General features: G+C 48.8%; 1 pseudogene; it reads right to left on the bottom strand.

The window, feature by feature from the left end:
• Positions 1 to 32,651: 32,651 nt before the first annotated feature.
• Positions 32,652 to 35,255, bottom strand: LOC149355130 (uncharacterized; annotated as a pseudogene).
• Between the last annotated feature and the right edge of the window lie 36,834 nt (positions 35,256 to 72,089).

Raw genomic sequence — 72,089 nt, 5'->3', positions numbered from 1 at the left:
ACATGGCAGGCAGATTTACTGGCGTGCAGAAAAAGATCACGGAATCTGAACCATGGTCAATATTTGTGCACTGCAGTAACCACTCCCTAGACATGGCACTCCAGGAGGTCGAACTGCGATGTCATCGGCGACGCTCTCAACATTGTAAAGGATGTTTCTAATGCAATACTGGAATCGAAGAACAGGAAGACTGTTTATTCGAGCTTTGTACTTCCCCCGGGTAATGATGCCGGTGAGCAAGATTGTTCTAGGCAGAACACCCTACTGCTCCCATTGTGTCGAACGAGGTGAACAGTAAGAGTGAAATCAATGGAAAAGTTCGTTGAGAACTATGGAAGGGTGCAGGCAACTTTTCAAGAGCTGGTGCAAGCTCAAAGCTCTCTCAGTGGCACAGGCAAGACAGCCTTAAAAGGATATCAGAAAGTATTAAAGAATTTCGGACCTTTACTGGGCATCAACCTTTCTATAGCCAAGTTTGGCCCGTGCGAGGAATTAGCGAGGATGCTTCAGCGCCCAGTTTACCGCGCTGCAGGAGCAAACGAAGCAGCAGAGGCTCTTTGTAACCGCTTGTTAGGACTGTGGTCTGACGCCTCATTTCACGCCCTGTGGCAGCGGACGAACTCAACAGCAACAGAGTTAGGTCTAAAGGAACCTCGATTGCCCAGAGTTTCGAAGCTCCCAGAAGGCTTCAATCACAGACAAACCTGAGGACCTTGCAGCGCGTAACAGCAAGTCATTACAGAGAAAAGAGTTTTTTGCCGCTATCGATCGTATTACCACTGAGATCCGACGGCGATTTGAACCACATGGAGCAGCTGATTAGCCTCGAGCGCAATTTGACTGACGCTGCTGAAGGTAGAAACTTCGCGTCAAACGACCTCAATGAGCTTTTAGGAGCACACGCTGCAGAGTTTGGTATCAGCAGGCTTTCAGCTCAACTCGTGCTCCTCCCAGCGCTCCTGCGTGACGAGGGTCCGGTCGCAAGTGAAGGCATTTTACAAATTCTGCAGAAGAAGTCTGCAGACATGCGTAATATGATGGACCAGGTTCTCCGGCATCTGCAACTCGTGTTTTCTGTGCCTGCGCCAGCTGCTTCAGGAGAGCGATCTTTCAGCGCTCTGAGGGGAGTAAAAACATTTCTGCGCAATCGAATGACGCAGAGGAGGCTGACACACCTTCTCCTCCTCCCCGTGCACAAGAGAGTTGCGGACCTGCATTTGGATGCCGTTATGAGAGAGTTCGCATCTAGAACGGCTGACCGAACAGCAACCTTCGGCCTCCTTTGAAAACCTCTCCTGCCCAACGTCCTCCTGTCAAGCTAGCCTTGAAGCTCGCCAGTCTGCGATACTATAGCCTTGCACCTAGTGCCTACTTTCATGTCTTCTTGCATGGACATACCAGTTCACATTTGCTTCAGTGCGAGCGCAAATTCAGAAATATTAATTTTTTTTTTCACAGCTTTCGAATCCGTTTACTCACTTGCGCGGTCTGCGCAGGTTTCAAGAACTGTGAAATTTCCAACGATTTTTAAAGTGTATATACCAATGTACAATAAGCTAGGATGCAATTGTGTAAAATTGAGACGGCTACAATGAATTAAAACATTACTAATTAATAAGAATAAGAAGTTTGCAGGAGTCAAGTTTATGCAGCTAGCACAGGACCGGGTTAATTAGAGGAATATGGGAGCGGCCTTTGCCCTGCAGTGTGCCTAGTCCGGCTGATGATGATGATGAAGCAAAGACAATATTGTTGCCCCCCCTCCCCCTCCTAAAAACGTTCCGGAGTCCCTGGGCATCGACATACGTGGCGAGCATATCGGCGATGGTTTTGTTCAAGCGCTCGATCAGTCCGTTGGTCTGGGGATGGTATACAGTTGTCCTCCGTGGCTGGTTTACTGTGACGCAGGATGGCTTCCGTCAGCTCCGCCGTGAATGATTTTCCTCTGTCCGTCATATCGGGGGCGCCGTGTCGCAGGAGAATGCACTCCACGAAAAATTTGGCGACTTCTGCTGCTGTTCTGTTCTGCAGGGCTTTTGCCTCGGCGTAGCGGGTCAGGTAGTCGGTCGCTATGATGATCCATTTATTCCCAGACATTGACTTCGGGAATGAACCAAGCAAGTCATGCCGATCTGCTGAGATGGCCTTCACGAGGGTTCAGAAATCCTGCCAGTCGGGTGGGAGGGGTCTTTCGTCGCTGACAACCTCGGCATGTTTTCGCATAATGTGCGAACTTCGGCACACAGTCGGGGCCAATAATACTTTTCTTGAATGTGGCGAAGGGTCCGAGAAAACCCGTGATGTCCAGCTGTCAGCTCGTCGTGTGAAGCTTGAAGAACTCCGCGTAGACTTGGAGGTGCAAGAAGGAGGTAGGCTGTTTTGTTTGCTGCGAAGTTCTTCACGAGGACACCATTCAGTACACACAACGAAGACAATCGTCGCTTGAACGAGGCGGTGGGTGAAGAAACCTTGCCTTCCAAGGACTCGATGAAGCGTTTAAAGTCGGGGTCCGAGTGTAGCTGCTGTGCAAAAAAGCTGCAGGTGATGAGTCCCAGAAAGGCATCCTCATCGTCGTCCGGCGGTGGTGCATCTACAGCGGCTCCTGACAAGCAGTCTGCGTGAGACTGCTTGCGTCCGGATTTCTAAACGATGGTGACGTCAAACTCCTGGAGGCGCAGACTCCATCGAGTGAGGCGGCCGGAGGGGTCCTTCACACTGGCACGCCAGCATAGTGCATGGTGATCACTGATCACCTTGAACGGTCGTCAGTACAAGTAGGGGCGGAATTTCGACGTAGCCCACACTCTAAGAACTGATACTCCTCCATTAAGAGTAAAAGAGCCTCGCTACTCCTGCAGGTCTCAATCTACTCTCTCTACAAACGAGAAAGAGTGAAAGGTCCTGTTCACTCCTCTTGACAAAAGAGTAAAATGGCATTTCCACTCCTGCGTACTTCAAGGGAGTTCAGTGCTTGTTTTACTCCTCCGCCCTTACGGCCATACATTCGTAAGGGCGCGCTAGCTTCTCGGGGCCGGCCTGCCAGCCTGGATGCCGGCGTCAGAAAAATGCACTGGTATTGTTTGTTCACGACCAAAGCTCTGGGATAGAGTATTATTAGCCAATGTCGAGTTGTTGGTAGAAGCGATAACAGCCATACAAATTTCCTCCCATAGCCGCTTTGCTGCTGCTCTGGAGTTCGCCTGGCCTCTGCTATAGCTCCGCTCCTGAAGGGGTCGCGGAAACCGAGCATATATTTATTTCCCTATGACGCGGGGTTCAGAGTAAAACGGTGCCGAGGGTAGCACCTAAGTGCTGGCCAGTTTCGAAGCGCATTCAGCTACAGCATCTATGTGAAATCGGCTAGGTTTAGCGACGACAAGGGCAGCCAGCGAGCAGCGCACAGTTCGTCGCCCGGCGCGACCGCGGGCGGCGTCGATGCCGAAAGCTCGGCTCGCTCAATGATTCGCTCCGTAGCTTGCGAATCGCGCACGCAAGGCTGGAAAATCGAGCAGCGACTGGCCTGCGATTGAGCGAGCCTTTATGCCCACGTTTGCAGCACAGGTGAACAAATTTAGCACACATGTATGCATGGAATATCGGCTGCGTTGCGGCGATTCTTAAGCTCGTCCTCGACGCCATCATCACCGTTCGGGTCGACCCGAGCATATCTTTATTTCACTACGAGACATAGTTCACAATAAAACGTACTTACAATGCAAAGAGTAGCACCTCAGCGCTAGCCAGTTTCGAAGCGCTCTCAGCTCTGGCATCGAAGTGAAACCTCCTAGGCTTAGCTACGAATACGGCAGCCAGGGAGCAGGCCGAAGCTCGTCGCGCGGCGCGCTCGCGAGCAGCGTCATTGCTGAAAGCTCGGCTCACTCACAGATTGGCTCAGAAACTTGCGAATTGTACTCGCAAGGCTGGTAAATCGAGCAGCTAGCGGCTGGCCTGCGACTGAGCGCACGTTCGCAGTACAGGTGAACAACAATTAGCGCACGAATGCTTGGGATACCGGCTGCGTTGCGGCCACGTTAAGGCGATTCTTAAGCTCGTCCTCGACGCCATCGTCACCGTACGTGACACACAGGCTGAGAACTTAAATTCGAGTACGTGCTAAAGTAAGCTGCTCGTATTTCTCGGAACAATCTGAACTCGAAAAGACAGTTGCTTCTGTCGGCTTCCATGCATGTGGGCTTTTGCTAGTGAAAGTACACTCGAACAGGATGCGGCGAGTGCGGGCCGCTGTTGCATATAAGCTAAAGTGTGAAGCAAGTATCGTCGTAGTTCCGTAACGCAGTTGATATCACAGTAATCCGCTTGTACGGGTCACATTTAAGCTCTGTTTCATGTAGATCTCCGTCGAGCATGCCAGTGTCGCGTTGAGTAATGCATCGCAGCAGCTCTTTGTCCTACCGCTCGCGTCGAACATATCCTTGATATGGACCAGTTTGCGATACGGTGCGTTTCTTCGCGTTTTTTGTCGCATTTAAGGGATTTTCGCTGCCGTCAATCGAAATTGCATTCCGTCAACAGCGTCGTCTGCGCCGTCGTCTGCTAGGACACCCGGGGATGGGATCACAGGATCGCAGCTTCTACAAACGACATGTCAGCAAAAGTATCTAAAAGCGCTTTGGTATTCGCATTTAATAAAGAAATAAAATGAAAAAATATAAGTTGTTTTTGTTGCGAACACAATTCAAATATTAGTAATAAAAAAAGCGCATTTGTAGGTTTTTTCAACGAAGCAAAACTGCAGCCGTCGTCACGTTTTGTGTTATTTGGGTTTTCGTAGCATTGTTTGAGTGCTCGTGCGGTGGACGTGTATGAAGAACACAAGTGTGTTTTGGAAACCAACGACGAGAATTACGCCCTGTCAACACTGGTGATTTTGAACGGGTAAAGCCGTGAAGAAAGGTAGCGCTACGACTTCTTGTCATCTGGAGAGGCAACGAAGAAGAATGTGCGGTTTTGCTAAGCCTTGATGAGCCGTCTGAACGGTGAGTCCCGTGTACGTTTCTTTACTTCTGATCTCTATTCGCACGCGTTATTAGTGTGCGCCTATATAGGGATGGCAGTGCAGGCAGTCTGCGTGCGGTTGCCTCAGCTATAATGCGTTAAGGCCGATTCACACGACGGTCCGTTGGCCCGCGGCCCGCGCACTACGTATTCAGGCGCGCTGTCGGCCGCGGCCACCAGTTATCACAACAGAGTTATGCGGTCGCTTGCTAGCGCTGCGAAAAACAACAGACAATGTTTATTACATTCCAATAGCATAGATTTGTGCTACGTAGGAGAGGATGATGAGCGTGCAGAGCGCTCTTGCTAGGCCAGCTGCGGACAGACAAGGGAACTGACAACGGTCGAGTTGCCTCGCGGCTGGTGTCCGTCGGATTGATTTGTGCTACTTAGAAGATGACGATGAGCGGCAGTGCCGCGCGACAGAGCACTCGCGCTAGGCCAGCTGCCAACAGACAGTGCTCAGTGTGTGTACTCGTGGGATTAGTGCTTACGCCTTAATATTTGTCATACAATTTTTTCGGGGACAATGATCGCGTGTAAAAGGCTGGGGCATATCCCTTGCCTAGTCATTTGTAAATTTTTATCTGTGCTTCCCCATGGAACAGAATTTGACACAGTATTATGTCAAAGTTAGATCGTTCTTGCGTCTGCCCTGAGGTGTAGGTGTCGATGCTTCCTCGCCTTCAGATTTTGAGAACTGTTTGGGATGCAACTGCGCACTTATTTAGGATTTCAAGCTTTTTGCTATATCCCTCGTTTGTGCGGCCCGCTTTCAAGTCGTTCGCTATATCGGTGATGGTTTGTTATTGATTTTCACTTTCTCTTATTTATTCTTGGTTGACTGCCACCAGCTGTGCTGCCGGCGATTCTCCGCGCTCGGAACTATTCCCAGGCACGAGACCCTACCCACAGACCTCCCTGCACCACACTCACCAGTTTTCTTCGGTATTTTTTTCCCTTGCTCTTACTTGCATTGCCACTAGGCAGTTTTTATTTCTGTGCAGATTTGTTAAATGCAATACCAATTTTCGTTTCATGCTGTGATGTGAGATATCGTGCTTCTTGCTAATGAATGCATGCCTTTTCCATCCTCTCGTCATTTGTGCAAAGCAGACGAGTCTACTGGTCGCTACGTTCAATTTAAAAATACCTTCGGTGCTGCTCCAAAGCACCCTAGTAGTAATAATTAAATCCTGTGCATGCTATATTCGAATAGTTACGCTCTTTTCATCATGCATAAAAATAGTGGTATTCCAGCCTGCTCATCTTTCTATGCGGTTGTGACAGTCATGTAAATCTACTGAAAAAATGTATATCGGTGCATCACATACAATCTGTTCATTTCTTTTGTCATGGGCCATCTCATTGCTTTTTGTGTTCCTATGTGAATACCTTATTCTAATTTATGAAGCAGTAGACAATTTCTTCTTTGTCATTCATGACATTGTTACGGCCACTGACAACAGTTGCTCTGACATATTTATTTGCAGTTGCCAGCTGCCAGTATCTACTGGGCCATTCGTGCTTCCAGCTTTTGGCTGTGCTATCTCTCCTCAGCTGTTTGTGGTAGGTATTGTTTTCCAGTGATGCATACCTTACCTGCCTATTTAGAAAAATTTCGTAGACATAGGCTCACAGCCGGGTTTAGAAATGCATGCAGAGCTCTACGTGCACTTAGCAGCAGTACCTCCCTGTATAATCACATGAATCTGATCCTGAATTACATGAATGTAATTGCATGATCTGTATGAAATAGTCGCTCATGAAGCTTTTGACTGCTGCTGTTAACATAATGGAGTTTACACTGCTTCAGGTGCAGTGACTATTTCACACATGTTGCCTCTTATGCATATGTGCCCTCTGAAAGGGCGAACATATTCCTTTATCCCTTTAAAAAACATTGTGTTCTATCATGATGCTTTACCGGTATTTCTGGTGTATAGACCAAAATGTCACTCAGTATTGTAACATGAAGCGGGAACTCAGTTTGTCCAATGTTTTAGAGGTAACATGAAGCGGGAACTGAGTTTGTCCAATGTTTTAGGGGACCTAAAACATTGGACCAACACAGTTCCCACTCGAGTTATTGATCACTTCGCTCTCGCCCTACCATAAGCTTGCCGTCCAGGTTGGACAAATTGGTAGAGCGACTGCTCCAGTGAAGTGGTGGTTCTGAGCTCGAACACCGGACCAGGACGAATCTTTCTTTAACTACGAAGTTTCTGTGAAAGCTGTATAGCTTTCCTTTGTAGCCATTTGGCTGTGCTCGAGTGGATGTCAATGAGTAATTACTCCTTATTACAGATCTTTTGTCAATGCCAAACTGATTCAGTAGCAACAAATAGTAGAAGGGTAAAAGCATGCTGCTCCCAAAAATTCGTTAAGCATGTTATAAAATGTATGCTGTATTGTTTTAACTGCTGCAAAGAAATAACGGTGATGTTAGATGCCCAGCCCCTATTAGGTAAACATAGCTCGCAATTAACACAGTGGATCGAAAAGAAATATGTACTTCAACCCTCACGACGACCCTCACCCCAGTAAAACAAAAAGTGCCAGTGTTGCCATACTTGAGAGCTTTGCTCTTTAAAAGTGCAGTAGACTGCTACTCAAAGTTGACAAAAAAATGCGTCTCGTTTTCTGCATGTGCATTCCACAGTGCTGGTGCCATTTTCACTGGCCATTGACATTCAGTCGCATGATGTGCACCCCGCTCCTCGAGTTGATTTTGTTTGTCTTGTGAACCTGCCGTCAAAATCAGTGCAGGATAATGCTTCCCCAGTTGATCTGCAGTTAACCTTGTCCTTTGCCAGCTGCTGTCACCCTTTCTCCACAGAGAAGGGCGGTGGGAGTCCAAGCCAGGTGGAGTTGAAATATTTGACTAGTAGTGGACAGGGATCCTGCGGTTTGTTGAGGACACAGGCAAATTGGAGACTTATGGAAGAATTTTTTTACCAGCCAAAAAAGACGCATACACAAGAGAGAACCGCACAGGACAAGGGCTGGTAAAAGCCGTAGTCCTCTGTGGTTCTCTCTCTCTTGTGCATGCGTGTTCCTTGGCGGGTAAAAAAATTCCTCTGTAAGTCTCCAATTTGCCGGCTTCCTCCACAGATTGGAGGATCCCTGTCTGTTACTAGTCAAATTTCACTACTCCACCTAGATTGGACTCCCACTGCCCTTCTCAAACTTTTGAAATCCTGTTGCCCTAGCAGATCATCAGCTGTCGGTTGTATTACTTTCGCTTCAGTGAAATTTGACATGTAGCGGACAGGGATCCTAGAATTTGTGGAGTACACAGGCAAACTGGAGACTTATAGAAGAATTTTTTTACCAGCCAAGGAAGACGCATACACAAGATTCGTTGTCTGTGTTTCACTACTGAAAGTTCTAAATGTGTGCAAAAGTGTATCGTGCATTCGCACGTATTTTGAAAACTCAATTTTTGCAGCGTTAGGTTTTCGGAATTGGAGCTGTAGCATTGCCGCCACAGAATCCCGCTCGTGAACAAAGCGCACACTTATTTGCTAGGTATATATTCGGTATACCGCAACCAGTACACGTCACTGTTTGGAAGGTTCTGTCGCGAAATTTCTGATTGTGCAAGGTAGCTTTTCTTTTAAATTCAAGCGCTCTCTATTTGCTTTTTCCTGTGCATATTCATCGGTCGTTTCAATTCGGAAACGTTGGTGCTGCAAGATGTGCATACAGAAGCTACTTTTATGCACAAAGCTCCTGAATTTTTGAAAGCGCAGCTCTGACAGTTCTCGTTGTCATAAATAAGTACAAAGCAGCCTAATCTTTTTGGACACACCATTTCATGCTCTTAGCTGTTTCTGAGAAACAGGCTGCCTTTTTTTCTGTTTTTGGTGTGAAACATTCCTAACAACTTCTTTCTTTCTCCATGCACAGATAGCCTATGCATACACGGGCAGCTTGATTGCAATATTTAGGGCAATATTTATAACAGGTGCAGTGAGCCTTGGTGCATGTGGACAGAAATTAAGCTAGGGTGGGGTGGGGTATTTTCGCACAGGGTAATGTTATGCGGAGGGTCTGGCGTATTGAAACCGAGTCTTTCTGAGCTCTTATTAGACGTCCCAGCACCAGGACAGTAGTTGAGGCTTTTCTTCTTTGTTGTCCAGTCAATGGTTTCCATCACATAAAATAGCCTTAATTCTAGCTATCCCGTGGCCGTCTAACAGAATGATGCAGATATACTGAAGTGATCAGTGTTGTATAAAAGTAGTGAGAACATTGCAAATGCAAGACAACTTCATTGGTTTGCAGTGCACTAACGTGGCAGTCATAGAGAATTACACATTACATTTGCAAATCTAAATTGTGCATAATAGTATGGACTGGCACGTAATGTGCGAAGTAATCACAGTTATCTCGTTCATGCCAAATGCTAGTGTCAAACATTGTCAGTATTGCATATTTATAAAGAGCAGACATGCTGTGCCTAACTTGTCGTTGGATAGATTTTATTACTATGAAAGCAAAAAGTTTACACATGGCTGTCGTGTTCTTGCGTGGGAAGTAGTATTATCTTAAATGAGTATAAACACCAAATTTTTGGTTATGTGTGTTCTTTGTAGCGACGTGCTGGGCATTCGTATACATAGAATTGTTGAATAGTATTCGTCTCCAATCGCTAAATAATTACAACCAGATTTCTTTTCTTCCCTGTTTCAATAGCATAGCAATTGCTATGACATCAGTGTTCAGTATAGGTTATGGAAGGCACAAAAAAGCTACGATATCGCTACTTCATCATTTTAATTAGTTACAATGCTAAAGCCAGCCTGCCTTAAGAGTCGGAATCACAATGAATGACGAAGCCGCAATTATATTGCAGTTTTCCTCATGCCTCCCCTGGCTTATACTGACCTTTGATGCCATTGCTCAGTTTTTAAAAGTGAAGCAGGAGAGAGAAGATATTTAATTACAAATTATTTAGCAGTCATAGGCGAATACTGTGTGGTTATCCGTGCATAGTAATGCCTTATGCATCATTAAAAAAAAAAAAATGTGCAACTGAAATTTGCTCGGCTGCTGACCCAAAAGACGCGGGTTCGATCCCGGCCGCGGCGGCTGGAATTTCTTTGGAGGAGAAATTCTAGAGGCCCGTGTACTGTGCGATGTCAGTGCACGTTAAAGAACCCCAGGTGGTCGAAATTTCCGGAGCCCTTCACTACGGCGTCTCTCATAGTTGAAGTTCAGAATGGCGCAAAAGACACACACACAGGAAAAAAGGGGATGACACAAAGAGCGCCTACTACCAACTGAATTTATTTCAGAAACACCCTCTTTTATAAGGCAAGACATATCAAACACGAACCGGAAGCAGAAAAAACACATATTCATGGTTTGATTTCACATTTTGAAACACCATCGGCAGAAAAGAAAAAGCCACAAGAACAAAAAACAGAATCTAGAACTACACGTGCCCGTCTAAGAAACCCAGCTCCTGGCGGCATAGTTTAATCGATGAAGTGCTAATGCACGTGGACCCAGCTTTCTGTATATGGTATGCTTCTATAATCTCTCTTTCAAATCGCTCCTTGCCTCTGCCGATAAACGTTGCCTGTTCCAGCATCGGTCCGCAATCTCTGCACTCCCTACAGTGATCCGGCAGGTTGCCCCTGTCATTGTTTTTAATTGTTCTTCTGTGCTCGCTAGCTCTCTCATTGAAACACCGGCCAGTCTGGCCAATGTAGGCGGATCCACAGCTGAGCGGTATGCGATACACGACTTCGGACTTGCATTCAGTGAACCGTATCTGATGTTTGATAGCGCATCTTCGGGGTCGTCTGTTCATCATGGAGCAAATTTTTGCAAGTTTGCATGGTGCTGAAAACAACACATTTACACCATATCGACTCCCTACCTTCTTGATATTGTGCGCTATCTTATGCATGTACGGAATTACCACCACAGGCCTCTTGTCTTCCTGCTTGCTTTGCGTATCACCGCTAGAAGTGACCTTGATTCTTTGTAGCAGAGATTCACATATCGCTGTTATCATCATATACGGGTAGCCAGCGCTACCCAGTCTCACTAGCTGCTTGTCAAAGCCGGCCTGCACACAATGATCGCAGGATTTCGAGAGAGCTGCGTGTAAGCACGTGATGGCAATGCTGCGTTTGACCAGTTTGGAGTGGGCACTGCTGAACGGCATGAGGCTTTTCTTAGAACGGGGGTTGTACACCCAACACACATGGTATTTTTTGGAAAAATCAAACAGAATGTCCAGGAACTGGATTTTACCCTCTTGAGGCAGTTCCCAAGTAAAGGTGTAAGGCCTTGAGAACTGTCTCTAAAAATGTTAAGAACATCAGCAACAGCATCGTCAAAGATATCTTTGACGATGCTGTTGCTGATGTTCTTAACATTTTTAGAGACAGTTCTCAAGGCCTTACACCTTTACTTGGGAACTGCCTCAAGAGGGTAAAATCCAGTTCCTGGACATTCTGTTTGATTTTTCCAAAAAATACCATGTGTGTTGGGTGTACAACCCCCGTTCTAAGAAAAGCCTCATGCCGTTCAGCAGTGCCCACTCCAAACTGGTCAAACGCAGCATTGCCATCACGTGCCTACACGCAGCTCTCTCGAAATCCTGCGATCATTGTGTGCAGGCCGGCTTTGACAAGCAGCTAGTGAGACTGGGTAGCGCTGGCTACCCGTGTATGATGATAACAGCGATATGTGAATCTCTGCTACAAAGAATCAAGGTCACTTCTAGCGGTGATACGCAAAGCAAGCAGGAAGACAAGAGGCCTGTGGTGGTAATTCCGTACATGCATAAGATAGCGCACAATATCAAGAAGGTAGGGGGTCGATATGGTGTAAATGTGTTGTTTTCAGCACCATGCAAACTTGCAAAAATTTGCTCCATGATGAACAGACGACCCCGAAGATGCGCTATCAAACATCAGATACGGTTCACTGAATGCAAGTCCGAAGTCGTGTATCGCATACCGCTCAGCTGTGGATCCGCCTACATTGGCCAGACTGGCCGGTGTTTCAATGAGAGAGCTAGCGAGCACAGAAGAACAATTAAAAACAATGACAGGGGCAACCTGCCGGATCACTGTAGGGAGTGCAGAGATTGCGGACCGATGCTGGAACAGGCAACGTTTATCGGCAGAGGCAAGGAGCGATTTGAAAGAGAGATTATAGAAGCATACCATATACAGAAAGCTGGGTCCACGTGCATTAGCACTTCATCGATTAAACTATGCCGCCAGGAGCTGGGTTTCTTAGACGGGCACGTGTAGTTCTAGATTCTGTTTTTTGTTCTTGTGGCTTTTTCTTTTCTGCCGATGGTGTTTCAAAATGTGAAATCAAACCATGAATATGTGTTTTTTCTGCTTCCGGTTCGTGTTTGATATGTCTTGCCTTATAAAAGAGGGTGTTTCCGAAATAAATTCAGTTGGTAGTAGGCGTTCTTTGTGTCATCCCCTTTTTTCCTGTGTGTGTGTCTTTTGCGCCATTCTGAACTTCAATCATGAACCAACTAGCCCCAAAGCAAGTTCGTCTCTCATAGCCTGGGTCGCTTTGGGACGTTAAACCCCATAAACCAACCCAAACCAAACTGAAATTTGTTGTCTGCCTCTTTGAGATGAAAAATTTTGAATTTTTCCTTCACTATTTTAGAGCATGAAATTCAGTTAATGGTATCTGAGAAACAGGAATTGCAACAGCCATTTCTCTTCAGCAAGAAAACTGTCATTGGTTTAGGTGTTTTCCCGATTCAAGGTTACCTTATATTTTAAACTGCACAATGTATTATGTGACAAGAAACCGTCAAGCACAATAGGTGTGGTTTTAGAAATGACTGGAAGTGATAAGGGAATACATTTACTTAGAGCAGGTAGTGACCGCTGATCCGGATCATGAAGGGTAATAACTAGAGGAATATGAATGGGGTGGAGTGCATATGGCAGGTTCTCTCAGATCATGAATGGCAGTTTTTCAATACCCCTCAAGTGAAAAGTATACAACAGCTGTATCCTACCGGTATTCACCTATGGGGCAGAAACGTGGAGGCTAACGAAGAGGGTTCAGCTTAAGTTAAGGACAACGCAACGAGTTATGGAAATAAAAATGATAGGCGTAACGTTAAGAGATCGGAAGCGGGCGGAGTGGGTGAGGGAACAAACGCGGGTTGAAGACATCCTAGTCGAAATCAGGAGAAAAAAGGGTGCTAGGGTAGGGCATGTAAGACGAAGGCAAGATAATCGCTGGTCCTTAAGGGTAACGGAGTGGATTCCAAGAGAAGGCAAGCGTAGCAGGAAGCAGCAAAAAGTTCCATGGGTGGAGGTTTGCAGGAACACGGTGGACATAGCTGGCGAAGGACAGGGTTAATTGCAGAACATGGGAGAGGCCTTTGCCTTGCAGTGGGCGTAGTCAGGCTGATCATGATACTTGCAGAAGAGCTTGCTCATGTTAAAATTTTCATTTGGTAAATATGTGCTTGTTTTACATGCACACAGCTTTTGAAAGGACTAGGATAGTGATAATTGTATTGGGCTTAATAAAATTGTAGCTCTGAATGAAGGTTTGCAATGAAAGGTGTCTGCACTTGGTCACAATATAGGTACGCACTAGTGGCGACATGACACACACGATCAGTACATTCTAGTTGTATTCTTTCTTTTTTTCCATGGGGTTATATGCAGGATAGTATGAAAAGGGCATTGGAATTGACTCTTACTTGCATTATTTTCATTCATGTTTGCAGGCACCCGGAGAAATGCACGCATAGCCAAAGCTCCTTCACTCAGCCGAGCAAGCTACGGCATCGTCCAGCATCTTAGTTTCTTTTGAGCGCTTACAGCTCACTGCGGTGGATTTGGTAGATGGGTTTACTTTGCTTTTGGCAGTGTTCTTGGCATTTAATGTCAAGTACACCCCAAAAACAAAGCGGGTTTGTCTGCTGCTTGAGACACTAATGGGGCTTGATCCTAGCGAGCGCCTCCCGAGCGTGTTTTGGGCAGCCACAGCAATCACAGCAATGACTTGAGAAATAAAAGTTATCAGTGTTGTACATTTGTGTCATTATTTCTTGAACCATTGTTATTCCCAACGCAGACAGAGCACCATACTAATGTGCAAACTGTAGTGTAGCCATAAAGTAGTTGTATGAGCAAAAGTTATTCTACTCAAAGATTATAATCCCTTTTGCTCATTACTCTTTTGTAGATGTAGCGCAGGTGGATCCTGCAAAACATATGACCAACTTGCTCTGAAGAATATGTGAAATAAGAAAATTAGTAGGATACATTGAAAACACGTGAAACTCCTTTTGAAGGAGTAAAATAAGATCTGGGCTGATACTCCCTGAAGGAGTATAGTCACTCTAACAAACGGAGTCCTGGAACTCTACCTGAAAGAGTAGTAGGATGCTGTTTCAATGTGGTAGCTTTACTCCCTCGGAGGAGTGCCTGTACTCTATTGCAGGAGTAGTACAGTACTCCTTGAGTAGGTGTTGGATCACTCTTTGTCCAGAGGGAGTAATTTTATTCTGGAAAAAGGAGTGGAATATGGGACAAGCGAATACTCCTTCAAAGTGTGTTCTGGGCACTCCTCTGCACTCCTTTAGTTCTAAGAGTGCAGATGATGGCAAGGCAACCTTCAGTTGTCGAATAGTTAGCCTCGGCCTTGGGCAGGGAACAGCTAGCGTATGTGATTACTTGCTCCAGTACGTCGGTGTTCTGAACGAGGACGGCACTTAGACCAACGCTGCTTGCGTTGGTATGAATTTCGGTCTTGGCGTTTTCATGAAAGTGCGCTAGGGTTGGTAAGGACTGTAAACGACGCTGAAGTTCCTTGAATGCTTCCGCTTGCAGCGCTTCCCATTTAAATGGCACGTCTGCCTTTGTCAGCTGGGTCAGAGGGTCGGCGATGCGCGAAAAGTTCGTGACAAATCGTTGGCAACATCCGCACAGTCCGATGAATCTGCGCACAGCTTTCATATTGGCCGGCGGTGAAGACAGTGAAATAGCGGCTGTTTTCTGCGGGTCTGAACGTACTCACTGCTTGCTAAAGACGTGGCCTAGAAACAGCAGCTCTTCATAGTCAAAGTGGCACTTCCCTGCTTTCAAAGTCAGGCCGGACGACTTGATTGCGTCTAGTACTGTTCGAAGCCTTTTTAGGTGCTCTTCAAAGTTGGAGGAGAAGACAATGGTGTCATCAAAATATACCAGACAAATTTGCCACTTAAGCACCTCAGGCCTGCTAGCACGGTATCATAACTCGCTGAAACGTCACTGGCGCGGAACTGAGACCAAATGGCATCTCCTTTAACTAGAAGAGTCCATCCGGAGTGATGAATGCGGCCTTCTCGCGATCTCTTTCATCCACCTCAAAGTTTGCCAGTAGCCGCTCTTGAGTTCCAACGATGAGATATACTTGGCGCTGCAAAGCCGGTCCAGCGTGTCGTCAAAGCAGGGCAGGGGGTAGACGTCCTTTTTTGTTATGCCCCGCCGCGGTGGCTCAGTGGTTACAGCGCTCGGCTGCAGACCCAAAAGACGCTGGTTTGATCCCGGCCGCGGCAGCCGAGTTTCGATGGAGGCGAAATTCTAGAGGTCCGTATACTGTGCGATGTCAGTGCACGTTAAAGAACCCCAGGTGGTCGAAATTTCCGGAGCCCTTCACTACGGCGTCCGTCACAGCCTGGGTTGCTTTAGGACGTTAAACCTCCAATAAACTAATAAACCAATCCTTTTCTGTTATGTTGTTCAAGCGGCGGTAATCAACACAGAATCGAAGTGCGCCGTGCTTTTTTCTCACTTGAACAACCGTGCCGCATATGGGCTCTTTGAAGGCTTGATGACGTCGTCACGATGCATTTCTTCCAATTGGTCGGGAGTACCCGGGTTAGAACCCGACCGTGGCGACCACATTTCGATGGAGGCGAAACGCAAAAGGCGCCTGTGTGCTGTGCGATGTCATTGCGCATTAAACACTGCGCCATTTCCTTTCCTCAAAAACCAATTCACCAATTTTACCGGATTCCTTGGCGTTCGCGGCGACACACGGTAGGGTTTTTGGCAGATGGGTCGGACGTGCTGGTCGGTTAATGTGATGCTTGGCATTAGGCACTTGTCGCACCTTCGGCGACGAGAAACGCTCGCTGTAGATTCGAAGCAAATTGCGGATCTGGTCTTTTCTGTTCCAGGGCAGGGCTGGGTCAATGTCGAAAGCGGGCAAGTTTTCTTGATCAGGCGAATCTTCTGCGAATGGGTCTGAGAGGGCGCAGTAGTCTCATACGTCAGATATTTCTTCGAAGAAAGCAGTCGTCGTTCCTCTGTTGATGTGCCGGTATTCTTCGCAGAAGTTAGCAGTACTTCGGCTTGGCCTCTGCCGAAATGTGCGATGCCTCTAGCGATGCCGTTTCGTTGGTCTAGAAGCAATTGGTTCGCCTCGATTATGGCTTCAGCGTTATTGGTTTCCATGGCGCCTACGGTGACGACGATGCTTGAGCAGGGTGGAATGCTCACTTGTTCCTTCAGGACACTGATGAAGTACATCTTGGATAGACTCAACGTTTAAATCTGATTACGGTGCTTCAGGAGCTGAAGAGATTATTTTGAGTATGAAAGAGAGAGGAAAAGCTTAATACTTAATGATGTCCTTTGACGTGGGTGCTGGCTTCACACATATATTTTTCACAGACGTCGGTAATAAGTGTTTTATATTTATTGTGTCTAACTTCATTAGTAGTTTTTCGGGCGCTCCTTCAGAACTGCAGGCTCCAAACAGCCTTGCGATATTACAGATTAACCATTGCTAAGTTCCTTTCAATATAAAATTATTCCTTGCGCCATAGAGGACATAAAATACAGCATAAGCCCTGCAGCCCCCCACTGACGCCCATCGCTCCGCCAGCGGATCGACAGTGACACTTAGTGGTGTAGAGCAGTTTCTACCAGCAAGCACTCTTTCTGTACTCTACACGACTCTATAGCCTCTGCTACGGTGACTACAGTCCGCGTCGCTCTTCCTGTGCAACGCAACAATGTCTGTACCGCCGCACGCGACTAGACGAGAGGCATTACCGGAAGCGCCACTCGAACGCTGGAACCATCAGGCTCAAGCAGCAAAATCATCATACAACACGCTTCCACTCCACGTCCGCACCGAGGCTGAAAACGTGCGAACCGCATGCTTGTGGTATCCGCACAAATACCGGTTGTATGACGGTCATCCTTAGCGATAATTACATTGGTCCTTTAATCCGGGGATGAAAGCCCTTTTTGATGGGGGGAAAAAGGGGAAAGTGCAGTGGCACGGGAGCCTAAGCTTTCTTGAAAAGCACTTGCCCAAATAAGAACTCAGAGGACAGGACTCCCATTTGTATCAGAATCGAAGTTTCACCCCTCCTTCCCCTCCCCCCCCCGCACACACCCATTCCTCCCATTGTTGATATTTTTGCTTTGTGCTGCTCTTCCCAGGATATTTTTGACTGAGCACACGAGGTTTCGCCTGTGTGACTCTTCAGTGCATGTTGGGACATGGCGCGGGAAACATGGATGCCATTCAGGAAACTGAGATGTAACGTTATTGAACACAAATCAGTATATATATCCATTTTGGTGAATTCTCGACCCAACACAATATCATATAGTGATGAAACACCGACTTAAGAAGTGTCCTTATGAAACTTGGAAGAGTAATGAATATTCTGTTCAATAAATTTTTCCCTTTTTGTCAGGCAACAATATTCATTTATTGGAAGATGAGGAGTCATTCAATGTTGTTTTTCATCTGTACCTTCGAGACAAATTTTTCTTACCATACCTTCCTCACATTAGCATCACAAAGTTTCATTTTAGGCTGCTCATTAATCAGAAGGTCCTGACATTCCCATTTCAACCCTAGCTGCATGCATATATCTGTAATGAGCACGCATTTGTCATGTCGACAAATCATGACACTGGGCATTGCAACAGTAAGAATGCATTTTTGATAAATTTAAGCTTGTGTTTTTTAAAAACTTCTTGAGCATTCGTGAATCCTCACTATCACCCAGAATTTTTTTTCCACTGTACGGACTTTTCCTTATAAGTTGTGAAAAATAAGACAGTGCAGATTGTGTAGGTGCAGTTTACGGCACGGAAGACATTATGTCCATGGTTGTAGCTGAATAAAAGGCAATTACTCAATTTTTATTAATTATTCAACTGTCCGATTTTTTTAGAGTACAATGTTATATACAGGAATTTGAGGCATTCAAGATCATAGGCAAATCCAGTTTTTAATGCTTTACACTGGCATTTCGATCCGACATTTCAAGCTCGTAATTATGAGTGCAGAACGCGCTCTTAAAGCCAATTGTGCGAAAAGAGCCGGAAGTACTGTAGCTGTATTTCAGGGCGGAGAGACGTGTTTATAAAGGCCTAAAAAGCGAAACAACTATCATCAGAAGTTGTCCAGAAAGCACCTCTTCTCTATGGTTCGCCCATGTCAGAGAATGTTTTTGTCCTATCGCCTTTCACCACACCACCTTTCAAAATTATCCCCATAAGAGACGCTGTCCATCCACAACCGCCTCACTGCAGAGACAGTTCTGCCTTACCACACTGAAGCCAAGATATCGTGCAGTCGGAGTTTGTGCAGTTTGTAAGTACTAAGAACATATTGCCGCGTCTACAACAATAGCCGCTCGGCGGCTGTTCGGCACGCAGCTCGTGCGCCACGCTGTTCGCTGCTGAAGAAGACGAAACTGGGCATTCCATCCTGGCCGTCTCGGTGTGCGCTGGCAGCATCTCGGTGTTGGCGTTCCTCTGCCGTCTGGACGCGGCGCTACCTGTAACAACTGCTACGTGACACTGGTGGAGGTTGCGGGCTCGACGTCCCATGTCCAGCACCTCTTCAGACAGCCGCTCATCTAGTCCCGACCATCTACCCCTTGTCTGCACGCCCGTTCACCGCAGCAGCCGCCGCCTCCTGGGACTGGGGCCGAATCCACGAAAGAGTTCGCTTTGGAACGCGTTCGCTTTCTCTCTTGCCACCTCGCTCCATTGGTCGCGTGTCGTCACCACTGGTAGTGACGTCACTTCAGGGAGGCGGGAACACGGATTTTGTTTACGTCACGAGACATGTCAATCAAGTGAAAGAGAACGCGTTCGGTCGCTGTGTGCGGAACTCTGAAAGTGGCGTTCGCTTCAGCGCGAGGAGAGACATGCCGGTACCTCCCGCCGCCCCGCTGTTGTTCGCGGTGCTCAGCGAATGTGATCGGCGGCCTCGGCGGTCGCGCGTGCATGGCAATCCTTTCGACATGCCTGACGATGCTTTTCGAAGGCACTTCAGGCTGTCGAAGCTACTTGTACGCCAGCTATGCGAAGAGCTCAAACCCCACCTTGGACCAACGAGGAAAAGTGCGCTCACAACAGAGCGCAAACTCTGCGCCCTACGGTTCTTCGCTACCGGGGGCTTCCAGGCGGCAGTCGGCAGCGAGGCAACTATACGGCTCCCGCAGTCGTCTGTGAGCCGGACGATTTTGGCCGTCGCTCAGGCAGTCGTGCGTGTCGGCACGGAGAAAAACTGGGTGTCGTTTCCTTCGACCTGCGAGGAGAAGTCCCGCGCCAAGGCAGAGTTTTTGGACCGTGGTCTCATCCCCGGCGTCGTCGGGTGCGTCGACGGTCGGTGTGCAGTTGGTCGTGTGTCGTCTCAAAATAAATTATATGCTTATTTATAGGCTCTGAGTACTAAATTTGCAGTATTGTAGCCAAACGCATTCATTTAGAGGTTAAAAACGCAAAGAAGTTAGCATATGTCCCCTTAAAAATAGAAGCAACCGAGATGGGACCGCCCAACAAAGCCGATTGGCTGTTGCCTGCCCCCTTGTCCTCCCGCAGTGTTCCTCCCACCCTTCTCCCGCCGATGTCAACGTCAAACTGACGTCACGGCAAAGAGAACGCGTTCCAAAGCGAACTCTTTCGTGGATTCGGCCCCTGGTCCCAGAATTTGGTCTCCTTCCAAAAGAGGCACGCACTCATCGACCTGGTGAGCATACCACCATGGCGCAGGCTAGCGCTTGACACTTGACGCTCCAGCAACCCCGCGTGCCAGCCAGCTTCCATGGCGTCACTTTCGAAGGCGTTGAAGACTGGCTTGACCAGTTTGAGCGGGTTGCCGATTTCAACCAATGGAGCCCTGCGCAGAAGCTGCGCAATGTGTATTTCGCCCTCGAAGACGAAGCCAAGATTTGGTTCGAGAACAGGGAGGCCGATCTCCAAACCTGGGATACCTTTCGCCAGCAGGTCCGGGACACCTTTGCTAGCACGGACCGCCGGGATCGTGCGCGGCGCCTCCTGGACGCTCGCGTCCAAAAGCCTAATGAGAGCGTTGCCATGTTCGCCGAGGACGAGACCCGTCTTTGTCGGCGCGCTGATTCAGATATGGCGGAATCCACGAAACTCCGCCACGTGATGCAAGGTGTGAAGGACCAACTCTTGGCTGGTTTGGTCCGCAATCCCCCGCAGACGGTAGCCGACTTCATCAAAGAGGCGACCGCCATTTAGCGGGCCTTGCATCAGCGCTGCCGCCGAAATGACTCCTTGTGCGGTGAGCCAAGCGCCAGTGCGGCTTCTTTGAGCGTGTCCAGCGACAATGCGTCGCTGCGTGAGCTCATACGCGCGGTGGTCCGTGAAGAGCTGCAGAAACTGACCCTTGCCTCGTCTGATCCGACGGCTGCGGCTCTTACCGAGGTTGTGCGCGGCGAGATTCGCCAAACATTTTCACCGCCTCCTCCAGTCATGCCGGAGCCACGTCCCATGAGCTACGCCGCGGCTCTCCGTTCCGAGTTGCCACCTGTGCAACGCTTGCCGTACCACCCGCCGCCGCCAACCGCTCCGCCACCGTCATTCTACCAGTGGCCTCAGTGAGGGCCTGCCATGCGTCCACCGGCCCGGAAGGCGGCTGTTTGGCGCACTTCTGATCAGCAGCCGCTCTGTTACCATTGCGGGGAAGCCGGCCACCTGTATCGCCGTTGCCCATACCGTGAAATCGGCCTCCGGGGTTTCCCACGTGACGCTCCCTGTCCCCGTTTCGGTGAGCGACCCCACGAAATAGAGGAGTACCTTGCTACCGATGGCACCACCTCTACCCGCCGACCCCGATCTCCGTCTCCCGCACGCATCACGTCGCCCAGCCGCCAGGCTTTCTCAGATGGACTGCGGGCCGGTCTCTAAGCCCGCGCCGGGGAAACTGAAAGCGGCGACCTCAGGGGGAAGGTTGCTGACAGCAGATATAACGAAGACTCCCGAACGCCGCCGGAGCGCGATGCCGAGATCCCGATGCCGCCGCAGCCCGATTCTGTGAACCCGAGTTTCCCTGACACCGATGCAGTTAGCGCCGACCTCCGCATTCACGTTGACGGGCACCCAGTGACAGCGTTAGTCGATACAGGCGCGGACTTTTCGATAATATGCAAGCACCTCGCGGATCGCCTCAGCAAGGTGAAGACAGCATGGGATGAACCTCAAATTCGTACTGCTGGCGGTCACCTCATGACGCCTGTCGGCAGATGCACTGCTCGAGTCACCGTTGCCAATTCTTCTTTTGTTGGCACTTTTGTTGTCCTGCCGCACTGCTGCAAAGACCTGATCCTCGGAATGAACTTCTTGCGTGAGCATGGTGCCATCATAAACCTTCCTGATCGTCTGGTAACATTTTCGACCCCTGGAACGATTTCAGCCGACACCGAACCATGCAGAGTGGCCCTGCGCATAATCGACGCCGATGTGACCGTGCCTCCGCGATCCTGTGCCCTTGTTACCGTCATTTGTGACAACCGGTGCAGTGTTGACGGCGTAGCAGAACAGAACACTGCGCTTGTGCTCTCTCATGGGGTCTGCATCGCGAGAGGTATCGTCACGCTACGGAACAGCCTGGCAGATGTCCTTCTAACGAATTTCGGGACCGAACGACAACACATCACCAAGGGCACTGCGGTCGCATACTTCGAGGGCATCGCCGAAATTAACGACTGCCTTGCCCTCCAGAGCGAAACGTCCAATTCTTGCACACCTCAGCTGATCCTCGACGTGAACCCAGACTTACCCCCAGCCGATAGGGAAAGCCTAGTCGGCCTACTGCATCAGTTCCAAGACTGTTTCTCGTCTACGTCGGCAGTCAAACAGACGCCTCTCGCTAAGCACCGCATCATTACGGACTACAGTACCCGACCAATTCGACAAAACCCATACCGTGTCTCACTCAGGGAGCGTGAAGCCATAGCTGAACAAGTCAAAGAGATGCTGCAGGATGGTGTTATTCAGCCGTCGAGGAGCCCGTGGGCTTCGCCTGTGGTTTTGGTTAAGAAGAAGGATGGTAGTCTGCGATTTTGCGTTGACTACCGGAAGCTTAACCAGGTTACCAAGAAAGACGTCTACCCGTTACCACGCATTGACGACTCTCTTGACCGGCTGCGGCACGCGCGCTACTTTTTTTCGCTGGACTTAAAAACAACTATTTAAAGTTAAATGGTTTGGTTTGGTTTATGGGTTTAACATCCCAAAGCAACTCAGACTATGAGAGACGCCGCATTGAAAGGTTCCGACAATTTCGACCACCTGGGGTTCTTTAACGTGCACTGACATCGCACAGCACACGGGCCTCTAGAATTTCGCCTCCATCGAAATTCGACTGGCGCGGCCAGGATCTAACCTGTATCTTGCGGGTCAGCAGCCGAGCACCATAACCACTGAGTCACCGCGGCGGCAATTTAAAGTTAAGTACCAATAACTCTACAGCAGTTATGTTTCATACACGAAACATGAATATTAAACTGCCTCCTCTCCTGCTCAACGAAAATGTACTGGAAGTTGTACCTCAGTTATAAAACTGAACGGCCAGGAGGCAGGGAACAAAGTGTGTTTATTATCAGACAAGGGACTGCTTATAAGGGCAGGTACAAGCATGAGCATGCGCACTTGGTACCGTAAGGGCACGTGTTAACATGAAAGTGCGCATACTTACATCTTCCTTCTTTTCGGAGAGAAAGAAAGAAAAACGAAAGGAAAAAAAGGAAAAAGTTTCCAAATTCACATGTCAGGGGCCTAATGCTGCGGTCTCTCTGGCAGGGGGTAACGTTGTGGCGGTCTACGCTGACGGTCACTTCTACGAAGGATGCCCTCAGGTTGTAGCTCCGCCATCTGGTCAGGCTTGGATACCGACTCCGCCGAAATGGTCGCTTCAGGGTCCAACGTTGGCTGCATTTCTTTGGAACTGAGATGCTCCCTGGTGCTCCGCAGCTCTTGTCCGCTGTCTGTAAGTAGGGTGTATGACCTAGGTGGGCCTGCAGGCCCTACAACCACAGCTGGCGACCATGTTCTGCGTATCGTGTCGTACACCGATACTTGAGACCCGCTGCGAAGATGTGGTAAACGCTTAGCCGTTCGGTTGTAGAAGACGCGCTGCTTTTCTCTTATTTCCTGGAGGCGATTGCGAACGGATTGTGATGGCACAGTTTGCGGTTCGAGGTGCTGGGGAAGAACCGGCAACTGGGTCCTTGTTTGGCGGCCCATCAACCTTTGAACGGGCGACTTCAGTTGCTCGTCCCTTGGCATGTTTCGCCACTCCAGCAGGGCGCTGTAAAATTCCAGGGTTGCGAAAGGACACTTCGTGAGCAGTTTTTTCGCCTCCTGAACCGCACGCTCCGCCATGCCGTTACCACGAGGATAGTACGGGCTTGACGTTACGTGGGCAATTCCTAGCTGCGCAGCAAAAGAGCGGAAAGAGGCGCTGTTGGAAGGTGGGCCGTTATCACTGCACAGCTTTGCTGGGATTCCATGAGTCGCGAAGACGAGCATGCACGCATTGTTTACTGCTGTCGCTGTTGTCTGACGTAGCTTTTGAACCTCGAAAAAGAACGAGTAGAAATCCACGAGGATTAGGTAGGACTGGTCATCGTGGTGGAAAATATCAAGCCCTACTACTTGCCATGGCAGGCCTGGTATCTCGTGGCTTAGCATAGGCAGTCTAGTGTTCCTGCGCTTGTACTTTTCACACGCTGGACATGACTTAGCTAGAAATGAGATGTCTCCATTCATGTCGGGCCAGAACATTACTTCTCTAGCTCTCATCACCATTTTTTCTTCGCCTCCATGTGCGGTGTGCAGCAAGCGCAGAATTTCCGGTCGCTTGGCAGGAGGAATGACTATTTTGTTGCTTCTGAGTAGCAGGCCTTCCTCAACGTGCAGCTCGTTGCGGTAGCACCAGTATGGACGCAGGGCATGAGGCACATGGTCCTTCATTTCCGGCTATTCTGTGCTCGAGTAACGGCGCAGTTCAGCCATACTAGCGTCTTTGTTAGTTTCATGCCGAATACTTTCGAGCTGCTGGTCGGATACAGGAAGCGAAGAAACAACGCTGACTTGAAATTGTTCTGTCGCGTCAGTAAGTTCCGTAGTACTCGGTAAGCGAGAAAGCGCATCGGCTAGAAACAACTCCTTTCCTGGTTTGAACGTCACCTTGATTGGGAATCTTTGCAAAACAAGCCTCATGCGTTGCAATCGTAGAGGGCATTCACAAAGTGGCTTTTTGAATATAGACTCTAGAGGCCTGTGATCAGACTCGACGATAACCTCTGATTGCCCGAAGATATAATCTTGAAATTTTCTGCAACCATGAACAATTGCCAATGTTTCCTTCTCGATCTGCGCGTAGCGCTGCTGTGCTTCTGTTAGCGAACGCGATGAGTACGTAACTGGCTGCCCATTCTGTAGAAAAACGGCTCCTACTCCATGCTGACTGGCGTATACTGACAAGGTCACTGGTTTTTCTTGGTTAAAATAGGCAAGGACTGGCGCCTTTGTGAGAGTCACTCGATGCTGAAGAAAACTGCTATCTTGCTGGTCTGTCCAGACCCACGCGACGTCCTTTCAACAGCTCGCGAAGCGGCGCTGACAACGTGGATATGTTAGGAACAAACCGTGCCACGCAGTTGATCATGCCGAGGAAAACTTGCAAATCCTTACGGTTTTGTGGTTGCGGAACTTGCATGATGTCTTCGACTCTGCTCGGGTCCAGGCACAGCCCCTCTGGAGTCAGAATGTGGCCCATGTAGCGGACTCTGGGCTGGAGGAAATTGCACTTGTTCTTATTGAGCTTCAAGTTGTGTTGTCGACATCGGGACAGCAAAGGTACTAAATTGCTGTCCTGTTGCTCTCGCGACTGTCCCCAAACCAATATGTCGTCCATAACGACAGCAACGCCCTTCAAGCCCTCTAGTACCCGGTGCATCACCCGCTGAAAAATTTCCGGCGCTGAAGCGATGCCGAACGGCATGCGCAGGAATCTGTATCGCCCGTAGGGCGTGCTCATTGTGCATAAGCGGGAGCTCGGCTCGTCCAACTTAATCTGCCAGAATCCGGATGATGCGTCAAGAGTAGAAAAGAATTTCGCTCCATGCAGCTGCGGTAGGATATCTTCTAACGTCGGCATGTGGTAGTGCTCCCTCAGAAGTGCCTTATTTAAGTCAGAAGGGTCCAAGCATATGCGTACTTTTTCTTTCTTTACTACTACAACCATGTGACTAGACCAGGAAGTCGGTTCTGTTACCTTAGCAACGACGCCGTCGTGCTCCATCCGGTCCAGCTCAGCTCGGACGCGCTCCTAAAGTGCGATGGCGACTCGTCGCGCTGGCTTGACGACGCCTCGAGCTTCAGGTTTAAGATCCATGTGGTAGGCTACGTCCTTGATTTCTCCCAACCCCTGCAAACCATCTTCAAATCTTTCTACTATTTCCTTACTTTCCGAGGCGTCCACGGTGTTTATGCGGCCAATCAGCCCTAAGCGTTCAGCCACCTTGCCGCTCAATGTAACAGGAACTGCTTGTTTCACGATAAAGAATAGCGCAGTGGTAGTCTGCGCTGTACTGGCGACCTGAAGCTCAATCTTCTTCGTGGCCTTTTCTATGTGCCCGAAAAACGACCGTAGCGCAGAGCAGCAGTCTTGTGCTGGCTTCGTAGTTATGTTACTGAGCGTCGCTTCGGGCATGACGCAACAGTTGGCTCCAGTATCAATTTTGCAGCGTATGGCAGAACCTGCGATGTCGACAGTCGCTGACCAGTGGTCTTGGTCATCAAATGCATTGACTTCCAGGGTTTGAAGGAAATAACCCTCGTCCTCTGTCATTTCGACCTGTTTTATCTTGCATCCTTGGCCGCTCGGTCTTGCTTGTTGACGACATCCACGCGCGAAATGATTTCGGCCGCCACACTTGTTGCAGCGCTTTCCTTGCGCAGGGCACTTTCCTTTTCCGTGCTCCGTGAAACAGCAGTTCGGGCAAATTCCGAGGCTAGCTTTCGATTTCCCTGCATGTATGGCGGCCTCATCTGTTCCGCTCACTTCTGCCTCCCTGATCTCGTTAAAATGCTCCTTCGCTTGTTCCCTTGCTCGGCATATTTCCACTGTTTTGGCATACGACGGATTTTCAGACAGAAGTTTCTGCTGCAGGTCCTTGTCTTTAACTCCTAGAATTATTCGACTGCGCAGTAGTCTGTCCTCTAGCTCTCCGAATTCGCACAAGCAAGCAAGACTTCGGATATCGATTAGCCATTCGTTAAAAGATTCGCCCTCACGTTGATCTCGGGAGCCGAAACGAAACTCGTTGAATGTTAAATTCTTCGCTGGTTTGTAGTGGGCCTCAAATTTTTCAATCAGCTTATCGAGGTCTTTCTTTTCGTCCTCATTTGCGAAATCGAAGGTATAGAACACCCGCCTTGCTTCTTCTCCAATTGTCACAAGAAGGGTTGCTGCCTGAATGTCTTTCGGCTGCTTCCTTAGTCCGGTCGCCGTAGAAAACAGAGTAAACTCACTTTTCCAGATGATCCAATTCTGGTAAGCGTCACCCGTACTTTCCAGTGGCTTTGGCGCTGGAAGAACCGTCGCGGCCATGCTTCTTTCTCTGGAGGGTACTAGGGGTGCAGCTGGACGAGGGGGCGGCGAAGAACAGCGGTGAACGCGGCTTGCGAAGCGCGTCGCCGCCCCACTTCTGACACCATGTGAACAGCCGGGAGGCAGGAAACTAAGTTTGTTTATTATCAGACAAGGGGCTGCTTATAAGGGCAGGTACAAGCATGAGCATGCGCACTTGGTACCGTAAGGGCACGTGTTAACATGACAGTGCGCATACTTACAACAGTGCGCATACTTAGGAGTTTACTTCACTGAAAACATGTCATGCGATAGACACATTGAACATGTGTCCGGTAAATTATCTAGCACCATCGGTCTTATATGTCGCTACTGCCCGACTCTCCCCACATCCGTTAATACCCTCCTTTTTAAATCGCTTTTCATGCCTTTGATTAAGTATGGCATCCTAGTGTGGGCTACTACAACTATTGGAAACATGCCCAAGTTGGTCGTCTTGCAAAAATGTGCCATAAGAATTATAAGTAAAGTGCCTTACCAATATCCTAGAGCTGACTTATTCAAAAATCTAAACGTTACTCACGTGGACTCCATGTGGCTTTAGGTTATGCAAAAATGTTACAGATCGAACGTCATAAACAACATCCGAACCCTGGCTGACTTAGCCGAATTAAATACATAGTTTCATACCCCACACGTCATCTTGAATTCTGGAAAGTTGCCAGATGTCGCACCAATTATGGAAAACAGATGCTAGAGTTCACTTTGCCAACTACCATGAATCAGCTACTACAAAATGACAGATGCTACAAGAATATCAATGGAAAAGCTGTACAATGTGTACTTGGATAACGCATGCGTTTTCCACTTGTACTTATTTTATTAACTAGTCGTGCTCGTTCTGTATCTCTTTTTTTGTGTGTGAATACGACAGCGTTTTATGTTTTGTTCTTGCTCATGTATACATTGTGTCTATGAGTGGCTTGTATGTGCTGTATAATCTTCCATTGCCTTCTCAATTTCTATTTTTATCGATGTATGTATTCATGTTGTGTAACGTAATATTCGCCCTTGCTGTAAAAGATTGGGCGCACTGGCATCTCAACCCTTTCTGGCTTTTTGCCTGTGCACCTAACATCACCTGATGTTGAATAAAGATCAAATCAGGTGACAGACACCTTGACATAATGATCTGCTTTGTCTGTGTGCTTTATTTTGCTGTGACTGGATTGCATAAGTGCTGAGATGTCAGTAATAAATGTATTGCAAACAGAAGCGTTGCCTTCATAATACTTTATTTCATTAGCAAATGAATTTTTGCACTGCATAAAATTTTTGTGGCATTGTTGAATAACTTAGATGCAATAATAATAAAATTGTAATCTTATTTCATTGATGTTTTCTACGAGTCCAAAGACATTTTACAAGGAGAGGCAGAATGAGCATTTGTTTAGTATATTAGAAAAACAAAATACAACACAAAGCAGCTATACCAAAACAAATTAGAGCAAGAAGCAAAAATAAATAGAGCGAAAGAATGGGAAACAAGCGAAAAATATTTCATAACTAAATTTTTTCTCAGGCTGTTTCAGTTATGGTTTCAACAGCCGAACGCCGGCTGTGACATCAAGGTCGCACTCAGGTCACGTGAGGCATGGAAGAACTGTGGTAGCGTCGCTGCTTTCTACATTTTAATTAACACCGACCCGTACGCAAGCCTCCCCAAGAGTTGGAATTAAAAAAAAATGAACAAGCAGCAATTGTATCGCCGTACTTTAAGGTAGCCGTTGGCTGCGCTTGGGTGGATGCAAATGCATAATTACCATGCCAGCAAATGGCATGGTGATCGGTAATAACATCGAACGGGCGCCCATATAAGTAAGGATGAAATTTTATGATCGCCCAAATAATCGCCAAACATTCTTTTTCTGTGACGGAATAATTAGTCTCCGCTTTTGTGAGTGTACGGCTGGCGTAAGCAACGACGTACTCATTGAAACCAGGTTTTCGCTGAGCTAGAACGGCACCGAGACCAATGCCGCTGGCGTCCGTGTGGAGTTCTGTAGGCGCGGAAGGGTCGAAATGGCGCAGGATCTGAGGAGAGGTGAGAAGCTGGCGCAGCGTTGCAAAAGCTTCGTCGCATGCAGGGGACTAAGCCGACAAGTCGTGGCTACCAGCGAGAAGTTGCGTCAGCGGGGCGATAACGGCAGCAAAATTCTTGATGAACCGGCGAAAGTAGGAGCGAAGCCCAAGAAAGCTTCTCAGTTCTTTCAGGGATGCGGGCTTCGGGAAATCAGCAACTGCGCGGAGCTTGGCAGGGTCCGGGAGTACACCATCCTTGGACACGACGTGGCCTAGGATAGTCAGCTGGCGAGCGCCGAAGCGACACTTTTTCAAGTTCAGCTGCAGGCCAGCGTCACTGAGACAGCGAAGAACACTCTCGAGGCGGAGAAGATGAGATGGAAAATTCTTGGAGAAGATGACTACGTCGTCCAAGTAGCAGAGGCATGTCTGCCATTTAACTCCATGGAGGATGTTGTCCATCATACGCTCAAAAGTGGCAGGCGCGTGGCACAGACCGAAGGGCATCACATTAAATTCATACAGCCCATCAGGCGTGATGAAAGCTGTTTTCGGGCGATCGACGTCGGCCATCGGCACCCGCCAGTACCCAGAGCGCAAATCCAACGAAGAAAAGTGCTCCACTCTCTGCAGGCAATCCAGCGCGTCATCTATACGAGGCAGGGGGTAGACGTCCTTCCGAGTAATTTTGTTCAGCCGGCGGTAGTCTACGCAGAATCTAATGGAGCCGTCCTTTTTCCTGACAAGCACGACCGGAGAAGCCCACGGGCTGTGAGAGGGCTGGATCACGCCGCAATGTAGCATGTCATTCACCTGGTCATCAATGATGCGGCGCTCGGCGGAGGAGACGCGGTAGGGGCGTTGTCGCAAGGGTCCATGGGTGCCAGTGTCGATATGGTGGCGAACCGCTGTTGCACAACCCAAAGGTGCTTGAGGAGAGTCGAAGGATGCGCGGAAGCGCTGCAGCAAAGCGATGAGCTGGGCGCGTTGGTGAGGTGGTAGAGCGGCATCGACAGAATGGGAAAACATATCCGGGGAGGACGGGCCGGCGACGTCGGCGGTAGGAGTGAGGGCGTTGATGTCACGGCCGTCAGGGTCATCAAGGACAGGAGAAGCGTCGTCGAGATCGATGACATCAACCGTGCCAAGCGATTCTCCCCGAAGTAAAGTGGTGGAGAATGGCAACGGGTTCGCGACGTACAGGGCGCCACAACCACCAGAAAGTGTGAGCACGGCATGAGGGAGCATGACAGATTTGCGGTGCGCACAAAGAGGAGAGGTTGAATAAAGGACAGTAGCGTCAGAGAGGGCAGCACAAGTCAGCGGCACGAAAACAGAAGAGAAAGCTGGCACGCCGACGTCGTCAGCGGCGAGAATAGGCGCGGCGGTAACAGCGGAGGAGTCCGCAAGAGCATCACACAGCGGCGACAAATCAATTTCAGCACGTGCACAGTCAATGATGGCATGATGCGCGGACAGAAAGTCCCACCCGAGGATGATGTCATGAGAGGAGCGGGTGAGAACGAAGAACTCAATGGTGTAGGAGAGGCCTTGGATGACGAGGCGGGCAGTGCACGCTGCCAGAGGGCGAATGGGGTCAGCACTGGCGGTGCGAAGCGAAAGGTCAGAAAGCGGCGTCATCACTTTTTTTAGTTTGCGGCACAAGTTGCGACTAATGATGGACACGGCAGCACCAGTGTCAATAAGCGCGTCAACAGTAACACCTTCAACGATCACTTCAATAACATTCATGGGAGCGGTGATAGGGCTTGAGACGGTCGTTGGCGGCGCAGTTCTTGCCTCCGGAACTGCGGCGCCTAGTTTTCCGTTTGGAGGGGTGGTGACCGGTGGCGCATAGGAGAGAGCGAACGGCGTCGAGGAGACGGCGACCGATGGCTTCGGGTGTAGGAGTCGGAGCGAGACGGAGAGGGATTCTGAGGAGGTAGAAGAGAAGTGACAGGGACGGAAGGCAACGGAACGTCGTTCGTTGGTGGGCGCCCGTAGTCGTAAGGACGGGATCCGCGCGTGCGGCACCAGCGGGCCACATGACCAGCGAGACCGCAGGCATAGCAAATCGGGCGGTTATCTGGGGTGCGCCACGGATTCACAGGGCGGGGACCGGTGCGAGGCAGATGATGGTGAGTCAGTGGCAGTGCAGGGGCGACCTGCTGCTGAGGGTATACGTTGACAGGTGGCACATAAGCAGGCATAGCCGGCTGAGGTCGTGGCCGGGCGACGGCCTCATCATATGTCAGCGGTGCAGTGACCAGAGGGGGTGGATTAGCAGGCGGCAGGACCTCAGCTACCAGCTCCTGGATGACACGCTGAATAGAAGGCGACAGCAATGGCGTTGGCGATAATTGACGAGCCACCTCCTCCCGCACAAACTGCTTGATGTGCTGAAGAAGTGTCGGCTGATCGTGGGCAGGACTGCCTGCTGCTAAGCTCGAAATGGTGTCGTCCGAGCAAGTGGTACGGCGGGTGACATGTCGCTGTTTACGGAGTTCGTCGTAGCTCTGACATAGACACCACGTCGGAGATGGTTTGGGGATCTTTAGACAACAACATATGAAACGCATCGTCCTCAATCCCTTTCAGAATGTGTCGGATTTTGTCAGCCTCGCTCATAGATGGATTGAACAGCTTACACAAATAAACGACGTCCTCAATATAACTCGTGAAGTTCTCGCCGTTCTGCTGGGCACGACTGCGCAACCGTTGTTCAGCACGAAGGTTTCGGACAGCGGGGCGGCCGAAGACGTCAGTCAGGCTGGTTTTTAGAGCCGCCCAGGTAGTAAAATTCGCTTCGTGGTTGCGGAACCACAAATTGGCGACATCAGTCAAGTAGAAGATGACATTCGTGAGCTTAACGACGTCATCCCATTTGTTGTAAGCACTCACGCGTTCACAGGAGGCCAACCAATCTTCTACATTGGTGTCATCAGTGCCGCTGAAGATTGCAGGGTCGCGCTGACGGACGGCACCGGAACAGATGACAGCGGTGGGGACAGGTTGGGCCAAAGTTTCGGATGTCGTGGTAGAGCCTGGTAGCCTGGGCATCGTGGCGTAGCTCCAGGAGAAGAGCAAGCAGCACCTCCACCAAGTGTAATGTGGGGCCTCGCACAGGTAGTGTGGACGGCCACAGTCCTTGTCCCAGCAGTGCTTCTCAGCAGGCCGGCGTTCGCAAGCGCGCACCCGAGCTTCGTCAGCTTCGTCTTCTGTCGTCTTCCTCTCCTTCATCGGCGCTAGCCGCTGGGGCAGCAAACCCCAACTCTCTTTCTTACACTCCCTTATTGCAAATCTGCTCCACCTTAAACATTTCCCCTAAACATTTGACCAACTCTGTTCCCACTTCGAGTTATTGATCAATTCGCTCTCGCCCTACCATAAGCTTGCCGCCTCGGTTAGTGCTGGTGGAGTGACGGGTTCGAACGCCGAACCAGGATGTAGTTTTCTTTAACTGCGAAGTTTCTGTGAAAGCTGTATATTTTTGCTCTGTAGCCGTGTGGATGCGCATGGGTGGATGCCAATGAGTAATTAGACCCTTATTACAGTTTTTGCATGTTTCACATGACCTTAACACGATCTGAATTTACAGTGGATGATTTAGCTGTTGAAGCTGAAATAAAAATGACATCAGAAACAATTTGATTAATCATTCACACATCATTGTCAGGGTAAGCTGCATCAATTAACAAACTGTGAATTTGCAGCTTAACCTGTTCTTTTCTGCGACCATCCACCTTGCTGAGAAGGCCTTTTAAGCTCAAAAGGAAGTGCTCGTCATCGTCTACTGATATGGTAGCCGTCGTCAAGTCACTTAGCCTCTGCCGGTTTTCTTTTAGAGCAGGCATCATCAATTCATCCATGTCCATCCTCTTTCTTTTAGCACGCTTGGTAAGGGTCTTGCCTGGCGCACACATTTCGCTTGTGGCAGGCTGCCCACTTAGGGCAGGCTGAAAGTCTGGCTCATTAAACTCCATCGGTGCCGATGCAGAACCCCCTTCCACCTCATCAGGCAGTGCAGGCTCCTCCTCAGTGCTGTCTATATAAAATGAGCGGCATATGCCCTCAACATAAGCAGCTGAGTCGGTGGCTGCGTCAAGTGACTGTGAATGCTGAACTGCAGCCTCGTCTCTTCTTGCCAGGCTGTGTATGGTATGAGAAAAAATATATTAGACGCTTAAATGCACACATAAACTCAAGCATAATTAACAACATGAAGAGAATAGCACATGCAAGGTTTGTGTCACACGGGGCTGTTTATAAACTCCCTGTCAACACGTGACAAGTCAGTGGTGCCCCATTGTATGGGCTGGTTTTGGCTTCTAAATAATTTTCTGCTCTTGGTGGCCTTTTGTCACAGTAGAATGGAGCAGAAATGCTAGCCATGTGCTCTGGAATGAAGTAGGTTGCGGAGAAAAAATAAATCTTAACCAGCACTACACATAAATGGGGCACTGGTTTTTATTACTTGAATGGAAATGAAATGTAGACTACAGGGGAGTACAATATTACAAACATGCAGTAACAGAGATGAAGGGGCCTATTTGTCCAAATATTTTACCAATTCCCTAAAAAAGACACCTGTGTTGTGGTAGTTTATTTTATGTGCAGCGTACTGGCAGTTGTGCCCCATTGGTTGTTCCCACTTTAGGAAGTGAAGAAGTGAACTGATTCATATATATCAAACATACTACTAAAACAGATTGCGTGCAAAGTACCAATGCCAAAATTCAGAGTACAAAGGATGTCGCACTGTTGGCTGCAGGTTTTCTTTTTTTTTAACCAGGGGGTCAGTTAGTGTACGCAAAAAGGTAGGTACATGAGCCTGGTTTTATTTCTTTGTTCATCAAAATATGGCAGCTGCAGCCAAAAATATCAAACCATGCTTAGCAGCAAAACGCAATAGCCACTCAGTAGCAAAGAAGGTAACAATAGGCCTTCATCTTCGACGTTGTATTGCGTCAGCCAGGAACATGAGATTTGGCATCAACGTCCAACTTTTTCCCACGTCCGCTGCGCCACTGCCACACTTTGCATACCCTTTCCGGAGGCGAAGAAACTTCTGCCTCAGGAAGGCCCACCGATGTTGTAGCACTGGCACTGCAGTAAACATAGGAAAAGAACATATTTACTTTTTACAAACAAAACACTGCACATATTTTTCTGAAATATGCGTTCGTCTGAAGAAACCTCACTGCTGCCGAATTATGCTGATCTCATTTCTTCAGCCCAACATCAGGTTTATGAAAATTTGTGAACACTGCCGTAGAAGTCAGCTACATTCGTTCTTTTCAGCCTACCAGCTGGAGTTCGGCAGGGTAGCATCAAAAACAAAGAGGGTCACTTCATCACTGATTAAAGACAAAGCGATAGCAAGACACTCGTGCCATAGAGACCCATATTGTGACCCACTCCCATAGACACCCTTGGACATGTTGGTTACAGTTCGACTCCCAAGCGAAGGCTAGCGCAAGTTGCGACTAGCAGTTCTGTGCTACAACTCACGCAGATTTCAAAGCAATTAGTCACGCACGTGTGCGCTAATTCCGGGGCCCACAATCTTTGCCCTAGAAATCGCCGCTTCACCGAGTGTGACAGCGAAACACCGGAAAAACGCTTCGACAGGCCCCTTGTCCTATTGCATAAAAGCACCGTTGTAGACACGTCGCTTGATGCTACGCAGGCTTTTTACGGGCTGCAAGAACGCACAAGAACGAAACGGGCAGCGCACCGCCGTCAATATTGTCAACGCTCATCCAGCGCCATAATCGCACTTTTCTAGACGAGGGAAAGCATTTGACTGCCGCAAGCCGCCGCGGTGGCTTAGTGGCTATGGTGCTCGGCTGCTGGCCCGAAAGACGCGGGTTCGATCCCGGTCGCGGCGGCTGAATTTCTTTGGAGGAGAAATTCGAGGCCCGTGTACTGTGCGATGTCAGTGCACGTTAAAGAACCCCAGGTGGTCGAAATTTCCGGAGCCCTACACTACGGCGTCTCTCATAGCCTTAGTCGCTTTGGGACGTTAAACCCCATAAACCAAACCAAAGCATTTGACTGCCGCAAGTTTGTCCGCAGCTAGAAAGAAACGAAAAGCACTTACCGCTTTGATTCAGCGCACTAGAGATTTCGAGCCAGGCGTCGTTTTGTAGCTGTTTGTCACGGTACGTTTTCAGTCGCTGGTCGTAGAGAACAGGCCTCTGCCGAACTTCTTCAATGAGCAATTCATCGGATAACATAAAAGGGCGTTCGGCATTGATCATGATGACAAACCACGACACAACACAAGCGAGCTGAGACAACGTGCTGTCGGAGCAGCGCTGGTCGGAGCTACGAAAGGAAGGAGCATCGATTTGCGCGCAAAATTTCGGCAGGCCGGAAGCCTCGTGACCGGAAAATGAAAACCGAAACTGGCGTACGCATTGGCCGAGCAGTAACAGTTGCATCTGTGCTCGTCGTAAAAGTTGCGGGTCCAACAACATTTACGTCCACGCTAACAGCAGAATTTGCGTACTTTACGCTCAATGCAACACTCGTCTGAACAGACTCATTGCGCTTTTTCCGTTTACGCTTACGATCCGTAACAACGATCCGTGCGTAGCGCACGTAGTCTGAACGCGGCTTAAGTCAGGTGTGATGATTTTTAACGATACAACTGACCAGGTGCTTAGAATACAGGGTCATGAAATACCCAGAGTGAGCGAATATAACAAAATTAGGCAGTGGCTTAGCTCTGGTTAAGCCTGGATGTACTATCAGCAACGAATGAAACGCGAACAAGAAAACTGAGGTGGCAACACAAAAACACTAACATACCAGCTCCTAGAGAGCAAATACGAGAGAGGTCAATTAATACTTCTGAAGATGAGTCTTCGTGCCTTATGAGTTAAAATAATGCTAGTTAGTAATGAGCTTTCCCTGGCTGAGACGTTTTTATTTTGCTGTCCATGGTTCAGCTGTCTTGTTCGCGTTTCGTTTCTTGCTGATAGTACAAGCGAAAAGCTTCAGTTATGCTTGGTTTGACGTCATGGCTGTCACAATTCGCGCACAATGCACTGGAAGCACCACGAGAACGGTGGAGGCGTTCGGCCTTCCACACACTTCCTGTACGGAGGCGGAGGAGGAGACGGAAATCGGCGCGGTTAAAACTGCCCGCGGGAATTCGGAGAGGAGGGTTGCCGGCTGCGACGCGGGCAACACGCGGCTGTAACGAAAGGTCGAACGGTGGACAAGGAGGCGAAGCACGCAGTTGTAGCGGCAGCGAGGAGGCGGCGCACATGCGCAGTAGCGCGCGGCTGCGCCGAAAGGTCAGGCGACGGAGTCGGCAGCGGCGACGGCTGCGGCGAGGAGTGACCACCTGCGCGGCGAGTGACATCAGTCGGTTTCGCGCATGCGCATAACTCACCCGTTCGGCTCACGCGCAGTTCGGCTCTGACCCGCGTGTGAAGCTTTTCGCTTCAATATCTCTGGATATCGGTAAACGAAGGGCAGACATGCACGGAAAAGCACGAACTGTCTCTTCAGGCTAAAGGGCGAAGAGATGCCGGGATAATGAAACATGGAATTATGGGGGTACAACAAATATGAAGTACTGAGAGGTATTTGGAAAGGAATAATTCTGCTGGGGCGTAGTTTTGGGAAAGCGGTTCTGTGCCTCGTTCGAAGCACGGGAAGCTCAGAGCAAAATACTATATTAAGAAGACTGGAGGAAATTGGCGATAACAGGTGGGCATTTAAGGTATTTTAATACTAATACAGAAAGAACGTTGATTCACAATAGCGGAAAAGATCTAGGAGACTAACCAATAAGTATGCCGGACACGAGGACGGAGAAATGAAGAGCATCATACAACAGGTTAAAAACGCGGAAAGTAAAAATTGGATTAATTCATTTTGATGGGAAAGAGCATAGTGTAGAACTATATCAATACTGGAAAAGCCAGATCGCAAAGGAATCGTTCTATAATAAATCAAGAGGTAGTGCCCTACTCTTTGAAGCTAGGTCAGGGTCTCTTTGAACACGCACCTACAAAAATAAATTTACCGAAGAAGATGACACACGTGCTGTGAGTAGTAAATCTGTAGAAACAATTGAACACCTCATAATCAAATGTGATGGTATCCATCCGGATATTGATGCAGGCGCAGTCACTCTTCCTGAAGCCCTAGGGTATAGAGATATAACAATGGTCATGTAAATAAATTTGGGGTGGAAGTTAGCAAACAGCCATAGGAGGATTAGCGACTACAAAGCAGAGTGGTGACATAAGGTTAGAAGCGTAGGAAAACGTATTGAAAGAAAATGCGAGCTTCAGTAAGAATTTACAGCACAGTTAAACAACAAAATTCGCAGTGTCTTATCTCAGCTAGGCCAGGATATACGTATTCAAAGAAATTTCATCTACTGACATTTCGGTGGCGACACGCCGTCGTTTTCGTTCAGAAGCTTGGCGGAGTCTCTTCGCGAGACGTTCCTCTCGGTCTTCGGGCGTCTCAGCCGCCCGCTTAAGCTTTCTCGTCTCGTTTTCACGCTGTCAGGAGGCCTTGTACCATGCGACGATTTCTGGATCAGAAAACTCAATTTCACACAGCCTGCAGTGCTGCCGTATATCGCGGCCAGTCAATCTTCTACAGTGAGTAACTTCATGTTTAAGCGCATCAGCTTAGACAAATGTGCTCAGCACGTCCAAGTTCACCAACATCCAGGCCCAGTCACTCCTGAGCATCAGCGGGAGCTACAGCAAATCTATTCGCCTAGAACACCTACACCCTAGTCTTCAGACCGACAGCCGAAGAGCTCTCGACCACAATCTAGCCCTTCGGCCTCTTCACGTCCCCAGCCACGACCACGCATTGCGGACATGCCTTCGCATGCACGAACACGAAGCTAAGTATGCTGCAATGTCTGCAAAGTATGGTGCAGCAGCGTAGTGCAGTGGCCAAGACCTGTCACTTGCTGTTTGCTATAAGTGCAAAAAGTTAGGTCACCCAGCAGCCGAGTGCTCGTCTCAAGGCGACCACTCATCACCAATCGTGCCATTCGCTGCAAGCCCACATGCAGCAGCAAGTCAGCCAACAGCCCTGCACATTTCCCCCGTTCCATTTGAAGGCTCGAAGCAACACTGTCCATTCATCGTCGCCTCTATCGCTGGAATAGGTGAATGGGCCTTATTCCCGAACTCTGGATGTAAGATCACATTAATTTCCAAAGCTCTCCTTTCAAATGCCATGATGATCGCTTTTACAGAGCCTCCCTTAGCAGTTGTTAGAGGCATTACTGTGCTTCCATTAAGGCAGCCCTTGTAAAAAGAACCGTCGGCCCTATTTCAGGAGTTGTGGAAGCTGCTGTCCTTAAGAACAACGCCCTCTTCTCATATTAGGTGAAGACTGGTTTTCATCCGCAGAAGCTCGCCTCACCTTTAAACATCCAAACCATGTTCAGTTCCAACATGCAGCCACTAGCGTCACGATTATCGCCAGTCATAAGCTTTCCGATGCATGGCCAAGGCTGTGATTCCTGCACGTTCAAGGCTTTTTTTATCCACAGAATGTACTGTCAATGCCTGTCTTCAGAAAAAGCGTTTACCTTCGGAGGAGCAGACTCCCTGGCAAACATTACTGGATCATACAGTAGGGACATGCACTCCACCTGGCAGCACCCAGGCCTTCTGCCAGCTCTCTTTGGACGAGCAGTCAGTAATAAAAGACACTGTGGCTGAAAAGAATACGATTTTCGCTCGCCGTGATGATGACCTTGGACATTATTCAGGCATGGAGCACCACATTGACCTCCTGCCCGATACTGTGCCCTACAGTCAATCCCCATACAGATATGCTCCTGACGACCGAGCTTTTCTGGAAGCTGAAATCAAGAGGCTGTTGCAGCCGGGCATTATCTTTTTTTCATCTGGCCCCTGGGCTTTTCCATTTTTCGTTGTGTCCGGTGGCTCTCGAGAAGCGAGCAATCCTAACCCCAAAAATGTAGCGCAGCGAACTTCTTTTTTTTTTCACAGATGTGTGAGCAGCTGTAGCTAAACCAACATTTCAAACTACCATGTCAGAGCAAAAAGTTGGTGCAAAAAAATTGGCAGTGGTTTAGCTCTGCCTCTGGTTAAACCTGGAAGATTGCGAAAGCAGCGAGGAGAGAGAGAGAGGCGATGGAGAGCGCGCGGCGGCGGCCCCGGCAAGCTATGCGCCGCTACTTCGCATGCGCAACTGGCGAGCGCGGCGGCGGCACCTCTGAGCTGCCCGTTTAGCGACGGCGCGCCATCAGTGCGCCGTGTGACGTCAGTGCTGCTCGCGCAAGCGCTGTATGGCCTTTCATCAGCTGCGCGAAATGGCTCGCCGACTCGCGTGGTGTAGCTTTCGCAACAAAACTAATTCTGCCGAATTCACTGGTATGCAATACAGTTTCTGATTTCTCCGTCTGGCCTTGCACGCGTCGCAAAATGTATTTCGATGGAGTACGTCTTGGATATCATCGCGTGATGGTGACTGCAGTCTGAAGAGCAGGAAGACAGCGAAAATGGCTTCTAAACAAAAGTCTATTCGCGGATGACTTGCTCCCGCAAAGAACTGAATGAGTGGGCGGTGGCGTAGCAATAAGCGCGCTCGGCGGTCGTCGAACCGAATGCCCGCCGCTCTCGGCCGTGCTCAGTTTAAAGCTGATAGCGAATTTTCGACATAAAGCGCGCAAAGCAATTCTGGAACAACGAAGACTAGGTTTCGCGTGGATGCGATCAATCAAGATAAACCTGGTCGCGTCTTGCATTAAAAACAAAGCAATAAAGCGGTCCGGCAGTTTTCTACAAAGTTTCGCGCAATTACTCCCCTCTCAAAGAAGCATTGACCCGATGCTTTAAAACATTAGGCGACTACAAAAAAATAAAGTGGACTGTGCAAAAATAAACAGCGAGCGTGACAACAGCGTCCTTTAGTGCGCATAATGTCGCTTTAGACGGACGACATGGTCGTACGCGGCTCCGTTAGGATGCAGTCATTGCGCCCGGGCCGACTTCATATTGCAGTTCACCTAGCCGACGAAGAACCTTGTTCGGGCCGAAATAGCGGCGCCAGGAAAATTTTTCAAACTTTTGGTCTCTCGGACGAAGAATCGAAAGCTACGAGACTCTCTGCAAAAAGTTTTCTTTCGCTTCATGGAAACAAAGAACATTGTGTACGAAGGCGCCTGTTTTCACCGCATGCAACAGGAACCCAGGGATTCAGTCGACCAGTTCGTAACCGCTCTACAGGCACTCGCTGACCGCTGCTATTTCGGCATCCTCCGGACTCGTCTTGTACGGGACAGGTTCGTCGTCGGACTTGCAGAAGCCGCGTTGTCAGAGTCGCTCCAGATGGATTCCAGCCTCATCTTGGACACAGCGCTTGCAAAGGCTCGCTCAAGGAAACTATTCAGTGACAATAGCGAGAACTACGCTCCACCGAGGTGACGTCCGAAGTCCGGGCTGTAGTTCGGCAGACAACGCCGAATGTCTCGACTTACCACAAGAGCGATGTTTGCCAACCTGAGGGATACCCGGTGCAGAAGCCATGAGAACTTGCAGCGATGCCGGTTTTGTGGAGGCTCGTACGGGTGTCGGACCGGATTTTTTTCGGTTTCAGTTCGGGTTCGGGTTCACGCCTTTCGGGTTCAGTTCCGGGTTCGGCTCCGGAGCGACATTCCGTTCCGGTTCGAACCGCGTCGAACCGGTTCAAACGGGTTCATACAATAAAATTTAAATTCTTAACGTAGATTGTTTTTATTCGACTTTATTTTACTGTTTACTTTTATCTGTGATATCAGTATATAAAATAAAAACGGCAAAATTTGCTCAATGGGAGATGTTTTGACTTTATCCACTTTAATTTACTGTCCGCGGAAAAAGATATAAATTTACGCAAGATTCACGAAATCAAATGGACTTAAAATTAGTGTACAGTCTTTGTCAAATGTAACCAGGCTGCATGGTTTGCTTCTCATTCGCATAGTATACCCCTCGCGTCTTCCCTAAAGATCAAAAACTTCTCTGAAGGTGAGGGCAGGGGTTCTCCTTACTATACAGAGACTTAGAGCTTCAGGGCTGGCATAATAGCTTTAATATACGACTGAGAAACAAGCCATGCAGCCTGGTTACTTTTGACAAAGACAGTACATAGGCTGTGTATGCGCTAGAATCAGTCTTATGAGGCACATAAGGACAAAAACTGATATATTTTGCACCTACTAGACCCTTCAGATTTAGCAGTTGCGGAGACCTCGTCGCGCGATTAATAGGTGTCTCCTGAAGCTCGTGCCATTCGGGAATTTCTACTGCGCTGAGTGCGTACGCGGAGGCCGTCAGGACTGCAGCATGCGCCCACTATGAGAGGAATCTGTCTGTATCAGCAGATATATACGCACAGCCAAGACATTTTCCGTCTCCCCAAAACCGACTTTCCAGTCACCCTCCCCGGCACACCTCCAACATACATCTCAAGAGCTTACCAAAAATATTTTATTTGCATTGCCTGTTCTACATCGCCTTTGTAACTCGCATTATACAGTGTATCACCTAGCGCAATTTTTAAAACTAGGCTTTCTGACTTAGAAGCGCGCTTTTTTCGGCATAGCATTGTCAGCGGTGCAGTACATTAAAATACAGCTAAGATGGGCTAACTAGCAGGCTGTTTAACTAATACTGAATAAACTATTTAACTATTACTCTTTATCATTAACTATTGAGAGGCATGTAGCCCACCGTAAGTAATATCCATATCATTTTTAGCATATTGAAAACGCGGTTACTCTGGGTGCTGTGGCCCCACAAATTTTGTCTACAATGCGCCAAAATACATGCGCTTTCGAGAAGCTTACAGACAAAGCAACAACTCCAGTGGAAGTAACTCGTCAAAATAGCCAAAATTTGTTGGGACACAGCGCCTAGGGTAACCGCGTTTTTGGAATTCTAAAAACTTGTATGGATATTACGGTAGGCTACATGTCTCAATAATTCAGGAGCGTAACCATTATAGTTAAGATGTTAACTGCTCAACATTAGTTAACCAACCTGCTACTTAGGACGTCTTAGCTGTATTCCAATACACTACACTGCTGGCAATGCTATGCCTAAACAAGCGGTCTTCTAACTCGGAAAGCCTATTTTTAAAAATTGTGTAAAATCTTAGGTCAAACACCATGTATATTTCGACCGCCTATAGATCAGTTTCTTCAAAATCATGGCTTCCCGCTAGTATCCAGTGTAAAATTAAGATTTCGGCCGATGCTGATGTCGTCGTCATCTCATCTCTTGTTTTGATAAAAAGAATACGATAAAAAAAGCAGGCTTGGATTGGTTGGGAGCTCTTCGTGTCGGTACGGACGCAAATTTGCGACGTCGTTGCGACGTCGCGTTGTGACACTGTTGCAAGTGCTTCAATGTGCGAGGAAGAACGTAAATTTGTTGCATATTTTTGTGACTTTTCTGGGGCGCTTTCAAAGAGAGCCTATGCGTGCGCAGAATTTCTTGCTGCCTCGATAGTCTGGTGAATCTTTCGTGCACTTTTTGTTCACCATGCACCTTGTTTCAGGATTTTTATTTTACAAAACCGAAAATCAGTGCCTCGTGGCAGCTGTGCTTATAAGGTGGCTAAATGCTCATCTGTCTCTTCTGTACATAGTCGTTAGAGAATTTTCTGCTAATACATCTGATTTCCTCAATCTTCGCTTTTCCTTACAATACCTGTACGACATCTCCAGAAGGCAGCTGACAAATGTTCTGATCGGGCATTACTTCCTCTACCCATATACCTGCAGCCTTACCTATAGCCTTTCTTGGAGCCGGTGGATTATTAAGTTCAGTGTATGAAGATTCAATAGGCCGCGAAAACCTCTCTTATGACTCCAAACGTGGACCGTAAACGTTAGGATGTGCAATCGAGCCAAGGGGGAGTGTGTGCCGTGATCAGTGAATTGCTACATGTGAGAGCAACGAGAAACTATTGAACAACACAAATGTTTGTGTTGTGTTGTGATGCTATGTCCGTTTGGGACACAGCCTATTTCAGCAGCCTCTTAAAGAGGACATGGCGGTCACGCCTTTCACTATAAGAGTTCGGCCTGTGATCAAAGACCCAGGAATTCCGTGTGAACTTTTCTTGTTTAGCGCGTGGGAAAGCCGCATGATTGACCAACACGCACAATCACCGCCTTCGGCGAGGTCACTGTTCAGAGACCAGTGCATTTTAGCTCAGAACGTATATTCTGCGCGTTGAACCTCCTGACAGGTTGCGCTTTCTTGATGTTTGAGCTTTTCGGAATTTTTATGTGCGGGTGGAGTAAGGCAGTGATGGTGGAGTGAAGTCGTATGAGGAGATCGCTGAATTGGACCCAGTCATGTAAGGCAACACGATGTTAGGGAGGTTCCTGATATTCCATCCGACAACAACAAAAATAATTTCCGAAGATGACCCTATAGCCTAAGGCATAAGTAAACGAAGCTTATTTGTTGCGCCCGCCGCCACTTGCTCGAATCCCACTCGGGGTTAGAGTATGGTAGTTGTTTTCTTTACTGCGGTAGCAGTTTAGCCTCCTTTCTAAAACATTCAGACATTACTGTGGGTGTGTGTGTGTGTGTGTGCGTGTGTGTGTGTGTGCGCGCGCGCGTACGTGCGTGCGTGCGTGCGTGGGTGCGTGTGTCTCTGCGTGCGTGCGTGCGTGTGTGTGTACGTGTGTGTAATTGCTAATAATGCGAAGTTTCAGCGCCACTCTTGGCACGCCACCTGGCATGTGGCGTAACACGGTACTAGCCACTATCCGGGATCTTCCCGCGGCAGCCACCTTCCAGGTGACGTTTAATTCGCTCTGGTAACTGGACAACCAATAACGCCGACAACGACGCGGAGCGCAGGGACGGGCGCATAAGAGCTAGAGATAGAGGGAGAGTGAGAAGTACTTTGTTGGGCTCGACGCGCCGTCTGCAGCGACGACAGTGGCGCCAGCGGGACTGGGCTACGTGAATAACGGCTGGTTTCAGCACGCTGAGTGTGTGTGTGTATTTGTGTACGCGTTTGCTTCCGGTGTCCCGTTCTGGGAATTGTTTTGGTCGCGCACACGTGCGCCCGCCGGTGGCTCCTTACCCTCTCCTTCGAGGTCGAGAAACGGCCGTCGCCCCCTCCTTCACGGCCGAGAGACACTGCGGGCTAACCTTTGCGGCAGCCTTTGTCGGCGGCTGCGGCGGGGGGGAAGCGTGGCGGCGCAACCAGGGGACGGAGGCCACTAAATCGTCTGTCGGCGGAAACGCGTCTGTTTGGATTCTCAAGTTCGCTCAAAACCGACAGCGGACCGACAACGAAAGGGAGTCCATCACGGTGCGAACGGCTCCGACTTGACAGCGAGAATGTGTATATCACCTTAGTTGCCGCCAAAGGACTCCTAATTCCACGGAACGATGTGTGAACAAAATACACAAATCGACCACCTGTGCGTGGGAGGACCGGCGAGAGTGTGAATGTCCCGCCTTTTTGTCACGGTGGCGAGAGGGTGATGTTCCGCCCTTTTGTGGGCGGGTTTCGTCAAGAAATGTGATTGGCGATGTTCGAACAACCAAGTTTCCCCCAGATAGGTACCTGGGGAATTGAAAATGTATAAAACGTGGCTTCAGTGTGCTTCTAAGGGAGAGACTCCTGATAACCTGCTTTGTAAATAAAATCGTCTATCTTGTCTGGCAGTAACCGGCTGCATCTTATTCGGCACGTTGCTGGAGAGAAGAACTTCGGAGACCATCCCGAGGTACGAACAACAGTGCACCTAACATATCTTACTTTAACGGAAAAGCAGAGAATTTAGCCTGCGTCTAACGATTGGTGGCATGCTACTCTGAGTGAAAAAAAAAATGCCCCATCTGCAGCCGATCTACCTGAGATGGATAGCTGTGAATGCTACGCGTATTCCATCGCCAAAGCGCTCTACGAAAAAACGCCGACAAGCATAAGCCTCTTGTCTCAGACACAAACAACCCAAAGTGAGGGTTCTCGCACAGCTTCCGCCATCACTGTTCGATCATGTTCCTACGTGAAACTCTCAATAAAAGAGGTACGTCCGCCGCTATGGACGAGGCTGGTGCTAGTGAACACTCTCACGGTTCGGTTACACTGCACATAAGTACCCCCCAAAACAGAAGATTGGACAGCCGTCGCCTTGATCAGTTTATTGCAGGCCACAAGATACAAGACCCAGAGGCTCTTCCGAAAATGGAAGCTTTGTTATACATGCGCGAATTTTAATGTGATCACGTAACCCCAAGCGTGAGTGCCGTATTTTTAGCATGTGTGTTGTGTTACTCGCGTGGATTGGTTTGTAAATGACATGCTGAAGTCGGCAATATGTAAACAAAAAAAGTCGCCGTAGCTCAGTTGGTAGAGCACCGGACGCGAAATTCAGGGGTCGTGGGTTCGGTCGCACCGGCGGCGTGTGGTTTTTTCTTCTTTCTATTCAATTATATTTATAGATAATTACCTATTAAGCTCCTGTTGATTGACATCACAAAACATTTACGAAGTACATCCCCTAAGCTCCTTGGTTTCGGTGACTGCTGGCTTCCGTCACGTGCGGCAGCGACAGGCAGATAGCTACAAGCCGCCGGTCAGAGAATTCAAGATCCAGCAGTGCGAGAACTGCGTGACGAAGCTGCCCGCTAGGGAGTGGCATTTATTTTTTTATATAGGCAGAACAATTTCACCACATCGACACAACACAAAATATCTTTATCGCAGTTACATTTCATTGGCTATATTTTTTCAATGCGAAAGCCTTTTTAGACTCATGGTTCGCCGGCGTGTGCGTCCGCAGTTGTCCCACCCTGTAGCTGTCGATGACGTCATCAACATGGCGTAGTATGTCGCAACATGAAATTAATTGTCATACCTTAGCTGTCAATTAATCAAAAAGTTGTGACGTATCCAACATGCCATAGTATGTCTTACCACAAAGATAATTAAAAATTAATCAAAATAATTAATAAGAGAAATAATAAAAACTGATGACTTCATCCAGATTGCGTAGTATTTCGTAACACGAAGGTAATTGAAATTAATAAGTAAACATTTTGTGAAATATAATAAAAACAATTAACTCAAAAACTGATGACGTCATCAAATGGCGTAGTATGTCATGAGCGGATGTGTACTATGCATGTGCGTGACGTCACCTATGACGTCATCACCACAGTGTATATATGGGCCGCCGACCGCCGCTCTGATTCCACCCTGGCAGCTACCGGTGCATGTGCGTGACGTCGCCTATGACGTGATCACCACAAGTAACAGGGGCAGCAACAGAGGCGGAAATGGCCTTCGCCTCATGGCACTTTAGTAAGAGCAAAGTGCCCCGAGAATTTTTTTCTAAGTATCGTATCGCTGCCACATGTCCGCCTTCCCTTGCTAATTTCCGCCGCGTGCAACAAAGAATGCTCGGATTCTTAAAAAACAAACACCAATTTATGCTCCTATGAATCGTAATAGTATTAATATGTGGGGTTTAACGTGTCAAAGCCACGTGGAGTCTATCAGGAACGCTGTAGTGAAGGGCTCCAGGTTAACGTAGACCAGCTCTGGTTCCTGAAGGTGCACTCCCATCGCACAGCACACGCGCGTTTTTGGATTTCGCCTCCATCGAAATGCGGTCTGGCCACCGCGGTATCGAACCCTCGACCTTGGTATAAGCAGCCGAGCCCCGCAGCCACTCAGCCAACGTGAGGGGTTTATTCAGTGTCTGCTGTCTGTCTGGGACAACAAATGGCTCCCAAAGTAAATGCTGCACAACGTGGTTGGGTCATTGCGCCTGTTTCACATATTTATGCACTCTAAAAAAAAAAGGTGTAAAAATGGTGTATCTTCACGAGTTTTGCTATTTAAAGTCGCATGCAGTAACGGGCGGTGAGGGCGCGCGCATCGAGGCACCCTAAAAAGCACGTGGCCCACGTACCGCCTAGGTCTCGTGACCTTGTGTCGTCATCGCAACCTGCATACCGGATTGTGAGCAAACCGCCCATAGTGGCAGGGGACATTCAAACTAAAGATTGGTCGCGAGAGGTTCTCGGTGGGTGTATCTGAAACAGCCACCTGCTGAAGCATTGGCGCATCGCTTAACCGCTGCTCCACTGCGCCAGGAGTGGTATGAGGACTCCTGGCGATCAATCACTGTAGAGTAGAGAATGACCAATTCCGCATATACGGGTATTAGCCCATTAGCCCTCCAGCTTTTAAGCTGTCATGTTGGACACTTCTGAAATTCACGAACCGTCGTGTGCCCGCCGTATCACCTGCGATGCAGACGACAGAAATGGCAACAGTTTTCAGTTTTAATATTAGCCTGTCATATCCCCACAGCATTGCACAAACGGCATTTTACAAAGAATTTGCGAAAGTAAAGTGATAGTGTCAGCTGCGAGACCTAGATGCAGAAGGCGTGGTGAAAGATCACTCGCCAGGAAAACTAATCCCAACGGAAAAACATTACAAGGTGTAAACGGTCCTGCTGCTGGATTGGTACTGGATGATTGATTTTGAATATTGCTATTGTTTTTTCTGTATGTTTGAGTACGTGGGCACTGTTTTGTACTTCTTAGACAAAGGCCAGGAAATGTGGACAAGTGCTTCTTGTTTGTGCGCAAATGCACTTTGTACAGTGACGAACTGCTACAGTTTGCAGAGCTGGTTCCTCATTCTAGCATGGCTGCTTCCAACCATCCAGGAGAAAGATTGCGCTATTGTTTCAAGATTAGCGCGCAGCAGGAAAAAAAAAACGTTTTTACATGCTGTGCTTATACGACTGCTGATACGAGCATGTTTCCTGGTCAAGTGTCGTTGGCGCTTGCGTCGGCGTCCTCGTAACACTGCACGAGTCTAAGGGGCAAGCATGCATTGGTGTCACACCTGACGTCGTTGCAACTGACGTCATTGCAAGGGTGAGTCGTCCGAGCACAGTGGCGTCGCAAGCGACAGCATAGTGACCTCACACGTACTTTACCAGAGATGAATACAAATAATAATGATTAAACAACGTTATCGCCATCACCAGCAAGTGCTGTCGCTGAATCGCGTCTTAGACTGTGGTAATCGTCCCGTGTTTTTTTTTTCTCTCTCTCGATTCTGATGGTCAACTGCTATTAATGTGGTCCCATCAACGTGGCGTCTTCTGTCTTTGCGCCTCTCGAAGAGGGAAACAGAATCCATGACCTTACGAGTGCACGCGACTGAAGGCAGGTATTTTTCCCTTTTATGGCCAAGAATGCATCTGATATCGAAATCTGCTGAAATAGTCGGCAAATCAAGGTTGCCCAGCGAAAAAAGCGGGCCATTTTTCAAAATCTTAATTTGCATAAAAGTGGTCAGATCACATTCGTGTGATTGCAGCAGCCACATTTAAAAGTGCCTAAAGGATAGATTCAGGACCGCCATAATGTAGCAGCTATGATTCCCTGATTCATCGGGGGACATATTCTGCAGAGCGGCTAAGTATTGCAGCATAGCAGCTCTTCTTTTCTTTAACACGATGTGGATTTATAGCGCCTGTCCGCAGCACTTTTGTGGTCGGCGCCCGTAGTCCGGCGAAGCGTTGACAGAGGTGCCCAGAAAAGAACCGGGTACGCGGGCGGCGAGTCGAGGCGCTAAGCTTCGGTTGAGAGCCGCCGGGTACTACATATTTCAGCGAAGCCCGCCACTAATATTTGAAAATAGGTGTCTGAAGGTGTGAAGATGGCCTCTGTGGCATAGTAATACCAAGCACGGCGGACATCAGAAAACAAGTAAGACATCTCAACCTTAGCGGTTAACTTATTGCAGGTAATTAACTTTTTTAATTATTACAGTTAGGCAGCTGGTTACAAATAGATACTTGCAGAGGGCCGGAATACACAGCCATAACAGCTTTTAGAATTTCGGAAACGCGAATACTGTCGGCGCTATGGCTCAACAAATTTTTCTTATCTCGTACCAAAAGACGCGCGCTTCAGAAAAGTGCGCCTCTTTGGCGAGCGCAAAACAACAGTGCCAGCGCACGAGACACGTGACCTCCTTTCTCGCGTGTGGGCTTGAGCAACACGCAGTGGCAAACAACGCAGCCCGGGCTGGAAATTGTGAATTTGAAAGTTGGCAAGTTGCGGGTTGATATCTTTTACCTGCTAGCTACTCTGGTTAAATAAAAACAGTTCTTAGTACGCACTGTAGCGGGTTTCTTCTCCTTGTCTCGCATTTATGCAAAATTTTCCTTTTTCTCAAGCCTATGGAAGAAATAGTGAAAACCTGTTGCCTATGAGCGCATTTTACACACTGTGGGCGGTAAGTGAACCGGAAATAGACCATCAAAGAAGAGAAGAATAGTGGTGGGAACAAGCTTCAAGCGTATTGTTCCCTGTAAGTACGTCTTTGGTCGCGATGATGCACTAAGAAGCTTTGTCGGCAGTGAGGCCGCAGTCGCCGTAATAAACTAAATGATGTGGTCGAGTTACTAGTCTCTGTGTGAAATACGAGACCCCTTTGCCTAAGTGCGCCGTCCGAGCTAGCAGGGGTCTGTGCCAGATGAACTAGTGGATGACATTGTTCAGCTGTGAGCTAAAAAAAAAGCGCCAGATTTGTGTTAGACTTCGTCTGGCGACGTCGGCACTATGAAAAGTGTGCATCTTGAAACGAGTGCTCCCATAGGCTACTCTGTAAAATTAAACCACACGTTCCGAGAGAGACCCAAACACAGTCGTTCTCCCTTTTTTCTTTTATTGCTCAGCACGAAAACATCGAACCATGGCGCATAATGGAGGCAGCCAAGCAAAGCCTCTGTATATGAAAGAACGAATTCTCCACTATTGTGTGCAGGTTGACAGCCCGAAAAGGTAGTGGGGAAGACGTCGAGTAAGCGCTTCATATTCCCTGCCGCCTCCCCCTCCCCCCACCCCGCCTTCCCCAAAACGTTAATGCATCGAAACCGCGCACGCAGGACCCCCCCCCCCCCCCCCCCCCCCAACAACGCCGCACGCAAACTGTGCCTAATACCCAGCGTGAGCGCGCGCGTATGGTTAAGATGTCGTTTTATTTTTTCTTCCCCGCATCGCAATGAGCCGCTTATATCCGCGATGGCTTCGGGGCGTTTGTGCCGCGGCCGCCGGCGTCCATATTAGCGAAATTTAAGAGGTCCGTGGCGGGCACACCGCATGCACACCCGTCGGCTGCTCATATCTGGCTCCGCACGCGAGGTTGCGTCACACCGCCGCCACCGTCGCACGTGAGTGGCGCTGGGGCTCCCACGTTTTGTCACGCCTACACGCTCCGCGGGATTGGACGCGCCCTTACGTTGTCGGGCGTGGCGGCGTCCCTTGCGGCGAATACAAAAGGCTTGCGAAGCTTCTCAGAACGCTGGAAACGAAAATGGACGAGGGATTCGAAGCCCAGTCGCGACGCGCGGCGCTGGAATGTTGTCACATGAGCCAACACTTTTCGTCACGCGAGGCATAAAATGGACTGCGAGGCCTACTATACAATTCCTAGGAATCTGCGTTTTAGGATAATTTCTAAAAAGTATCGCTGAACATTTTTGTTTCGACTGCATAGTCATACAAAGAACTTCAATTTCGCAGGGAATTCGGGCTGAATTTACAAATTGTTTTCCAACTTCCGCATGCATTTAGTTGCGAACGCCTCAGTGCGTGACATGCTGCCGAAAACTATCCAAAAGCCAAAAGAACGCCGCTAATAATATTGCATGCGGCTTACGAGAGGTCCACATCAATTTATGCCCGGTCTCTTTTATGCCCATCCGAGGGTACGTACTATGGACGTATGTCCCCCAGGAATAATTTGTTAATGGAACTTTTTTCAGCAGAGATATGCGCATGCACAGGCTTCCCAGATGCGAAGGGAAGGGAATAATAGGCGCCGAAGAATTTGTTGAATTTGGCATCTCTCGGCAATACTACCTTGTTCTGAGTCAGAACGGCTACCGCATTTGGGAACGAAATATTGCAAGCGAAATTCAATACACTGGCCGGTAATTCAGGCACAACACGCCAATAATTAACTCGAATTGACATATATTCAGTATAGTCTTATATTTATGCTAACGTAATAGTGTATTTCCATCGAAAATATAGAGGGGCAAGTGGGTTAAAGCTGCGTGAAGAACGGCAGCGTGACAAAAGCCCATAGCCGTCTCCACGGCGACAACAAGAAAGAGCAGAGAAAAAGCGGATTTATTTTTCTGCTGCCCAACGTGCATGTACAAAAATTTAAATCATTTGCAACATCTGAAATAGCTGAAACAAAACTGAAAGTGGCAGTAAAACAATAATAAATGATCACATTTGTTTGAAAGAAATGTACACATGTTATCAACCGAGAAAGGCAATTAGAAAATTTTCAGGCACGTAGTTAGCAGAGCTGACGCATTTCAGGTGCAATTATTTTGACTAGGTCAATAATGGGCTTGCAGTAGCAGCAGTAGGGCAGCAGTGGTGTGGGATTTGTTGTAGTGCACCCTGTCCGGGGTTGGTTGAAGGTAGGGCCACCAATCGTTTAGTCCCTGCGCAGATAGAAAAGTGTTTAACACGCGTTCAAAGAAATCCCACGCTAACTGTGCACAACCTAAGACGTTGAATACAGTGAGTTCGAACACTGCAACATCCAGGGTATAGGCTCAGTTTTGCTTCCATTTGCGCACAATAGAGAGCACGAAATTTTCAGTATGGTACGATGTCTAAAGCGGATCGCAAGTAATAGAGAAGACAATCCCTTGTTGTAGCTGAACAGCACAGAGCTGCAAAAAGATTGTGCACAGTTAATACGACTTTGTGGGAAAGAGCGGCCGCAACAGTATGAAGTAGCACTCTTCACGGCTACTTACCCAGTGCCTGCTGTAGACATGCACCGTTTGTAGGCACAATTCCCTACCTGTGCAGTGTCAGTAAACGGATAGTGTCTGTTGAGATTCCCTCTTCGTCTCGTAGAGGGAAATTGGGTTGATGATAATGATTGCTGAAGGATGCTTGACGTCTTGCAGATTCGAATTGCTCAATCACATTGCAAGAGAACACTTCTGGAGAGGTTAACTTTTTATAACAATTGAAAGCACAAAGGAAGATACAAAGCAAGGAGAAAACATATTTACACTTGACTGACTCGACGTGACGAAACCAGCCCTCGGTCCTGCCGAAACAGCTGGTTTTAAACCCTATGTCCCCGCCCTCGGTGGGGAGAATAACCAATCAGGTACTGTACAAACATCCACCCAATAACTTATTGTGGAAAGGAAAACGTCACCAATCAGCAATTTGGAAAGGATAATACAACCAATGAATGATTGGGGAAAGAAGGTAACCCATCGTGACAAACACTGTACACACATGTACACTTTCCACCATCACGATTTTGGAGAGTTATGCTTTCCTGCTGCGAGCTTCGCGAATACTCTCACTTTCCCAACGTCGGGTTGACCCAAGTTCAAGGAAAGTCACTTCAATCCATCTGTTCCGCATCGTCGCTCCCCATGCCTGCAGCTAGCGTGGCAATATCCTGTTGACCACGCTTCAAGCTGTCAACGCACGCCGCTGCAGACATGGGACCAAAGCCACGCACTGTGACGCGGGTCCGCCTCGCCGTAAACACGTGCACACAGGATGCGACCTAATGACTCCGTCCATGAGGGGAGTTTTACCTTTTACGTAGCGCCCCCCGTATCCCGCTGGGTTGAGCTCACCCCCTTCTGTGCGGTTGTGCGGAGGGCCCAAGAGAAAGAACGTAATGGGCATTCCACTAACGCGACTGGATGCGGCAAACAAAATACAGCACCGCGAAATTCACTGTGTCGAAGACGTGCGCTTCACTAGTAAAGCGTGAAGGGAACTGAAAGCTATTACACTCACATGGACCGGTTTAGACTATAGGTCACCCGTTCCTTCTAGCGGTGCGACGACGCGGATATTCTCGCTGTTCGCATTTGTGCTGCTTGATAACTGCTCCCACTACAAACAAGAAATGAACTACACACTCGCTTCGCTATATGGGACAAAAACAGGAATGTGTATTGAAGATTTTCACGACTTATAGTGGCGCCCGAATTGATCCAGTAAGGCGGGGTTTCGAAGGATTGCTCCCGGGGTAAGCATAGTAGAATCGCGTTTGTTTTAAAATTTCAAGGTAAACTCGCGCTTGTTTGTCGATGATGGCAACCATTATCGAGCCACAGCTTCTCTTTTCGACGATATAAAATAAATAAACAAACGACAAGTAAACAGTCGCACTCTGGCATTTGAAGACGCACAACGTAAAAGTGGAGCGATAGGAGGTCGAGGCACGGTTTCGAGAGTATTTAAAATCCATGACATCGACGACGAAGACTAGTAAATCGAGTGAACAACACCTCGTGATTGTCAGCTTGAAAGGGTGCTTCGCAGAGAACAAGCTACAAAAGTTTGCCAAACACTCGCTTGAGTTCAGCTTATGAAGCGGCGCCCTCTTTAGCTCTTCCACGCTCATGAATTTAATTAGCCGCGTGCTGCGTTAAACATAAATAATCGTGTACAGACCTGTAAAGGCTGGTTCCCATAAAAAACAGGTTTTTGCTCCACGTCGGCAAAATTCGCAAGGGTTTTTGCTTGCATGTGAAACAGGCTTAGAGCGAAAACAATGAGGTCGTGTCTTTCCGCGTGATGTATTCTCGGTGCAGTTAACCGCTCCTCATGCTCTCAGTTTCTTCGTAAGCAGTGCATGGAAGACCACTATGATGTAATTCTTGCCGCCCGGTTCTAATCAATTCTTGCCTCTAGCCTGTCTGTCTGTATAGTTCAAGCGACAGCGAGAACGTGGGGCAGTAAAAGTGCAAAAATCCACAGGGACAACTTATTACATTATGTGTTAGGCATGCAGTAGCATTGGAAGCTATTGATGAATTTTCCGGAAGTGATGTCGCATCCTATGGGATGACGTCGCTGCCCTTCAGACAATGGTAATTATTCTATCTGGTGACGTCACTTATCTTCAACGAATGGAAATGATCAGGTCTGGTGACGGGACTTCTCTCCAGACACTTGGCGAATTTCATGACCGACGACAAAATTTTTACCCAATGAGGATCTCATTGCTCTCGCATTGTAACAGATAACAGCGAAATGGAATTCAAATTAAATCATTGAATCAACCTCCCATCGTTCCCTGTGGATAACAAAGCGCCACATCACGCCACACGCGTGTCTTAATAAGGCCCATAAATTCAGAGACAGTCATGGAAAAAAGTGCTCGCACTTTAAATATGCCTGTTAGTTTTTTTTTTTCGAGAAGTCTGCCAAGAGGCATAAAGTGAGAAAGGGTGCATCGGCTCACTGATGTTTCTTAGGATATAGCGCCCCGTATTTACACAGGCCCGTCTAAAATGCAGACAAATTATTATAAATGTGTACAGAGTGTCTGGTAGGAACTGCGCTCTGAACATCCTACAAGCGTTCTACTACAGCAAGAAAACTTCCGATTTCCGCGCTCTCTCTCTCTTTCTGGGGCCAGAAATCTCAGTGATTTAGCGGCTCTTGTATCTTGTGACCGTGCAAAAACTTTGTAACAGCGTCCCTAAAAATGTATTTTTACTCGTATTTAACTCTCACAACGACGTCTGAATGTGCCGGCGAACCGGTTATACAACGGAAAAAACAACTTGGTCATGCCCAAGTCACTCCTTAGCCTAAAGCCTCGCACTTTCGTTAACGTCAACCTTTGAAGAATGCTGCCCTGCTCTCGCCCCTCCGTCTTTCATTCTCCCCCATGCTGGGCGCGGCCCACCTGCGCCTTCCCAATCGCTCGTTGGACGCCATCTTTGATGAAGAAGCAACCCTTGCGGGAGAGAAAAACGGAGGAGGGTGCTGAGGAGGAAGGGGAGATGCCGTACTTAAAGGGCCACTGACCAGGGTCCGGACATTTTTGAAAAACAAGCCCACTGCGTAGATGAGGCATCGAAGATAACCTCTGCAAAATACTAGAGCCATGCGCGCCCCGAAAAGCTGCGAAAATTCAAATCAAAGCCCGTTCGTTCTTTCCTTCCTTCAAAAACGGGCCCGGCCCACTACTCTGCACCCCGCTGACGTCAAGGGGGGCTACTTTCGCTAAAGGCACTCCATTGGTGCATCGTTCTGACTGACGGGAGAAGGTTGGGCGTAGCCTTGGCGTCGCGTCGTCTGCACAAGGCTTTCCGCAGCGCCTTCTGTTCTGGCTCATGCCTACAAACCCGCATGAAGGAACAAAAATAAAAAAAAACTGCGGAGGGAGCGTGCGGCGACAGCCTTGAACCCTAGCCATAAAAAGTAAAAAAACAGTAAAACTGAGGGAGTTGGCTCGCCCCCCCCCTCCCCCCCCCCCCCCCCGCCGTGATCCCGTCACGAGACGCTCTGCGTGCGCGCTCCCTTCTCAGTTTCTTTTCTTCTATGCGAGCCCCCCAAAACAAGGTTTTAATTAGTAGTGCAGCAGAGCCTTTCCCTCGCTCGCCCACTTTACCGCTCCGCACACATACCGCTTATCTTTCGTGCATCTTGCGTACGCCTTGACTCCAATGAATGACATATGCTTTGGAGCGGAGAAAAGACAAACACACAGAACACAAACACGCATGGAGAAAAGCAAACGGGCGGTTGCCGGGTCCGCGCTTCGCCGTGTGTTTCGAACACAACCGACTTCCTCCCCTCCGCTCGTGAAACGGTGGGGAGGCCTAAAAGAAAATGAAAAGGTGGCTGGTTAACTGGGAATGACAAACAGATGTATGAAAGGATGCGCTCGCTAACAAGTCTAGGTGGTCGAGCCGATCGCGCCTCTCGATCGTTCAGTGTGCGGAGAAAATGCAAAAACCAAAGAAAAGAATTCTATTGAAGGCGGGGCCATGACGTCGCCCTGTGACGCACTCCACAGACACCACGCCTCCGGCTTACACCGGAGAACGAAGGGGTGATTCTGCCTTGCCGAGCCTACTCGACGAGGAGCGGGAGAGAAAAATTTCGAGGAGGGAATGGAAGGAGAGGAGGCTCGCTCAAAGTGAGGTAGAGAGTGTCTGCTGGCCGCGGGTGGTCAGGGGGCCTTTAAAGGGCCTGTGCCCACCCCAGCGCAGCAGACACTCTCTACCTTTCTTTGAGCGAGCCTCCTCTCCTTCCATTCCCTCCTCGAAATTCTTCTCTCCCGCTCCTCGTCGAGTAGGCTCGGCAAGGCAAAATCACCCCTTCGTTCTCCGGGGTAAGCCGGAGGCGTGGTGTCTGTGGAGTGCGTCACAGGGCGACGTCATGGCCCCGCCTTCAATAGAATTCTTTTCTTGGTTTTTGCATTTTCTCCGCACACTGAACGATCGAGAGGCGCGATCGGCTCGACCACCTAGACTTGTTAGCGAGCGCATCCTTTCATACATCTGTTTGTCATTCCCAGTTAACGAGCCACCTTTTCATTTTCTTTTAGGCCTCCCCACCGTTTCACGAGCGGAGGGGCGGAAGTCGGTTGTGTTCGAAACACACGGCGAAGCGCGGACCCGGCAACCGCCCGTTTGCTTTTCTCCATGCGTGTTTGTGTTCTGTGTGTTTGTGTCTTTTCTCCGCTCCAAAGCATATGTCATTCATTGGAGTCAAGGCGTACGCAAGATGCACGAAAGATAAGGGGTGTGTGTGCGGAGCGGTCATGTGGGCGAGCGAGGGAAAGGCTCTGCTGCACTACTAATTGAAACCTTGTTTTGGGGGGCTCACATAGAAGAAAAGAAACTGAGAAGGGAGCGCGCACGCAGAGCGTCTCGTGACGTGATCACGGCGGGGGGGGGGGGGGGGGGGGGCGAACCAACTCCCTCAGTTTTACTATTTTTTTACTTTTTATGGCTAGGGTTCAAGGCTGTCGCCGCACGCTCCCTCCGCAGTTTTTTTTTATTTTTGTTCCTTCATGCGGGTTTGTAGGCATGAGCCAGAACAGAAGGCGCTGCGGAAAGCCTTGTGCAGACGACGCGACGCCAAGGCTACGCCCAACCTTCTCCCGTCAGTCAGAACGATGCACCAATGGAGTGCCTTTAGCGAAAGTAGCCCCCCTTGACGTCAGCGGGGTGCAGAGTAGTGGGCCGGGCCCGTTTTTGAAGGAAGGAAAGAACGAACGGGCTTTGATTTGAATTTTCGCAGCTTTTCGGGGCGCGCATGGCTCTAATATTTTGCAGAGGTTATCTTCGATGCCTCATCTATGCAGTGGGCTTGTTTTTCAAAAATGTCCGGACCCTGGTCAGTGGCCCTTTAACGAAAATGTTTACGAAGCTTGAGAGGCTTTATCGCAAACCAGCGGGCGTTGCCGCCGCAGCGAGACGTTCATTTCGTGAAAATTTCCACTTCATCAGTGACACCCTCGAACCAGCAGTGGGCTCTGCCTCGGTAACGCAAAGCATGCTGACACTCTCGAACTGGTTGCATAAAGCATTCAATTTAGACGCGTATCAAAACAACGTAGCCAGCTACCCCTATTGCTCTTTGCCAGCTTTGTAAGTCACCGTGGCCCATTTTCGGCGTGGCCCACCAACCAGCGTCATTTTATTGCGGCTGACTGTCGGCGAAATTTTAAATCCGCAGTTTGAACCTCCCATCAGTAAGGAGGCGTCTGTAGAATGAGCCATTGCATTCTATGCGCTATCACTCGACCAGAATGATGCAGTAGCTTGCAATGGAAACCCCGCAGCAAACAAGGAATATAACTGCAAAGCGTTTATCCTCTTCTGCGTAAGGCATTAAGCTCAGCGAAAGCCTGAGACTATTGCATGGTATGTAAGTGCAGCAGTAGGAAATTATTCCAAAGAAACCAGCAGCTTCGAGCTTACAAGAGGGCGGCACTTCTACGCCACGAAGCATGATGTTTATCCCCCGCACCTAGCGTATGCGTCATGTTACTCTGCGGGCTACAGTTCACGCTTAGAAAAACAGTGAAAACTCCAATGATTTCGACGTCTCCCACCTGCAATAAAATACAGTCGTAAGACGGCCGAACAAGATCGGCAAGCGAGTGTCCATGCTGCCGAGGGTATGGTAGGTGTTTCAGGAAAGCTGGCCAGTAATTTTTAAAAATGGCTTTAAGTGGCGTAAAGGTACCTTCTGTGGTTCATTACCACTGTTGGCGAGCATCAGAAAGCGTGTGAATCAATTAATAAGCAGATTAACCGAATTTTAATAGCTAACTTTTTAACTATTACATTTACGTGCCTGCATGTCATCTGTAATTTGCAGATGACTGCTAGTAATAACCACAGCAGCTTTTAGAATTTCTAAAACACTATTACGCTCACCGTTTTGGGGCGGCGAATACTGGCCTATCTTCGTAATCTTCATCTCTGTGTCTTGCTTGTTCTATGTTAAGTCTGCTTTTTATTTGTGCTTCTCGCGCCGGTAACGTTGCCATAGCTTCTTGGAGGTGCTGTGTCTGACCAGTTGCTGCTATTCACATAGCGTTAAAGTACCCGTACAAGGCCGTCAAGACCGCACATAACATCTACTACGGGAACAACGTAACTTTCTGTACGTTTGTCATCCAGTAAACATCGATTTCGAAAGTCACGCTTTTATTTCACAATAAAGTTGTCTCGGATTACACGAAAATATTTAGAAAACATTTGGTGGAGAAACACACGAAGCAATTGACCTACCGCAGACAATTTCCCCGCTTAAATTGCGTTTAGTTCTCGTCCTCCGGGCGGTCAGCTACCTGGAACAAAGTGAAGGAACAGCGCACATGATTTTAACACGTGTCTTCGAGCCCAAGCTCATTTAACGCATTGTAAACCCACTTACATTGAGACCGAGCTCTTAGGACTATCTAGGTCTCTGAACTTCGCGGCAGTGGATTCTACAGCGATCGTACAAATCACTGGGCCAGAACGGCCAAAGCAAAGGCTCCACCGGCGGTCGGCGAACATTAGCCAGGCATCGACAACTGTCCCTGCCGAGTTTACGCGGTTCCCTGTGTGCCGACATTCAGACAAGGAAAATACTGACAGCTTGGTGAAAGTGCGCATGCATATGCCACCCACGTCAAAAGTAAACCAATCATTAGGTGCAACTGTACTGACGTTCGAGGTACCGTATTTTCATGCGTAACAGATTTGCTCGAATAATGAACCCACGTACCCCCTGCTCCGGCTGTCAGAAAGTGCCTTTTTTTTCAGTGGTGTAATAAACGCCCCTTTCTTTTGTAGTGCAGTCTGCTGACGATGGAAGTAAATGCTAACAGGCACCCTTTCAGGAACGACGAAACAACTGCGCAATACTGAAAAGCGCCTTCTGCTGAATGTCACGACTACTACACCTTACCCTCCGGGGCGGAGTGCCGTAATAATTTTGCGCGAGGAATTCGAGAAGCAATAGAAACCACTCCTGATCAGATATTTATGGTTTCCTGTTTGATCTGCCATATTCATTGCGTCAGTTCATTGCGGTTGGGCTTCTCGCTGAATGATGTGAGTTGTGCTAGAGTGTACTTCCCCTGTGCATTCGTTGGACAGCATTATGTACCGCTACGCGAGTTACATGTGCGGGTTCAAGGTAAAAGCTGCTGATTACTCTCTGTAGCACAGACTCCGTGCTGAAGAGTGCGTTTCCTTTTATGTAAAAGGTAAGACACATTGGATAAAGTATTTATTCTACCAGGCTAGTTTCTGCCCAGTTTTCACCGTTTCCAGTTTTTTTTGTGAATATTTTACCGCGCGTGATGAATGCCTCCCCCCCCCCCCCCCCCTTATTTGCAGATAATATTCTGGAAAAAAGTGCCTTCATTATGCGAGCAGGAATTCGGGGACTCAGTGTACAGGCATGCAAGTGTGGCATTGAAACCCTCCCGCAGTGACCCAGAATCCCTCTTGACTTACACGGTCGCAATTAAATGCACTTTTATCTGACAACCTTGTCCCGTTGGCTTCGGGCGCGATTTGTAGAGTCCAAAGCTTTATGAAGGAGTGCACAGCAATGCGAGGGAAACAGCCTCGAACGCCACCGAATGACAACACGCGACAGTCGCTTTTTGCCAGGTGGTGGAATGGGTTCTGCCGTCCTCCCTGCTTCCGGTACTACCGTCAGTGGCGGTTTACCTTCGAGACTACTGCAAGTAACGGACCACAGGACAATATTTCGCGCAAATTCTATGTATGTTGTGAAACATAAAGAGCTGCGTGCAAGCGATAAAAAAATAAGAAATGGCTAGAAAGGAGCAAAGAACATCAATGCTCTAAGACACGTAAGCGGTCCCTGCGATACCTACTCAGCGCTAAACACATTTTCGTATTTTTGGAGGTCTGATATAGGTCCCGGAAAGATGGGCAAGACATCTCTTGGATAGCATAACATAACCTTTAAGGGATGTCCTCGAGATGTTTTGGAGAGCCTCTAGTGCACTCCTTGTCAAGAGGTATTGCAATACCTTGAAGCAGTCTGATACAGCAATGGCAAAATAAGTATATAAGACGTCCAGCAAGGTCTCAAGTCGTTCGACAGGTGTTTATTTCTAGCTCATACTTGCCTCAAAAAGGCGTTTATGTTTTATGGTTTATGGCGGTGCAACTTCCCAAAGCGACTCAGGCTATGAGGGACATCGTAGTGAAGGGCTCCGAAAATACGACCACCTGGGGTTCTTTAACTCGCACTGATATCGCAGAGTACACGGATCTCTAGAATTTCGCCTCCATCGAGATTCGACCGCCGCGGCCGGGATCGAACCAGCTTCTTTCGCGGTCAGCAGCCAAGCGCCATTACCAATGAGCCACCGCTGCGGCTCTAAAAAAGATGTGCGAACGCTTTAATATTGCTGTAGCCACGATGAAGTTTCATACTACAATATTAGGGCATTTTAATCAAAAACAACCTCTCTCCTAGCAGTACGTGGCTACTGTCTCAAGAAGCAGTGTATGAGGAGCTCAAGCGGATATGCACATGGGAGAGAGAAATGACGAGTAGCATGGGATGCGCCTTCACTATGCCATTTTTTCAGGTGGTGGTGACTGTCCATACAGTTGTGCGGGCGATATATGAGCGCGCGAATTTCATTTAGGGGAGACAGAGAGGGGAAGTAAAAAAAACTATATTTTAATGCAGTATCAAGCCAACTTGTTCGAGACCAACTTCGTCAGGCGGCCCGAGGCTAGTGAAGCCCGCCACGTTGAGGGAGACGGGTATGGAAGAAAGGGGACTGAATGGCAACGGGGCAGGAGAAAAGGTAATGCTCCAAATTACCAAAGGGTTCAGGACAGTTAAGGCAAGCGGGGGAGTGTCGGGTACGGTAGAGTAAGAACAGCGCAGTATTAGTTGTATGCGTCGAAGAATGCGTAGTTGAGTGGTGGTGAGAGATTTGTCCTGAACAGGAAGTGTACCAAGAGCTTCTCTAATTCTGTCATAATGAAGATTTATTTCTTGTTTGTAGTGGAGAGTAGTGCCCCACGTGGGGGAATAAGGAAAGGGGATCCTAGGCGCCCGGTGTTGAAGTTCGCGGGCGAGCGATGCGCCACCTCATTGACTGGGATTCTAGCGGGACCAGGAAAATTCACCTCAGTGTGGTAGTGTGGGGACTTGTTTGGTGAGAGCTGTACATGAACATGAGATAATTACCTAACTTACGGTTTCAGTTAGGTAGCTCCAAGTTAGGTAGCCCATGTGCTGTGCGATGTCAGTGCACGTTAAAGAACCCCAGGTGGTCGAAATTTCCGGAGCCCTTCATACGGCGTCTCTCATAGCCTCAGTCGCTTTGGGACGTTAAACCCCAACAAACCAAACCAAACCAAACTAATGTACTTGTCACATGCGTGCTAGTAGCTCAACGCTTATCAGTATATTCTTTAGAACTGTTGTGAATATGAATTTATTTTTTGTGTGGTGTCATTCAACTGATACACCTACAAAAAGTTCTTAGTTGAAAATAGTGGTTACCATCTTGCTGCCGAAAAAAACATGGAGGGAGCCTTACTTCGTTACTTTGACAAATGTAGTGCCATGTCTCAAAATATGCTCCGCGAAGACGCCTGCACGAAAGCTTCACCTGAAGGAGGCAGACTACTGGATGAACGGAAAATCGGCCAAGATTGTTTTGGCAAAGGGGGTATCATGGGGTGTCCCCAGCGGATTTGCGCTCCGGTTTGTGTCGATGCCATAGCAACCCATGGATAATTTTTTTTCTTTCGCCAAGTTGCATGCTCATTACTCAGGCACACTTCTGGGGATTCAGCGCTGATTGACATTTTCAGCGCTGATGACATGAGACGCTGAGTTGTTTGTTGGTGCTTGTCGCGTAGAGCTTTTCAGCAACAAACTTTCCGAACGAACGCTTTGTTTCTCGACCACTTAAATGAGCCCTCCGGCACCCCTAAGGACCAAATGGTGCCGAAAGGTGAGGCCAAGGGTTCTCCTTGCCTTACGGAGATTTAGAGCTGAAGGGGTTCTGTAAGTGCTCCGCCAAACGATGAGAAACAAACACCGCTGCCCGGTCACTTTTGGCAAGGACTGTACGTATACTGTTAACACTTTTCTCATAGCGATCTCCTAGACGTATGGCGACTCCGACCTCAGTCATCAAATGCAATTTTTTGTTACTTAAATATTTAACGTTTTAGCTACACGTCCAAATTCTTAGCGCGTCTTATTTGCGTGGAGATTCGAAACAGGGTACACAGGGATATTTCGATTTTTCCGCAGCCAACACGCATGCACGCTCTCTCACCCACGCGCGCGCGCGCGTGCACGCACACACACGCACACACACACACACACACACACACACACACACACACACACACACACACACACACACACACGCGCGCGCGCGCGCACGCACGCACACGCACATGCACACGCACACACACACACGCACGCACGCACGCACACACACACACTAGTGATTAGTGATGCGTCAGACCACTGCTGTTGCGAAAACCTCGTGGTGTGAACGAAACGAAACACAGCAATGGTCTGACGCATCACTAATCACTAGTGCGTGCGTGCGTGCGCGCGCGCGCGTGTGTGCGTGCGTGCGTGCGTGCGTGTGTGCGTGTGTGTGTGTGTGAGAGAGAGAGAGAGAGCGTGCATGCGTGTTGGCTGCGGAAAAATCGAAATATCCTTGTGTACCCTGTTTCCCCGCCTCGCCGGCTGAGCGTTGGTTGCTGGCGGCGGTGTTGCAGCAAGATCATGCACCTATTGTGGGCATGCAAGGCCAAACCTCCGCCCAGAGAACTACCAGCTCCCTCACGAGAAGCATGGAACGATTTAATCGTCAAACCTGACAATTCAGACTAACGCCCTTCTCGCTGGTTGGGCACATGAAGTCACTCCCAAATGGGAGTCACAACCCTGCGCGACCGCTTAAACAATGCTGTCAATAAAGTTTACTACTATGGACGCCTCGGTTTCTTTGCGGCTCAGAGCGGACGCCACGCTGCAGTGAACTTCGTCAGCCCATTTGTCGGACTATGCACTCCATCATTCCATAGGTTACATCAATACTCGCCATTGCATCCTTAGTACCCATTTCATGGCCGCATTTTATCGTTTTTTTACCTCTTCCACACTGCTCTCCTTCTGTCTTTATCTCCCAAATTCCCCTCCCTACGCAGAGTAGCATGCCATAGATTTTTTAACGCCGGCTAAATTCTATTTCATTAAAGAGTCTCTCTCTTTAATGACGCGGCATCGTCGGATCAGCCGCAATCAGCAGCTAAGATTCGGCGTGCTCGTGAGCAAGAAGCGTCGGACGCAAGAGCGAGGGAAGCATCTGTTAAGTGCCCGCGTTCGCGTCAGGGGCGCTCTGTGGAAGCGACCACCGGCATGAACACAGAGAGAAAAGTGTCTTGGCTGCCGCTCAGTAAACGATTCCAAAACGAAACCACAATAAACACAGTATGAACAATGAACGTTCCGACTTCCCTGCCGCGAGCAGCTTTTCGCCTCTATAAGCCGTGTTGAGTCGCTATAGTGTAAAGACTGGGGAATTTTTTTGCTGTGGTTTTGTTTATCCGCAGTGTTAATTTGAAGCGCTCGAATAAACTTGCGCAATGCCTAGGATGTAGAAGGACGCCACTTCACAAGTATCCTCCAGCAAGAATTTTCTTAATGAGCTTTGTGGAAGCTGAATTATCTCCCGTCAAAATTTTAATTTACGCGTCTTCGCGCCTTCCTATCTCCTGTGGTCAATATTTGCACGCTGACATGTCGGCGCCACCGCCGGCGCCACCCACTCGGTCCCTCCGCCGGCTGCCGACGCGCACTGGAGGAGGAAGGGGGCGGAGCTTGCGGCCATGATGATGACGATACCAACTTTATTTTCCACCAGATAAGGAGGCCCCTACTCCCCGTCCCCGGCACACAGGCCTGAGTGACGGGGGCCGGGACCTGCGCGATTAGAAGCAGGAGAAGAGGTCTTGACTCCTCGCGGCTTCTTCCGCCAGGCGGATGGCTTGTTGCAATAAAGTGCAGAGTCGTGAGTCTTGACTTTTATACGTTACGCTCCGTCATCGTGACTCTTGTGAGCCACCGCTGGAACAAAGCGTCTTTATTCCAGGTCATCCTGGCACTCTGCGCGCAATCCTCAGAAGAGAGGCGAGCATTGACGATGATGGGCATGTACAGGTGAAAGAGGTGAAAGTTCACACCCTGCTCACGCTACAGATGTTCGCTTACATGTGTTCAGACCTCGTACGTTGGTGAGCTGACATCGTCCGAATTTCGTGCATTTGGACGGCGGTGGATGGCAGCTTTCGCTATATATGGACATATAATGGTTTATAATTATAAATTTATTTTATTTTTGTAGCTTATGCTTGATTCTTCACGCCCTTCCGACCACTTGGGTGAGGAAGAAGAAGGGCCATGTTGGGCGAAAAAGAAGAAATTATTCGAACGAGCCACGCCACGCGCCGGCATTCCACACGCCATATTTTTACTGAGGGAGAAGAAGATGTTCCATCGGGGCAGGAAGCCACGCCAGCCTGGAGCCCGTCGCCCTAACGTCGCCTATCAAGCCGCACTGGACATGCCTTCAACGCCTCCAACATCGACGCCCGATGACCAGGCACCCGCCAGGTCAGAGACATTGGAGAAGCATTCCGGAGGATTGCACCGGAGTGATTATGCACTGCCGGCAGGTGGAGACGTAGGCGGTTACGATGCCGCTTTGGGAAGCAGCCTTCCTGCTACCCAGGACACCAGCAGCCCGCATCATCACGGGAAACTCTGCAAGCAGTCCCAAGAACTTAAGCCGACACCAGGGAAAGAGGCGCCGCCTGTATCTACGAAAGACTACCTGGGCACAGAGCTATGGGATCGCATTGTTGACGGAAATGATGCTGAACCATGGGAATGGACAGAAGATACCTGGGATTGCATACACCCGAAGGTTCTGCCTCTTACAACAAGCAACCTCTCGCTGTGGCGTGATAAGGCAGGAAGGCGCGGCGTCGATATATGGCGGTGGATGGCCAACGTTACCCTGACCTCTCCCGACGAGTTCCATCCAGACACGCGGGTGAGTGTAATGCAGTGCGCAGACTGACTCCCGCGAGCACAACGTTAGGGTAAGAGTCGTGCTGTCATTTCTCTCCTTTTTTTTTACTAGTCCGCTCGGTGTTTTGGCCTCGCGTCTAGTAGCGGCCTCACTTGATAGTAAATGTAACGAAGTAATGTGAGCTCATGCGGAATGTACATGTTGTTTGTGTTTCCTCGTTTTCGTCCCGTCTTTTGCGCAAGTACGTACCAACTCGCCCAGATTAGAGTTCTTATTGTCCAGTGTGTCTTCTCCCAGCCGGGCAGCGCAGTTAAAAGCAGGCCTTAATAAGCCCTTTGCAATGACCCTTCGTACCACAAATATTCTACTCTTCGCAGCTCCAACAGGTAATAGGTTGGGTCAGTTATTGACTAGCTTCGAATAACGATTCTTAAACAATACCACATGTGCGCGCATCTTGATACTCCGAAAGTCTAACGCCCATGTTTGGTGGGAATACAGTCCAGAACGACGCCTAAATGTTTTTTTCTGCAGTATGACGGCACTTTTTTTTTCCTCCGCAACCACAGGTGTCTTCGAGATGGAATGGTGAAAGTAACATGGTTTACAGTCCCAAGCATCTGGAGACGGTCGAAGAACGTTTTTTTGACTTTAGCTCGAGCCAGGAGCGTCCTGTCTCGGACGACGTTTCCAAGGGCACGGACAAGACATCCGCGTCAGGTTGTTCGCTGTTATCCGCCGTCACCCCAGGTCTGCCACTGTCGTCGACTGCCAGTGAAGAGGCGCCCAGCAGCGATGACGAGGGCGACGACAAAGGCGCCGGTGGTCCCACGAAATGCGCAGAACGGCGCCAGAACAATTGAATACAAAGTGCCCGCAACTGGGGCATCCACTGTATCTTTAGCAAGAGGCCTCTTCTGAGGACACTGCCTTGAAAAATAAAAGCTGAACCTTTTCTTGGGCGTTGATTCTCGACCATGTACTCACGGGGACGCGCAAAAATAAAGCGCGTTTGAGCACACCAGCTGCATCTGCCAACATGACTGTAAAGTACTTCATAATTTTTGTTAGGCAAGGCATGACAGGTGTTTGTTGGCCGAAGCATGCTTCGTAATATTATGCCGCAACTGTACCATCGGCGTTAAATGAAACACTAGCTAAATCGCTATCAGAAGAATACTAAAATATTAGCTTCTTAGGTGACGATAGTGCATTTTTATGCCGCAAGGGCATCTGAGGCCAAAGAGCGCCATGGCACAGGGTATTTTCGTTTGCCCAAGGTGGTGTCAGCGACCCATTCTCAAGCATTTCACTCTAAGCCGAGCACCAGACCAGGGGAAGCTTGTACCCATTGTGTCATCGGTGGGTACCCGGCGGCACTGGGGATTTGGGGAAGCTTCTTAGGTTCAACAGGAGAAATACAGGCGCGAATAACGCTTCCATATAGCGGCAACCGCGCATAGGAATGAGAAAATGAGCTAAATTTGTATTTATTTATAAAGTATACTTCGCGCGGACGCCTCGTGCTGCTGTTCGCGTTTAAGTTGACGCTAATAACGCGTTTTTTTTTTATCCTAGTGTGCCCACGCTCATGCAACCCAAAATCGTATGAAGACGTGAAACGCCAGTGCCGCGCTCGGAAGTATGTGCTGGGGCGAGCGTAAGAAGCTACTGCAGCTTTATTTATCACAATATTTCACTGATACGCAAAGATACGCACGAAGATTTTGCGATTTACCACACGTTTAGATTGCAAAACACTTGAGACGAGGCATATTTTTACTGCGTTGCTTAAAGGTGCACTGAAGAGGAATCTGAACTCGCCTTTTTGCCGCGGGAACTCGATCGACACGTTCCGAGCATTCTTAGAATCTTCGACTTATTGCCCTGTGTGGCCGATTTCTCTAATTAAATCGAATTAACGTCCGGCTCCCGCCTTTATTTTTGAATTCTCCCTCGTACGGTGGGCGGAGTCGACCAACGCGTGGAGTGCCTTTCAGAGGCTTTGCTTTGGCTTTATGTTGTTTTTTAAGTTTCCGTGAATAAATAGTTTCATTCGCAGATAATATAGCCGCAAAATAAGCCCGCAGAAATAAAAATACGCGCGGACTGTTTGCTTCTGCGGATCACTACGTATTACTCCGCCGATGGCAGAGCGGCAAGCCGCCACGGGACTCGGTGAAAGGCACTCCGCGCGTTGGTCGACTCCGCCCACCGTGCGAGGGAGAATTAAAAAAAAAAAGGCGGGAGCCGGACATTAATTCGATTTAATTAGGGAAATCGGCCACACAGGTCAATAAATCGAAGTTCCTAAGAATGCTCAGAACTTGTAGATTGCGTTCCCGCGGCAAAAAGACGAGTTCAGATTCCTCTTCAGTGCACCTTTAACAGTACTGGAAACGGTACGCGATGTCGGTAAATCAGCACTGATCACACAACCGGAAGACATGGAGCACCACGCGCTGTTACATGCTTCGACTAACGCCAATGGGAGACATGTACTTCGACGACAGTTCACCGAGATAGACTGCAATCGGTTCCAGTGGCAGCTTCTTACGGCGCGCCCGCTTTAGAAAAGAAGTCTTACGAGGCGAATTCGTCTTGCACACTAGGTGTTTACACAAACTCGACAGCGTCGGGTCGGCCTGTCGGGCTCTCCAGACGGAGCTTCTCCCGCTTGCGCACATCCCCAGAGAGCCGCAATCTGCAACCTTCAATCTGCAATCTACAGTCTGCAACCTTCGTTGTTCAGCGCTTCCCTCTGGCGATGTGTTCGATCTACAATTTTTATAGTTGCGCAATCCGCTTCCGAGTCGCCTCCTCCCGCCTGCCCCACACAGTGCGCCGTACCGGCCCGACAACGACGCAGTGGGTCAGCAATAAGAGCGGGGTGGAGTAGTCTGAAGTTTTATATTGCTTCCCGGAGCTGCACGCTGAAGCGAAAGCCACCGTGCGCAAATGTGCGAGAGAACCAACACCTGCTCGCTGTCTGGAGATGCGCAACGCGAGTGCAGGCGATAGCGCGTCGTACAGACGAACTACGGTTCCCGCCGAGAATTTGCATCGTCGTCTCCGAGCGGCGGGCGCGTCCCGCTGGAAGGCGCCGCAATCCGCGCTCCGCGTGCTCCGCTGGCGGTCGGCGAAAATGAAATAGCGGAAATGACAGAACAAAAATAGGAAGAAAAATAAGAGGAATTTGAAACAATCCTACACAACGAAACAGCCTCCGCGTTCTTGCCATCCCTGTTTCGATCTACTCGTCAGCTCGAATAACAAGGGGAAAATGCGCGCCGCATTGAGAGACCCTTTTCTTTTTCTTTTTAGATCCAAAGTAGCGTCCCCGCGACCGTTCTCATCGGACCCCTGCTAGAGGCGAAGCTCACGTGACTAGGCAGGTACCCCGTTTTCCCCCGTGTGAGAAGCAAACTTTATGCTGCATTCTGGCCCTGTTCAGCATTGCTGACTGAACGAAACTTTGTGGCAGTCACAGGCACGCACGCGAACTGTGTGTGCATGCATACGGCGTAAGTATATACCGTAAGCGGGAGGGTAGAAACGCAGCTTTTCGAAATGCGACTTGCTTCTATTTTGTGTATCAGTATCACTGTAGAAGACGATATCGCAACGGGCGTGCAGTTCCTCATTCTGATGACCCGCACAACAGCCGTATGCGTGTGGAGATACTCGCGCTGTCTGGGGATCAGGTTTCGTGAGGCGATAAGCAAGAATCCTAAAGTCCACTCGGTTGCTTCTATTTTTTCTTCGAGGCAATATGCAAGCATAGGCACTGATGGCTATTTATATTACAAAGAGTCATCTCCTAGCAACATCCTAGTGCGAGCTCATAACAGCAGAAATGTCCCTCAATATTCGTGCCCGCACATTCGAACGCTCCTGTTTGAAAGCAAGCTCCCGGAAAGCTCGGAAACCGTTTGCAATGCAGGAAATAATCGTTTTCTCCTTTACTCTGGACCACGGTGGAAGATATATAGGTGAGGACACAGCGGCCCGCGCCGCTCTCAGATAAAGTTCCCTAGTTTCCAGAAGTGCCACGAGATGGCTGTTCGCTCAGCGGCCCGGGCCGTTGTGGGAGGCAATGCTTTTCTATGGGGAATGCGCGTTTTGTGAATGCCATTTTCCTGCAACCTGTTGCCCATAAAAAGAAGAAAACACTTTTGCCGCTTTGTATCTGTACCACTCCGTTGCCAACTGCATTTTCATGAAGCAGCGGCTTCGCGCTGGTTTAGTTGAAGGCGAAGAAGGCGGTGAGTTCTGGCGGGTTTTTTGAACCTACTACAAGAATAATTGCCGGTGCCCTGATAAACGAGTATGTAACCATTGCTCGTCTTTTTTGTTCTCTTGAATATGGCTCGTTGGATCGTGCGTTGGTTGGCCCGTTCATTCGTTCGCATGCTGCGCGCCCTGCTCGTTTTGTTTCGCTAGTTGGCTCTTTAGTTCATTCTTTAAATAATGGTAGCATTTGCTTTCGTGCGCGCCGCTCGTTCGTACTTCCATGCACTTGCTTCTTATACCATTCGTTTACTCAGTCGTTTGCTTGCTCTTGATTTGTCCGCTCGTCTGGATGTTTTTTTTTCGACTTTCTCCCGATAGCGCATTCAAGCACGCACATGTTTTAAGTATGTTTTTAGCTGTCCCCTTGCTTTAATTTGCGCTAACTAAAAGTGCAACAACTATGCTTCCAGAGCGCCTACTGTAAAATAACTGTGACTCACTTGTCGGGTGATATGCTGCCCACTCCACCACATTGCAACATCAAGCGCACTATTAAACTTATAGACGCTTTACAGTGGCGTATCGTGGGGGCTGCCATGTTTGATCACGTGATCACGCCGCCATTACTCGCCTCCTGACCGCTCGGCGCGCGCCTCGTCGCGACGGCTGCTGCGTCTGATGTTTCGGTTCCGACAGGCAGTGTTTCGGCTGATACGGTTGTAAAGGAGAGGGAAGACGACACTGTGGTTTCTCCGAAGCTTCGAAGGACATGTGAGAACCGCTATTTGATCACTTTAGACGTGAAAACGTGATCGGGCTTCATGTCGCGAAGATCCGCTTAGCTCTCCGCCTGTTCAAGGCAACGGGTGGATCGCCTGAATGCCGCTGAAGGCTTTGCTTAATATCTTTTTTATGGCTATTATCTAAAACAGCAAGGTTTAATGACCCTGCGGCTGCGCAGGTCGTTGTCGTATTGTGTACATGCATGCAGGCACTGCTCTAAAACGCTCACATGCACATCGTACTCATTTGTTTACAACCTCTTAAAGGTGCATAGACAACCTAAAATCTTTTGTGTTGGTTTGCTAAACAAAGGAAGGCGACAAAAATAAATAAATAAACAAATGTGACCCAATCATGTAAGCAGTACCATGCATTAAGCAGCCTTCACAAGCTTGCATGCAATCGTTTACAAGGATTCCGCGATATAACGCGCATGGCAGAGCGTTCACTACAAGAAGTTCCCAATTATGTCAGCCTCACATAGTATAAAACTGTGGTACGCTCCATGCTCAATATATTATGCGGACATGAAAATGCTCGAGATCTTGTTGGTTTAAGTAATCAGCCGGAGTCACTTCTAGTGACTGTCTCGCATGGATCGCGAAGAAGTGACAACCGAAGAGCACAGCAGCCGTAGCACAAATGCTGTATTCCGATTGGGGTCCACGAAAACCGCGCTACTTGAAGCGAAGTTCAACAGTAGCCCCAAGACGGTGTGTAATGCAAGAACTAACGGTAAGCGTTGTCCGCTCGCACGGCTATGCACTGCACAATATGCAATAGCGGTATAGGAGCGTAAGTCGTCTTTTCTTTTTTTTTTGGTCGTTTTGGTGGCGGGACAGCTTGTTCATGCGGCTATGCTGCGCACTTACCCTCGCAGATTTTCATAGATCGAGACCTTTCTATATTCGCCCGTTCGGAAAGGGCGGATGCCCAACGGGCGCGAACAGGGGCAGTACGTCCTTGTGCGGTTCGGTTCCGTGAAGCTCGCAAACGATCGCATCCCGCCCCTTTAACTGCTTGTCGCAATTATTGCAATCCACAACAGAGTATGTATTTTCTCGTTCCACATTTCCACTGCTGCGTCGAGACATACACGCCGGCGACTTACGAGGCAAGTAATGAGGCCGTGTTCCGAGCGCACCTGTGGCGCCATCTGGTCCCAAACGGAAGAACTGCGCGCTGTAAACGGTCTATACTCGCGGCTCTGTAAGGCATAAGGAATGATTCGCCATAACAGTATTAACACGCCAAGAACATATTATTCTGGTCTTTGCTTCTGCCACTGAAGCAAGGGTGCTCTCAAACTTTGACTGTGCGACAGTTTGCAGTAGCAAGATGAATGTAATGAATTTTACTTACGCCCCGCCGCGGTGGCTCAGTGGTTACTGCGCTCGGCTGCTGACCCGAAAGATGCGGGTTCGGTCCCGGCCGCGGCGACTCAGTTTCTTGAAGGCGAGATTCTAGAGGCCCGTGTGCTGTGCGATGTCAGTGCACGTTAAAGAACCCCAGGTGGTCGAAATTTCCGGAGCCCTTCACTACGGCGTGTCTCATAGCCTCAGTCGCTTTGGGACGTTAAACCCCAATAAACCAAACCAATTTTATTTACTTTTTGC

Source organism: Amblyomma mixtum, chromosome 3 (assembly GCF_055824585.1).
Source record: "Amblyomma mixtum isolate Tamu chromosome 3, ASM5582458v1, whole genome shotgun sequence".
NCBI lineage: Eukaryota > Metazoa > Arthropoda > Arachnida > Ixodida > Ixodidae > Amblyomma > Amblyomma mixtum.
Note: the sequence above shows the minus strand (reverse complement) of the source record. Positions and strands in the feature narration are given on the sequence as shown.